At 46.9% G+C, this 72089-nt stretch overlaps 1 protein-coding gene and 1 long non-coding RNA gene across 2 annotated transcripts; both read left to right on the forward strand.

Annotated features, from left to right (window-relative positions):
* The first annotated feature begins 2599 nt into the window (after nt 1-2599).
* On the forward strand, nt 2600-4293 carry LOC141041916 (uncharacterized). The gene is made up of 4 exons (XR_012203695.1): nt 2600-3412; nt 3499-3750; nt 3830-4050; nt 4130-4293. It is a non-coding gene; the product is annotated as an uncharacterized lncRNA (long non-coding RNA).
* A 19259-nt stretch (nt 4294-23552) lies between these two features.
* Nucleotides 23553-26372, forward strand: LOC109751251 (uncharacterized). Its single transcript, XM_020310151.3, has 2 exons — nt 23553-24121; nt 24232-26372. The coding sequence occupies exons 1-2, from the start codon at nt 23878-23880 to the stop codon at nt 25980-25982; spliced, it is 1995 nt and encodes a 664-aa protein (XP_020165740.1). The 5' UTR covers nt 23553-23877; the 3' UTR covers nt 25983-26372.
* The last annotated feature ends 45717 nt before the right edge of the window (nt 26373-72089 follow it).

The following is a 72089-nucleotide window of genomic DNA, read 5'->3' on the forward strand; positions in this document are numbered from 1 at the left end:
CGCGGCGGCCACGTCCAGAGCGCCGAGCGGCTGCTCCCCAGGTGCGCGGCCTCACGCCCATGCCGTCGCCTTCCCCGTCTCCATCACCACCTCCACCTCCTCGCATGACAGCGGAGGAGGAGGCCCGTCTCATGGCGCGTGTCATGGAGGACTTCATGCGCACGCACGATGAGCGCCAATGGGAGGGCCTCGAGGAGATGACGGCCCTCTCCGCGGCCGGCGACATCGCCATCCCCGAGTTGGAGATGGTGGCGAAGGAGGAGGTGATGGAGGAGCCTCCGGTGGCCGCGTCCCACCCGGACCTGGTGGGCCAGCACTAGAACTGGTCGTGCACGGCTCCGGAGATGGCGGACGCCGTGGGGGGCGTGAACTGGTGCCCCACGCCGCCGCGGTCACCGGAGCGGGACGCCTCGCCACGGGAGGAGGTGGTGCAGGCATCTGCCACCGCCCCCGTGCACCACGAACCGCCGGCCCACCTCTGGACGCCGCCGGACTACGTCGACCTCGTCAGCGACGGCGATGACACTGGCGGCCACTGAAGACGGCGACGGCCACGGCATCGACGGGCGCGGCAGGAGCGCGCGGGCGGCGTTTTTTATTTTGTTTTTATGTTAATTATGGCACTGGGCCGTTAAGTGAACCGTGAAACTGGGCCGTTTTGTAGTCATGACCCCTTAACTTATGTTTTAACTTTTTTTAACTGTGTTTATTTACTTTTTAAGTCATTTTATTTTGGTTTTTCTTTTTTTTATCACGTGCAACACGGACATGATTTGGGGTGCGGCCGCGTGCTGGGCGCACCCATGACCCAACGGACAGAGGAGGACGTGGGCGAACCCAGTGCCGTCCCAAATGGACAAAATCCGGCCAAACCGGAAGTCCGTTTGGGGTCGTGCGGTGGAGTTGGCCTTATGATACAACCTACCTACAAACTGTTCCCACATTGACATTGGCCAGAAAAAAGCCAACCGCGTCACTCAATTCCTGGAGAAGAAGATGAGGCGTCGCCAATAAAGAGACAGGGCCGACATGGTTGGCCATGTATCGGCGAGGCTGAGTAAGGATTTACCCAGCGATAGAGTCACCATGGCCAGTCGCGACTTTGCCAGCTAGGGCCTCGCGACGGGGATGATGGGACCTTACTGCGGAGGAGAGATGGAGGCACATGATCGGAAGGAAGAAGGGAAAAGGCTAGAGGAGGAGGGTGAAGAATGGCCTATGAACTTTGATCCAACTGTCCACATAAATTCAATAAGAGCATAAAATAATTGGCCCCTGATAAGTGCCACACGTGTGGCACGAACACATGGCAACTCCGAATGTTGTTTTTGATGGGAACTATAGTGACGCGAGGATGGCAACTTTAGTTGTCAAGTCTGACAACTTCTTTTCAGATGGCACGTTTAAAAAAATGGTTTTGTTTTTTTTTCTTTTCAGATTTTAGTTGTAAAAAACATCAGGTCCGGAGTGCTTCGTGCCACATGTGCGGCATTTATCGTTTGAAAAATAATTTCAGCCGACGGGGGATAATAGTTTCAAAAAAAGTTGTCTCAAATGTTCCTGGCTCCGCCAATGCATTAGAGCCCCCCATCCCATATAACCCGCGAGCGCGATGCATGTGAGCAGGTACGTCGTAGGTAGCGTTGTTGTCGGCGCATGCCAATGTGATGCATGGGTGGACGGCCAGGTCGAAAAGGAAGGTAGGAAGTTAACCATGAATGGAAGGGCAGGCACATGCATGCATGCATGCATGCATGGCGCTGGCTCAAATGTTCACGAGCAAATGCAGGCGCGTCGTTTGCATGAACGGCCCGTTAGCGGCAAATTTGACAATTTTGACCTCGAAACGAAATCAATTCACATAATGAACTGGGTGCGAAACTATTTCACATCCCTGACCCTTTTGTGTAGCGCCCGTCACGCCGGCGCCACACCCTACGGTGCAGCGCCTAGCTCTGGGGCGTTGCACCTCTGTCCACCGTGGCTGTCCATGGGCCCGCACCCAGCAGTGCAACGCCTCCGAGCTAGGCGCTGCACATGGCTCGGGCGTTGCACATTGACTTAGATGCAACCGCGCCAACCCTCTCCTCCCCCACCCACCCCATTGCCAGTTACAGAACAAACAGGGCGGCGGCCCTCTCCACTCCCCCTCTCAATCCCCTCTCCCAAATCCTTCCGATCTGACGATTTGGTCCATGCATTTCTTCACCAATCCATCGTAGAAGGTACTCTCCTCCGATCTCGTTCTTTCTATCCATAGAAAATATGATATTTTGAAGATTTGGGGAACCCTTGTTTGAATCTTGCATGTATTAGATTTGGGGAACTTTTGTTTGAATCTTGCATATATTAGATTTGGGGAACCCTTGTTAGATTAGAATGTGGTTTGGATAGATAGGTTGACATGTTATTTATATAGTTTGGATACATAGATTGACTTGTTATTTCTATGGAAAAGTTATTTGTATGAAGTAGGCCTAGTTTAGTTTATTTGTACTGAAATTATACTCGTATTGAGAAAAATGCTTTGGATACATATGCTTTGAATCTTGCATGCAGTAGGCCTACTTTAGTTTTTTTGAATTGAAAAGATAATCGTGTTGACAAGAATGCTTTGTTGAAATTGTTAGGATGGTTTGGCTTCTCGATGATCATTGGGACAAACAACACCGGTCGTACGCTATGTCGGTGCAGCAGCGGGTAATACTGGAAGTGGCCGGTGTTATGAATTTCGTATTTTTTTTCAAACACAAATGCCCTATATGTAATGTTATGATTTGTTTGTTTGTAGGAGCTTGCACCTCTGAAGCTTCGGTCTCACGGGATCAGCCTTGGAGGGATGCGCTATGATGAGCGGTACACACCGTATGTAAGGGAGGCAGCACTTCTCTCTTTCATTCAGTTGGTCCGCCGGTCGACGCCACCCAACAATGCTGCAGCACTCACCGCGCTTATTGATCATTGGAGGCCGGAGACACACACTTTCCATCTTCGGACCGGGGAGATGACCGTGACGCTGCAGGATATTGCTATGATCACCGGTCTTCCTATCGATGGCAATCCTTTATGTATGAACACCGATTCTGATGGGTGGCGCGCGCAGATGCAAGCCCTTATCGGTATGGTTCCTCCGGAGCCTCGGGAACCAGAAGCAGAAGATAAGAAGAAGGAAAGAGTCGCAGCGGGCGCTACTTTCACGTGGATATCATCGAACTTCTGTCATTGCCCTGATGATGCTAATGAGGACATGGTGAAGACATATGCTCGTGTCTACATGTGGTACGTGATATCCAGGACAATGTTTGCTGATGGCACATGCAAGAATGCTCCATGGATGTGGCTGAAGGCGTTGACCGTCTTCGATAGCAAATGGAGTTGGGGTTCGGCGACACTAGCTTACTTGTATCGACAGGTATGAAGTTGTTTCCTTTTCACTTCATTGATACATTATCAATGCGCTTTTGCGGCAAATTTGACCATGTTCTCTTTTATGTGCAGTTGGACGAAGCCTGTTGTAGGCACACTGGAGGTATTGGTGGTTGTCTGCTCGCACTTTCCATATGGAGCTGGGAGCGTTTGCCGGTTGGATGACCGAAGACCGTGAAGTACGAGGATTGGGACGATAAAGACGACCCACTACGGCTCCCCACTTGGGCTTACAAGTGGGATGTGTTAAATGAGACGACGGATGATCCCTCGGTAATGTACAAGTTGTACAAGAGCGAGCTGGACGCGATCACGCCTGAGCAGGTGAACCGACATTGCATAAGTGATTATCATGCTTGTATCGTAACTCGATATCAATTTTGCATTCAATCCCATTTTGCAGGTGGAATGGGAGCCGTATGGAAAAGGAGAGAGTTTTGGTAACCCTATAGAGTTCAGGCTGAATCCGGTGTGCATTAGGGATAGGGATCTCTGGCATATGCGGTGCCCACTGATATGCAACTGGGCGGTTGAGCTTCACCTGCCACATCGGGTGTTCCGCTAGTTTGGTTTGTTCCAGCCACACCCGCCGGAGTGGGAGGACACGGACAAGTTGCTACACGCGTAAGATATAATTAACCTTGAGCACTTAGCAGCTTCTCGACGGTTTCGATGATGCTAATATTCTGTTTCTAACTTGCAGGTTGGATAGGAAAAAGCAGCGGAAGATCAAGGATTGGGCCAACCATCACAGGAAGTATGTTGTGCAGTTCGCTCTTAGTGTGGAGCAAGCAAGGGCTGGAAAACGAGCCCAGCATCGTGAGCACTGCCCGATCGCGTTCAACAACTATCTCACATGGTTTCTTGCAAGTACCCGCGTGGAGGTATGCCAGCCGGCGTATGCTGAGGAGATTCTGGAAGAACCCGCCGTTTTTTATGAGGTAGCCCAGCACCAGTACAACGCATTAGTTAGGAAAGGCAACTCAGTGATCCGTTCAGCTCCAATGATGAACTTTGTGGTTAGCCCTTTTTGCTTTTCCATTCGCACTATTCACATCTTCGCTTGCCTAACACTTTGATACCGTTTCTGTTCATAGCGTGCCCAGATCAAGAAAGCAGCTGATGTGACCGAGACTATTCTGGAAACAACCCCGGCTGGCAAAAGCGATGGGGAAGGTGCACTTCGAGCATTCATTAAGGTTCACATCTCCTTCAAACTAGCACTTAACATTTGTTGGTACGTTCCATGTCTCATTCACTTGTACATGTTGCAGCGCCAGGGCCAAAAGTTAAGGTGGCTATCAAACCTTTTCGGTTGTCGTGACCCCGAGTATGTATCACCAGAACGGTCTAGGTCAGCGACACCATCAGATCCCGCTTCGGGGCAGAGCCATGGTGAACCTTTCGAGGATGAGGATGTGGGTGTGGTCACCCAAGAGGTATGTCATGACGATATATATCCATTTGTTGATGCATTGCTAACTATATCCTCACACACGGTCTTTCCATATCTTTTGTTGATGCATAGGTTGCTGATGATATGACCTTGGGGACGTACCAGGCTCGGTCTGCATACGAGTTGAAGCCTAGGAAGGGAATCAACAAGTACACACCTGAAGACTTCACCCAAAGAGGCCAAAGAGGCAAAAGGACGGTCGGCACCTCGCGGATGGCGGCTTTGGATGACTATTTGGATGACGATGTCGAACCGGAGCCGGAGCCGGAACGGGTTCCTCTTCCTAGGAAGGTGAAGAAGATAAGCGTCAAGAGGGGGGAGGAGCCAACAAGCGTGGAAAGTACTAGTCATCGTCATTTTTTTATAATGCTGAACTTAGAGTGGAATTTGTTATGTCGTTGAACTTGGAGTGGTCGTACCTGTAATGTGGAATTTGTTATGTCGTTGAACTTGGAGTGGTGGTAGCTCTATGTTAAACTGGAACTTATTGTGATGGTCCTTTCTAAGAAATGATGTCTGTGGTGAACCCTTTTTGAACCTTAATGTTTCTTATACGAATTGTTGAACTGTGGCTGAAAATGACCCAGTAGAGGGGGGGAGGAGGCACAGAAGGTAGGCCTCTAGTTTGAGGCAGAAAAATTGCTAAGTGTTTGTGCAGCGCCTAGCCTAGAGGCGCCACACTCTACAGTGCAACGCCTAGCTCGCAGGCGCTGCACTGTATCGTATGGCGCCTCCAAGCTAGGCGTTGCACAGGTCTGCAACTTGCCATACCTTCTGTTGCTCTCTGGATAGCTACAGACCTGTGCAGCGCCTAGCCTGGAGGCGCCACACTCTACAGTGCAGCGCCTGCGAGCTAGGCGTTGCACTGTAGAGTGGGGCGCCTCCAGGCTAGGCGCTGCATAGGTCTGTAGCTATCCAGAGAGCCACAGAAGGTATGCCTTCAGTTTGAGGCAAAAAATTCGCTAAGTGTTTGTGCAGCGCCTAGCTTGGAGGCGCCGCACTCTACAGTGCAACGCCTAGCTCGCAGGCGCTGCACTGTACAGTGTGGCGCCTCCAAGCTAGGCGCTGCACAGGTCTTGCCGTATTGTCCGGGCAAGAACGTGCCATCAATTGCGATGACCGGCCTACAATGTTCGAAAGCCCTAACACATTGCTCGAACGCCCAAAAAGCACGGCCAAATACTCTGACTTTCCTTCCTTCATGAACCGTTGTTTGGTGCCCATGAGGCTCGACCACATGAACCATGCCCGGGTTTGTCGCGGCCATGGCTAACAACAACCTAGGGATTCGGTTGTATGCTTCCTCCCATGTACCATACAACATCTTAAATGCGGCTTGCTTCGCCTTCCATGCCTTGCCGTATTTCACCTTGTAATGAAAGATGGCTTTCACAAGGTCAATGACATGTTGGACGCTCATTGTTGGAAGTGTGGATATTGAGTTGGAGAGCCTGTAAGCGATGAACTCGGACGTGAGTTGTTTGTGGTCTTCGGACACAATCTTGCCATCCACCCTTTTGCCTTGGCACATGTGAGTTGGCACACAACTCACTACATGCCAAGTTGGACCTCCTTCCATGGTCTTGCACGCACAATCCACGGACAACCGCCATGGCGTCTTGCCACTCCTTGTTGGACCTCCTTTCCACGAGCTCTACCACCACCACGGCCTCTTGTAAGTCCAAGTTGGACCTCCTTTTCATCTTCACATGCACATGCAACCGTGTAGCGCACATTGACGTCCGAGTTCACCACCTTGTGTGGACGATAATGCGTAACCGAGTAGTTGTCGAGCCACATCTTCAAATCCAACAAGATGTCGAGCTTAGAACCTTTAGCAATCCGGTTCTTGTCGTCTACCAAATCACGGTGAGAGCTTGGCCTAACCTCAAGAGGTACACATTGGCCACCATCTACCACGGCTTCATCCGCGAGACTAACATCCTTGAACAATGTAGTCCGATGATCCCGACCAAATACCTTCTCGAAAGCTTCGGCCTCCTTCACCGTGAACCCCTCCGCATCAACTTGTTCATCGGGACCTTCGTCATCTGAGTCCGATGCATATGCACGGGAAAAAGGGATGGAATGGTCCATTGTCTCTTACAAATGATATTTGTCGAGATCACCCACATTGTTGTCATGGAGATCAACTTCATTGTCATCGTCCGCATACTCATCATTGTCCTCTTGCAAAGATTCATCTTGATTGTTTGTATACGGGCTCAATGTTGGCCTCACTTCTTGGGTCAAAAGAGGTTCAACAATTTCATCTCGCTTCAAGGGTGGGGGGCTACTAGCAACCAAAGGGGAGGGGTTCCGGTTCAAGTCCAAATGCAAACTTGAATCAACCTTCTTCGTTGCAAATAACTCAAGAGCCTTGTCTAGTGATTCGGCCACCGTCTCCTTGTATGCAACCCAACGTTGCTCCGAGTTGACACGCATTGTCTTCCAACGGATGTGCAATCCAAAACCAACATTATGCCTTCCCTCCAACTCAATGATATCACTAGGGTCCATCCAATTCAAATCTTTCCTAACTTGTTGCAAGAGCTCCGCATAGCTAGGACTACTATCAAACACCATGTCAAGCTCATCCGGGTCCGGTTCTTTATTGCCTTTCAAAAAGGCGTCTTTGTCCCCATGATGAACAAACACACATGTTCTTCCCATCCCTATAAGCATTCAAAGAACACAAGGTAACATTGCTTCCATGAGTACTAATCCATGGATTAACACGGAATACAAACCCTAATATATATATGAAACAACAACCCTAACCCTAACCCTAACCATAACCCTAGCCCTAAACCTAACCCTAGCACCAACATAAGAACACCCATAAGAATAACCCTAGCATACTAACAAAGCCTAATCATAGAAATTGGCTAACAAACATCTCACATCTCCATGCAAATCTCTAGATCCAAACAAAACTAGGGTTTCCCCAAACTAGCAACAAATGAGCAATGGGAGAACTTTACTTGGATCAAAACAAGGGGATCGGAGATTATTACATTGAGGGAGGGTTTGACTTCGAAATCCACGGACAAATTCTTCAAATTTGCAAGATTTGGAAGACGATTTGAGAGGGGGAGAGAGTGGGAGAGGGGGCAAAGCTCGGGGAGAGAGTGAGAGAGTGTGTGGTGGGGGGGCCAGCCAAGTGGCTGGATAAGTCACAGTGCAGCGCCTAGCACTGGTAGAAAAAAGCCCTTTAGTCCCGGTTCGCAACAGCCTTTAGTCCCGGCTATGCAACCGGGACTAAATATGCGCGACTAAAGACCCCCCCCCTTTAGTCGCGCCTCTTACGGACCGCGACTAAAGGCTTTAGTCCCGGTTCTTGTGGCTGACCGGGACTAAAGGCCAGTCCACGTGGGCGCCCGTGGTCCGTCGGGGCGGAGGACCTTTAGTCCCGGTTCTCGTGGCCAACCGGGACTAAAGGCCTCCTCCGCAGGTTTAGGGTTTTAGCCCCCCTAAAACCTGGTTTCTTTTTAGTTTGGAGTGTTTTATTTCATTTATATTTTATTTTGTGTTTTATTTTAATTTTGATAAAGTTTCAGTACACATATTCTACGCTACTATATACATGCATATGAAATTTCAAACAAGAAGAATTCAAGAGGAATATATAATATATATTCAATCTCGGGTGACCATATACAACTTCGAACAAGTTTCCATACACAATTAGGATGGATGACCATATACAACTTCGAACAAGTTTCAATCTCGGGTATGCATATAAATTTCTTCGTCCTCGTTATAGTGTTCTCCTTTAGGATTGATGACTTCCCTCATGAAAAATCCTGCTAATTCTTCTTGAATTGGTCGGAAGCGAGCTTCTGGACTAAGCCTCCTCCGCAAGTTATCGGTCGCGTTCCGCACGCTATCCGATGCCTTCCGCTCAGAGGTGTGTCTCCGGATGTTCTCACAAACATAGTATCCACATAGATTGGTCCCCGGTGGCTGCTTATCCACATTAACTAACCTTCTGAAATCTAGCTCATGTTTGAATTCACCGACAATTTCTTCTGAGAACCGTCTCCAAACCCTACAGGGCAAAGAAAATTAAATGAACAAGGGAGTTATTAGTTACTTGATATTAGGAAATGAACGAAAGAGACCGATCGATATAGAGCTCAAATGATTGAAAATAATTACTTTTGCAGCATTTTTCTCATGTCGGCCCAACGCTTTGGATCCGAATTCATAGAGTCCATGATTAGAACTCTGGAGGTGTGAAGTTCAATATTTAGCAGAATCCAGTGGAACCTGCGGACACGTTACATGCATAGTCATGCATAACTCATCGATTAGACGTACCATGCATGGAGTAAACAAAAGAGAATGGGCACAAGAGAGAAACACTCACCCAAAATGGTAAGGAAATAGAATATGACTTTTGAGTTGATGCTTTCTAAGAAACTTGTACAAGTCTTTCTCCACGTCTTCGGGGTGATGTTGTAACACATGTCCATTAACGATATGTGGGTCAATGAACCCAACATCATGGATGTTTCTTATTTTGCATTCCCAAATCTTCAATCTGCATAATAGCGTACGCAACAATATAGTTAGGACAATATATATATATAGTGCAGGCAATGAAGAACGAGATGAGGTAGAAATAAATCACTTACAGAACGTAGCAACTCAGCATAGATTTGTCGAGGTCGCGCAGATTGAACAGCTGGAACAATTCACTCATATGAACTTCTACAGAGTACCGTTTGGTGTGATGCTCATCTGTAACATCCGCATAAACATATTCTTTGTCGGCCCATGTTATGAATTGCTTGTACCAACGTAGCAGATTTCGCATTTGTGGTGGTAGACTCTTTTCCCGCGCAGGCTCGACGAGAGGCCCATTCCGCACATATTGTAATGCTATCTCACATACTGGCGCATCCTCAAGGCATAAGAAGGCACGAAGAGTCAAACCCATCTCGGACGCTTGTTTCATGGCACTCGCTACAGTCAATCCAAGTGCTGCCGCAGCTGCTATGATCTCGGGGTCCTCTTCCGGACCGGCTTTCACTATGAGCGGGGGAATCGATTGTTTCTTCTGCATCCCGAGCTGGTCAACTTGTTTCCCGCTTTTTTTACTTTCTTCTTTCTCCTCCTTCAATATTTTTGCTTGCCTACGAAGTTCATGTCCATAGTCGTCAGGCATATTCAGCTCGGCTTGGGACGGTGTCGTCAAAAAATCCTTAGCCCACTTCTTTTGCTTCTCAGTGAATACTTGCTTGGGCTCAGGCTCTTTTTTCGCCTTCATATCCGCCTTCCATTTCTCATAATCAGCAGACGCGGCCAATTTGGTTTCAGCTTCACTAAGTTCCCCAGGCCTTGGGAGGAGAGGCTTCAGTGATGGCTCCGGTACCCTTGTGGTCTTAGGTACATAAGGGTCCGGGTTAATAGTCCAGGAGCGGGTTTCCTTGCTGTCCGCCTGCTTCTGCTTCTTCGCCGGAGGTGGATTGGGGGGCGTCGTACCCGCTGGAGGAGGATTGGGGGGCGTCGTACCCGCCGGAGGTTGTGGATCGGGGGACGGCGTCGAATGGCGTGAAGGAGGTGTAGGTGAACCACCACGACCACCACCACCGCCACCACCGCCACCACCACCACCACCACCATCGGAGGGGGGTGGACTTGCTAGCCTTGGCGCCTCGCCTGGAAACACTATGTACTTCTTTTTCCATAGAATGAACTGGCGCTTGACAACTCCAAGTCTTCTCTCCCCTTCGGGTGTAGGTTTGTCAATCTCCATGTCCTCAAACCCTTGGACTATGTCTTCCACCGTGACACGAGCATAGCCATATGCAATGGGGTTGTTGTGGTGGAGTGCTCCAGGTGTACAGGGTAAAGCACTGCCGCTAGCTACCTTCGTGGAAACGTTCCCCACGGGATAATGCAGATCACATTCTTTCATCTCCTTTACATCATCCACGGGGTAGTGAGGCTCCGGTGCACGAATCTCGATCATCGGTGCACTACCACCAGGCGGGGCATCCGTGGAAGCCACGCTGCTTCTCCGCTGCTGGCTTCCGCGATCCGCTTCATGATCTTCATGCGGCCCTGCAGCCGATTTTTCTTTCACTAGTTCATGCACGGTCTGCTTCAACTCATGGAGTTCCGATGCAAACTTCGTCATAAGATCTGCATCCCGGTCCGTCTTTCTCTTACGGCTTCTGTAACAGTACGGGTCATTGTCCTGGGAAAACCCTACTTTCCACGGAACTTTGCCTTTGCCTCGTACACGTCCTCCGTGTTCATCATTCCCGAGGGCTGTTGTCAGTGCGTCTTTCTCTCTGTTGAACTTGATCAAGCCCTCTTGAGCTTGGGTCATTGCGTCAATAAGGGCTTGGGTGGGAGCAAACTGTCTCTGCCGGTGAACACACACCCCTGTCTTCGGGTCTAGCGATCCCCCATGCCCGTACCACCAGCTTTTGGCCCTTGGGTCCCATCCCTTTGTACCTAGAGGGATTCCTCGCACCCTCAGGTCCTCCTCCATCTTCTGCCACCTAGGCTCCGAAAGGCGGTATCCTCCTGGCCCCATAATATGATGGAACTTTTTCTTACTCGCATTATCCTTATTTTTTTCGATATTTCCTTGAAATGCTCCGATTGCTTTTGCCTCACAAATTCTGGCCAATCATCTTTCAGTTTCTCATGTTGTCCATTGAAATCCGGAGTCTTGCCCTTGTTGACATAGTCACGGGTTAAATTTTTCTTGAAGTTACGGAATGCTTCGCCCATCTTCTGAAGAGCGAACTCTTTAACTAGCCTCCTCCTCTGACGTCCACCCGGAACCTCGTTACCGAATTCATCGACTTTGTTGTATTCCGGAGGTAGAATGAAATGTTCCATAAGCTTTCTCCAGCAATCCTTTTTGGTTCTCTTGTCGACAAAACTGAAACCAAGACGTGCCTTCTTTGGCTCCTTCCATTCCTCGACGGTGATCGGGACGTTGTCTCTAACAACGACTCCGCATTGGTTGATAAACTTTGAGGTGTGCTGTAGGGGCTTGCCGGTTTCACTGACAAACTCAATGGCATATGTTTCTCCTGTTTTCATCGCCTTGGATTTGCCACGCTTTGTCGTACTCGATCCGGAGGGCTAAAAAAAGAAAGAGAGTCGCGCGCGTTAATACATATGTATTCACATTTCAGTAAGTTTGTATCACGAGAGGCTCAATGTATATATATACCTCGCCGGAGGTGGTTGCTACTTGCAATTCGAGATCGTCGTTTGTTGACGGTTGACCTCCGTCGACAATGTCCGTTCCTTCACCTTCTTGATCATCGACAATCTCTGTTCCACTATCAAGGTTCAGAAAAGAAGAGACTACATCCTCTTGTTGCTCATATTCTGAGCCCGGCACATAAGGAATCTCGTTGTTGATGATGCCCATTAAATAACGTTCAGCCTCCGGATCCCTAAGCGGCTCGGCTCTATCGTCCGCCATATGTCACTCCTGCATGTAGTAAAAATTCTTTAAGTATAAAGGAATTAAAAAATAAGATTAAGGGGACATAGAGGAGGAGGAATTAAAAAATAAGATTATTGAGCACTGCCAAGTATTTTGTTTTGTTTTCTTTGTTTTTCTTTTTGGTTTTCATTTGGTTTCTTTCTTCTTCCTTTTTCCTTCTTTTTTTCTTCTTCTTCCTTTCTTCTTCCTCTTTCTTCTTTCTTTCTTCTTCTTCCTTTTTCTTTTTTCTTTCTTTCTTCTTCTTCCTTTCTTCTTCTTTTTTTCTTCTTCCTTTTTCTTTCTTCTTTCTTTTGGTTTTCATTTTTTCTTCTTCCTTTTTCTTTCTTCTTTTTTTCTTCTTCCTTTTTCTTTCTTCTTTCTTTTTTTCTTCTTCCTTTTTCTTCTTTTTTTCTTCTTCCTTTTTCTTTCTTCTTTTTTTCTTCTTCCTTTTTCTTTCTTCTTTCTTTTTTTCTTCTTCCTTTTTTTCCTCTTCCTTTTTCTTCTTTCTTTCTTCTTTCTTTTTTTCTTCTTCCTTTTTTCTTCTTCTTCCTTTTTCTTCTTTCTTTCTTCTTTCTTTTTTTCTTCTTCCTTTTTCTTTCTTCTTTTTTTCTTCTTCCTTTTTCTTTCTTCTTTTTTTCTTCTTCCTTTTTCTTTCTTCTTTTTTTCTTCTTCCTTTTTCTTTCTTCTTTCTTTCTTCTTTCTTTTTTTCTTCTTCCTTTTTTTCTTCTTCCTTTTTCTTCTTTCTTTCTTCTTTCTTTTTTTCTTCTTCCTTTTTCTTTCTTCTTTTTTTCTTCTTCCTTTTTGTTTCTTCTTTTTTTCTTCTTCCTTTTTCTTTCTTCTTTCTTTCTTCTTTCTTTTTTTCTTCTTTCTTTCTTCTTTCTTTTTTTTTCTTCCTTTTTCTTTCTTCTTTTTTTCTTCTTCCTTTTTCTTCTGTTTTCTTTTGTTTTCTTTTGTTTTTCTTCTGTTGTTTTCTTCCTTTTTTCCTTTTTCCTTTTTTCTTCTCTTTGTTTTTCTTGTGTTTTCTTTTGTTTTCTTTTTCTTTCTTCTTCCTTTTTTCTTCCTTTTTCTTGTTTTTCTTCTGTTTTTCTTTTGTTTTCTTCTTCCTTCTTTCTTCTTCTTCCTTTTTCCTTTTTCTTTCTTCTTCTTCTTCCTTTTTCTTCTTCCTTCTTCTTCTTCTGCCGGCGCGCGGAGGACGGCAGGCAGGGGCAGCGGGCGGCGGGCGGCAGGGCGTCGGGCGGCGGACGGCAGGGCGTCGGGCGGCGCGCGGCGCGCGGCGCGCGGGAAAGGGCAGGGGCTGCGGCGGGCAAGGGCAGGGCACGGGCGGCGGCGGCGCTCACTGTGGACGGGGGCGGCGGCGCGCAGGGCTTCGGCGTCGGCGTCGGCGTCGGGGCAGGGCTTCGGCGTCGATCGGCGTCGGGGCAGCGCTTCGGCGTCGAGAGAGAGGAGAATGGGAAGTGGCGAAACTGGTAAGTGCAGTATATATAGATGTACCTTTAGTCCCGGTTGGGGAGGCGGACCGCGACTAAAGGGTACCTTTAGTCGCGGTCCGCCTCCCCAACCGGGACTAAAGGGTTTTGGCGCCGCTTTCGTTCCCGCGCAGAAAGACCCTTTAGTCGCGGTTGGGGACAACAACCGCGACTAAAGGGTACCCTTTAGTCGCGGTCCGCCTCCCCAACCGGGACTAAAGGCATTGTGCTGGAACTGGCGCGGTGCGGTGGGATGTTTAGTCCCACCTCGCTAGCCGAGAGGCTTCGACAGTGGTTTATAAGCGCGGCTGCGCTGACCACGTCGAGCTCCTCTCAAATGCAGGCTTACGGGCCTATTCTGTCACTATGTGCCTGTGGGCCTATTGGGTCTTCTGCGGGCCTGAATCCTGGCCCATTAATGGGTTTCTATTCATATTCAGGCCGTGGTGGCCCAGTAGGTGGCATATTTTTTATTTTTTGCCTGTTTTTTGTTTTCTTTTTGCTTTATTTATTTTGTTTTGTTTCTACTTACAACAAAAAACTTATTTATTTTATTTTATTTTGTTTCTAATTACTTATTTATTTTACTTTATGATAATTATTTTTGCTATTAAAGTTTCTAACAAAAAAAGTTCTTTATGAAAATTCTTTTAGCTTTCAATGATTTTGAACAGAAAATACTTCGATAATTTTAGTTGAATCAATTTTATTTATGTTATTAAAATTTATTTTATTTTGTTTGTACTTATATATTTTATTAAAGTTTATATTATTTTGTTTCTAATTCATTTTAAAATCTTAAAAATACAATTATATATCAAAAAATCAGAAAATAAAACTAATTCATTTTAAAATCTTAAAAATACAAATAATATATCAAAAAAATCAGAAAAATAAAACTAATTCATTTTAAAATCTTAAAAATACAATTATATATCAAAAAAATCAGAAAAATAAAACTAATTCATTTTAAAATCCCTTGAAGGTTTGACAAAAGGTTTGATACATCATTCAGTTCATCGACCAAATACAAAGTTTGGTACAATAAATTATTACACATCAATTCTTCCCTTGTGTCCCTGCTTGCTTACGATTGTGCCGTATCCATGGAGCATCCTCATGATTTAACTTAATGCTTGGGTCAGTGTTCACTTTGAAGGGCGGAATTTCACCAAACATATTATAATCTTCTGACATGTCTGTCTTGTCCTCCACTCCCACGATGTTTCTTTTCCCTGAAAGAACAATGTGGCGCTTTGGATCATCGCATGATGTACTGATCGTTTTCTTATCTTTCCGTTTCCTCGGTTTGCTACTCATGTCCTTCAAATAAAAAACCTGAGCGACATCTTTGGCAAGGACGAATGGTTCGTCAAGGTAACCAAGATTGTTGAAATCCACCATTGTCATTCCGTATTGCTCGTCCACCTTTACCCCACCTCCTCTTAGCTTGAACCATTTGCACCGGAACAAAGGGACCTTAAAGGAGGGTCCATAGTCAAGTTCCCATATCTCCTCTATGTAACCATAATATGTGACCTTTCGCCCATTCTCGGTTGCTGCATCAAAGCGGACACCACTGTTTTGGTTGGTGCTCTTTTTATCTTGGGCGATGGTGTAAAATGTATTCCCATTTATCTCGTACCCTTGGAAAATCGTTATAGTCGAAGATGGTTTCTTGGCCAACATGTACAGCTGATCTCCAACATCATTGTCATTCATTAAATGTTTTCGCAACCAACTGCCGAAAGGCTCCATGTGGGCCTTTCTAATCCAGGATTCAGGCTTCCCCGGGTTGTCCGAGCGTAAAATATTCTTGTGTTGCTTGAAGTACGGAGCCACAAAGCTGGAATTTTGCAGAACTGTGTGGTGTGCTTCAGTCATGGAATGACCGTCCATACATATCGTGGATTTCCTTCCGATCTTGCCTTTTCCACTTAGTCTCCCCTCGTGCCGCGATTGAGGAATACCAATCGGCTTAAGGTCAGGAACATAGTCAATACAGAACTCAATTACCTCCTCATTTCCATAGCCCTTGACGATGCTTCCTTCTGGCCTAGCACAGTTACGAACATATTTCTTTAATACTCCCATGAACCTCTCAAAGGGGAACATATTGTGTAGAAATACAGGACCGAGAATGGAAATCTCTTCGACTAGGTGGACCAGGAGGTGCGTCATAATATCGAAGAAGGATGGTGGGAACACCAACTCGAAACTGACAAGGCATTGGACCACATCGTTCTGTAACCGTGGTAGATCTTCTGGATTGATTACCTTCTGAGAGATTGCATTGAGGAATGCACATAGCTTCACAATGGCTACTCGAACATTTTCCGGTGGGAGCCCCCTCAAAGCAATCGGAAGCAATTGCGTCATAATCACGTGGCAGTCGTGAGACTTCAGGTTTTGGAACTTTTTCTCCGCCACGTTTATTATTCCCTTTATATTCGACGAGAAGCCAGACGGGACCTTCATACTGCTCAAGCATTCAAAAAAATGACCTTCTCTTCTTTGGTAAGAGCGTAGCTGGCATGACCTTGAAACCATTCCGGATGCCGGTCATCTGGGTCTTTCAAAAGTTGCTGGTCCTGCCGTGCTTCCTTTGTATCATTTGTCTTCCCATACACGCCCAAGAAGCTTAGCAGGTTCACGCAAATATTCTTCGTAACATGCATCACGTCGATTGCAGAGCGGACATCTAGGACTTTCCAATATTCTAGCTCCCAAAATATAGATTTCTTCTTCCACATGGGTGCGTGCCCGTCAATTCCCCGCGGAACTGATTGTCCGCCAGGACCCTTTCCAAAGATGACTTTCAAATCCTTGACCATATCAAATATCTCAGCACCAGTACGTTCCGCAGGCTTCGGCCGGTGATCTGCCTTGCCGTTGAAATGCTTGCCTTTCTTTCTTACGTTATGATTTCGGGGAAGAAATCGACGATGACCCAGGTACACGTTCTTCTTACAATTAACCAAACGTACACTTTCAGTCTCATGTAAGCAGTGCGTGCATGCATTGTATCCCTTATTTGTCTGTCCCGAAAGGTTACTGAGAGCAGGCCAATCGTTGATGGTTACAAAAAGCAACGCTCGTAGGTCAAATTCCTCTCCTTTGTGCTCATCCCAGACACGTACACCAGGTCTGGCCCACAACTGTAAAAGTTCATCAACTAATGGCCTTAGGTACACATCGATGTCGTTCCCGGGTTGCTTTGGACCTTGGATGAGCACTGGCATCATAATGAACTTCCGCTTCATGCACAACCAAGGAGGAAGGTTGTAGATGCATAGAGTCACGGGCCAGGTGCTATGGCTGGAGCTCTGCTCGCCAAAAGGATTCATGCCATCAGTACTTAGACCAAATCTTATGTTCCTTGCGTCAGCTGCAAAATCTTTGAACACTCTGTCGATCTTTCTCCATTGCGTTCCATCAGCGGGGTGTCTCAACTCCCCGTCGGACTTACGGTCCTCTTTGTGCCATCGCAACAACTTGGCATGCTTTTTGTTCATGAACAGACGTTTCAACCGTGGTATTATAGGAGCATACCACATCACCTTGGCGGGAACCCTCTTCCTGGGTTTCTCGCCCTCAACATCGTCACCAGGGTCATCGCCTCTGATCTTATAACGCAATGCAGTGCATACAGGGCATTCATTCAAATTCTCGTATTCACCGCGGTAGAGGATGCAGTCGTTAATGCATGCATGTATCTTCAGAACCTCTAAACCTAGAGGGCAGACAACCTTCTTTGCTTCGTACGTACTGGCGGGCAACTCGTTATTCTTCGGAAACATATTCTTCAACATTTTCAGCAAATTTTCAAATGATGAGTCACCTACACCTTCCTGTGCCTTCCATTTTAGCAAATCCAGTGTGCAGCCCAGCTTTTTCAGACTATTATCGCATCCTGGATACAACGACTTTTTGTGATCCTCTAACATGCGATCCAAATTCTCCCTATCCTTGTCAGTTTCGCAGCGTCTCCGTGCATCAGCAATGGTCCGACCAAGATCATCAGCGGGCTCATCATGTGCCTCTTCTTCACCTTCACCTAACCCTTCCCCACCTTCAGCATCATCCTCCATGAAAGTATCACCGAAATGATCATGATAGTTGTCATCGATATCATCCCCTTCTTCATCTTCTTCCATTCTAACCCCTCTTTCTCCATGCTTGGTCCAACAATTATAGCTTGGCATGAAACCGTGCCGAAGCAGGTGCATGTGAACGTCTCTTGAGGAGGAGTAACCCTTCTGATTCTTACAGACAGCACATGGACAGATAATAAAACCTTGCTGCTTGTTCGCATTTGCCACTACGAGGAAATCTTTCAAACCCGTAGTGAACTCGCCGGAGAGTCGGGGACCGTACATCCATTGCCGATTCATCTGCATTATTATTATATAAAGTATATAATTAACCATCATGCATTTGTTAAACTAACTAGCTAGAAATAATACAAATTAAACAATGAACTACACACATGCGTATTTTATCAATGACACATGAAAGGTTCAAGTTGCTAACCGCGATCGCGGAGGAAAAATAAATGAGAAAGCTCAAGTGTGGCTCGGACACTTCATATCATGTTTGTTTCAGGCTCTCGGGCATTTCATCGAACGCCTTGTGTGCATAGGAGGAACCAAAAGCAAACCCACCACCCCCTTCTGAAAATTGTGAAGTGAGCTGAGTCCTATATATAAGGATGGGCCTTTAGTCCCGGTTGGCCTGGCCAACCGCGACTAAAGGCCTTCGGGGACCTTTAGTCCCGGTTGGCCAGGCCAACCGCGACTAAAGCCCCTCCCGTCCGCCAGCTGGATGGGCCTTTAGTCCCGGTTGGCCTGGCCAACCGCGACTAAAGGCCTTCGGGGACCTTTAGTCCCGGTTGGCCAGCCCAACCGGGACTAAAGCCCCTCCCGTCCGCCAGCTGTCGACCGAGCGCGCTGGGCCCAGATAGTTGGTCGCGGGTCTCCTCCCGAACCGCGACTAAAGACCCCTTTTGTTGCGGTTCGATTATTTTGGGGACTAATGGGGGCGTATGGAAGCCTATTTTTCTACTAGTGTAGCGGCTAGGCGCTGCACATTACATGTGCGGCGCTTAGCTCGGAGGCGTTGCACGGCTGGGTGCGAGCCCATGGGCTGCCACGGTGGACAGAGGTGCAACGCCCCGGAGGTAGGCGCTGCACCGTTGGGTGTGGCGCCGGCGTGGCGGGCGCTACACAAAAGGGTCAGGCGCTGCACCGTAGGGTGTGGCGCCGGCGTGCCGGCCTAGCTCCATTTTCAAGTTCAAAAGAACACGAACAAAGCTAGTAGCGAGAATCGGAATACACACGGACAAGCACATGCATGCCTGCACGTAGTAGGAAACAATCATGTGCACTCTACGTAGTCACACGCCGGCCGCAGACTCTACCTGCCTAGCTAGCAGTTACCCATCTCCAAACACACCTTGATTTTCCTACCTTCTCGGTCGTCACATCATCACTGATGACAATGTAGGGCCAGTTCATTGGGGCGATTCAGAATTATCCCCCTCCCCAACTTCTCCCAGAATCGTCACTTCATTTTTTTTTACAACTCTATCTAGTTAAGGTCTAATTAGCTAGGATTGTAGAAAAAATATTGAATGACGATTCTGGGTAAAGCTGAGGAGGGGGGCGATTCTGGCAGAATCGCCAAAAAAACTGGCCCCGTAACCCATTGCCAATTATCAAGCTGTCCGGCCGGATTTGTGCTGCTTTAATGGCATTTTCATGTTTCTTGCAAAAAAAGGTATTTTCATGTTTTCCGTCGCAGGCCACTCCTCTCTACGGTGCTCATCGTTCATGTCGTCCTGCCCCCAACCTCATGCCACATCGTGGTAGACTTGCCAACAGCCCTATACGAACCTGCCGGCTGCCACCACTACCGTCCAACCCCCACCTCATCTTTTTGTACTATAGTGGCCACAAGCCGTCGGATTCACCTCCTTTTTGAAATGATTGCGCGTACCACAATGATGCAGAGGCCAAGGATTTAACCTCCTTCTAAAAATAAGAGAGAGGGAAAAAAGCAGTCGGATTCACCTTCACTGGATTAAGCAGCTCCGACTTATGTTCAACTAGTTACTTTCAAAGTAGAAAAGCTTTATACTCAATTTAAAGTACAAGAGCAACAAGCACAAGACAACAACAGAAAAGAAAAATGAGACACAACTTTATGTCAATGCCAAACTAGAGGTACAAGGAAGCTAGTACCATGCCCTGGCCTTCTTTGATGCCCTTACACAATCCTTCTCCAATCCCAATGGGGGTACTACCCATTCGATGTGGCTCCAAGTGTCATCGAACCATGGGTCGATGCTCATCTAAGAGCTAAGACTAGCGTTCCTACTGGCTTGGTAAAGGGGCTCAATAACCGCAGAAAATGAGCCTTGATTTCTCGCCAATCCTGTCGCACCATTGCATCCCGAAAAGGCCGCTCCCGTCCAGGCTCAATGATGCGAAACCGAATGCGGCATGTCAGTAGGGCGCACACAAAAAAAAAGGACCAGCCAAACACGTAGAAGCAGAAAGCGCTCACTCAACCTGCCGAACCTCGACGCCGATAGCTTGGATAGTACCATCACCGCCGCCAGATGGCTCAGCACGCCACAACGCCCCTCATAGCCCCACTGATAGCGAGCAAGTAAAAGAAACATGTAATAGCTGGAGTAAATTAGTAGATGCATCCGATCGATATACCCTGCGGTCTCACTACCCGTATAAATTAAGTGATGGGCCAATGGATCCGCCAAAATGGTACGGCATGTGCGGATGCATCCACTGGTCGCATGCATTTCAATTTTCAAACCACGCGCCCCGATTCAAATCCCCAACGTATACCTGACACAAACAAATCTACTACTATCCCCTCCGCTACACGGACGGACGGATCTGATCTAGTACCCACATTGATTAATCTGCCTCCAGCACAGTCGCTAGTACTAGTTCCAATAATTAATCACCCACATCGTATGCATGCATTTTTTTTTCCTTTTTGAACCGCATGCATTTTATTTCAGGTCAAAACAGCCTGCACACTCTTTTGTTTTTCATTTCCTTTCGGGTGCGATGCGAACAAAACAGCACCCAGCGTGGCTACGAGGAAGAAGATGGGCTGAAAGAGATGGTAAAAAAATTACGTACTTCTACTGCTACAATTGTTACTGTAGAGGAAGAAGATGAGCGACTCCAGTGGTGGTCACGGCGGCAGCGTGCAGCCACCACTGCTGGGGTCTGGCTGCATCTCATGTCAGGAAGATTCGGAGTGTGCATCAATTTCAGTGCGGCCAATGAGGGCTCAAAACGTCACCATGATTCCCTATCCGCTGGTACTTAATCACCTCGGTAAATTACCGCGGTAGTTAAACCGCCTGTCTGGACCGACTGGCGTGAATATGGCATATGCCCGCATCGCATCGACATGGGGATTAATTACCAAATTAACTATGGAAGGAGTACTGCTACACTTGTGGGAGGATTTGACCTTTTAAATGAGAGGATTAAACCTTTGGCAATTAGAGAGATGCATGGACGAGTGGCCAGCATGGATCGAGATGCATGCATGGGCGACGAGGTGTAGCATGTACGAGTACATGTGCATGTGAGCACCATTCGGTTTGGCTCGACCTTTGGTGGTATCATCGTCCGGTCGTCCGTCGTGCCGTCGTCTTCCTCCTCAGAAATGCAAAGTGCTTTCAAGAAAGAAAGAGAAAGGAGATGCAAATGCAAATATATGTAGGGTGGATGATTCCCTGCTTTCCGAGTCCCAAAGCGAGCCTTCTGGGGTTGTCCGAAAGAGTTCAGGCAAGGAAGCAAAGCTTGGACTATCATCATAAGCCTTTCCTTCTCTCTTGCTGCATGCCTGCCCAACTTTTGGCACAAGTACTAGTAATTTTCATTCACATGCATGGGCCGGTGGAAGTACACTAACCTTCTTCTCTTTTTAATTGTATATACACTTCCTCTGTTTGAAAATATAAAATGTCATACTATTTTTTTAAAACTGCATGTACATGTGTTCGTTTACTCATTACCGTCCGTATACAATTCATACTGAAATATTCAAAACATCTTGTATCTGTGAATGGATTAGGGGGGTAGAAGTTAACTGAAGGTCACACTTGCAAGCACCTGCCGGGATAACCTAGATTAACCGTGCATGCATGCATGCATAAGTACAACACGATCGACTGATAATCACTGCATGCTCCGTAGCAAGAGATTTACTGGATATATACAGCTGATAAGTTCGTTGCGGTATTATTTTTGGCTACTGAAAGTAAAGGAAAACTTTGTCTTTCACAAAAAAAAAAGGTTTCTGAAATTAGAGCATCTACAACCGGACTCCTCAAATGCTTCACAACCGTCGGGATAGATGGCCTGGTCAGTGAACGATCACAAAATCATGACCTAACCATACGCCTCACACTCACTCTGTACGTCCAGGCTGACCGTCACCCTTATATCCATCCCATATCTAGGGCGGATTTGGGAGGATCAGATGCGCCCGGGAGCATCTGCCACCTAGGATCCGGCCCATGCTGGTCCACCCCATCCCCACATATATTGGTCCCCATCCACATCATGGACCAAACCCTAGACAATCCCGTCAACTCCACACCACTCCGTCCGAAGCTCCGTTCCGATGATCTCCAGCCTTCTCTGGTATGACTGGCAACGGATCCGACTCCGAGATGTCCCGACCTGTCGATTGGGACCTCATCCCATGTGGCCACGAGGAGGAGATGGCCAAGAGGAGTCCACGCGACCGTGGTCAGACTCGACCCGGCAGGAATCCATTGCGTCTGTGCAAAGGGAACTTGGATCCACCGAGCTTGGTGGCGGGAAGCGTGTGACCACTGCCTCGCCAGACACGGTGCGGTCGATTTGGCACCCCAACGCCAGGATGGCGATGCAACCCCTTCGGCGGCGCGTCTTCCCCGTGGTGTCGGGCTCCGAGTCGGAGATAAACGTCGGCATGCATCACCGCCCATCGAGTGTTATGAAGCGGACTGCCCACCGTGAAAGGAAAAGGGCGCGGTAGCCTTCGGTGCCGAGGTCGTGAAGGCGGAGTCGCACGTCCCATGTCCCACTCTTCCTCAGTGGCGACCGAACCTCCACTTTGCAGGTCTCACGGCCATCGGACATGGGCACGGAAAAGAACAACAAGGACGGGTGCCGGTGAAGATTAGACTAGGTTTTATGTTGCGTGTAATTGCGTGAATTTGAGAATTTTTTCCTCATGAGGTATCCGATTGTGGAAAAGGACACTGAAGGGTGATCAGTCATTGTCCGTTGACACGTCCAGATGAGCCCGCGGGTGATTAGAGGACAGATTTGCTAAGTAATGCTGTAGAAGTGGCGTGAGTGATGCTGATGTGCCGCCACACCGTTACATGTGTTCACAGGACGGACAAGTTGACAGATCAAGTGGTGTGTTTAAACAAAAAAATGTCCACGGGGCACACGGAGCAGGAGATCCATTTTTTGAAAAAACAAACGGCATAGCAATACAGAGAGAGTGACAGTCCAGCATAGGCGTGCATGGGGTGTGCCAGCAGGAAGGATCGCCATCAGCCTCACTGCATGATACTGTAACAACTTTCTCCTGTTACACTGTCTTCTCCGGCCTGGCCAACAAACAATCACCCAGCTCGACGTCCATCATCCATCCACCTCACCCCCCATCCCCCAATGCACCACCACCAGATTCTACCTCCAACACTTCGAGTTCCTCGCTCGCTCTCTGCAGCAGCTGCTGTGCTCTGCTCTGAAAACGATTTCACCTCCCACCACTACTCTGAAATCCCGGGCCTCCGGGTTTCCCGGCCTCACTCACTCACTCACTCTCCTGTACTACTAGTAGCAGCCAGCCAGCCGGCCAGCAGCATCACCCTCTCCCGTAGCTCACCTTAACTACCGCCTGACAGGCATCGCCCTCTCCAGCTCCGTCTCAAACTTTCAAACTCCACTCTGTTCCCTCCCACCAGCAGCGCCAAGCAACACCTCGTTGCACTCTGAGGGTGATCGGGTGGCATGAAGTGGTACTCGCGGAGCCGGTCCGTGCCGGCCACGCCCAGGGGCCTCCCCGCCGACGCCATCGCCGGCAACCCCGGCCCCGGCTGCATGTCCATGGTCCACTACCTCATCTTCGCCCCCGGCGCCGGCTGCGTCGGCCGCCCTCCCTCCTCCGACGGTTCCTCCGTTGCCGCCACGGCCACCGCCGTCGTCTCCGGTTCCCACAAGCTCAACTCTCCTTCTCCCTCACCCCACGAGAAAGGTACGTACGCTAACTAAACTGATGCAATTGCAATTGCAACTGAGTGCAGAGAGCTACTAGTCCATGGGAAGTGACTTCATTTGACATATCCGATCGATTTGCAAATGCAGGGCTGGAGGCGCCGAGGAACAGCCTGGAGCTGGACGCGGACCAGCTGCGGGACATCCAGATCGGCGTGCAGGTGGAGCCGGCGTTCGACGCGCTGGCGGTGGCCGGCAGGAGGAGCACGGGAGGCCGGGCCACCGCGCCGCCGTCCGAGGCCGGGACGCCGCGCACGCCCAGCCTCGTCGCGCGCCTCATGGGCATCGACGGCCTCCCCGACGACGCCTGCTCGCCCTCGCCGGGCCTCAAGAAGGGCAACAACAATCCCAGGGCGGCGGCGGCGGCGGCGGCCGTCAAGGAGAAGAAGAAGCGGGTCATCCCCGAGTCCATGAACCGGCAGCCGCTGCGGAGCCTCAGCTGCAACGTCGGCGCCGGCGACGCCAGGTCGCTCCCGGACACGCCGCGGGCGTCCGCGTCGTCGGCCAGGACGGCCTCCGCGTGGGACGTGGTGGACCGCCCGCGGCTGTCGTTGCAGGTGCTCAAGGAGAACGTGCTCGACAGGGCGGCGCAGTACATGTCCATGCCGACCTCGCCGACGTCGGCGAAGAAGAAGAAGGATAGGAGGGACGGGGACGCCGTGGGGCACCGGCGGAGGGACGCCAAGGAACACGCCCGCGAGATCGTCAGGCAGGCCAAGGAGACCGTCACCAACCGCAAGTCCGGCGGCAAGCAGAAGCCGACGACGGCGAGCGCGGGCTGCGACAACAAGGAAAACGCGATTCCGTCTGCGGTGGAGGACAAGAAGATGGTGGTGGTCCAAGTTCCAGCAGCGGCAGCTTCCGTCGTCACACCGACCGCGCCGCCGACGCCGCAGGCGAAAGCACAAGCCGATCAGCAGCAGCCACACGCCCCGAGGCTTCCACCGCCCCCGCCGCCGATGCGCGCGAAACCGTCGCGGCCACCGCCTCCGCCACCGCCACCGGATCATCCAATTCCAACGACGTCGACCAGAGCGGCGCCGCTGTCGCCGCAGGCCGTCCAGTGCAAGCGACCACCAGACGGGTGCGAGCGCTTCGCGACGCGGGTCAAGAAGCCGCCAGCCGAGACAACGATTGAAAAGGCGGCACCCCCGTCGTCTCCTTCCACAGTCGCAGGAGCCACCGCGCCGGCGGCGAGCTCGCACGCGCGCGTCGTCGACCAGCACCACCGCCGCAGATTACTTCTTCCCGCGGTGGCGTCCACATCGTCCTCGTCCTCGTCGCTGGAGGACGACCCCGAGTACGGTTACCTGCGAACGGTGCTGGAGCGTGGCGGGTTCATGCGCGCAGTGCCGCCGCCGCACCGGCCGTTCAAGGGCCACTCCATGTCATCCCCGGTGGACCCGATCGTGTTCCATCTCCTGGAGCTGGACCTCCCCGCGGACGACTCCGACGACCGCCGCCAGGGCCCGCTCCGGCACCGCTGGAACCGGAAGCTCCTCTTCCACCTAGCACAAGAAATCCTCGCCGATCTCCTCCACCTCGACGACAACGGCGCCTCCCCCGCAACAAGACCGCACGGGCCGGCGCTGCTATCCAAGTTATGGAGCACGGTGAAGGCGTTCCCGGCGGCGGACTGCAGGGTGGTGGGCGACATCGACGCGCTGGTGGCACTGGACCTGGACTCGGCGAGCGTGCGCGGGCTGGCGCGGCACCCGGCGGTGGCGGAGGAGGCCGGCGACGTGGCGGAGGACGTGGCCGAGCTGGTCCTGGACGCGCTCCTCAGGGAATCTCTCCCTCCGTCGTCCTGGTCGTTGTCGCCGGCACGTGCGCCGAGGTAGCTAGCCGTTGGGCAGGCGTGACGCCGGGTGACGTCGCCGGATCCCAACGGAATCAGCGGGGGACGGGCGGGCGCTGACACCCATGCGGCGGGCGGGCGTACGCTCCGCGGCAGGGCGGCCGTACCAACCGACCGCCGCTGCGGCTCCCTCAGATCACTGTTCGACGGCCGCGATGACGACGGGTGGCAGGCCGGTGGCTTCGCTTTGGTGTGCGTGCGCATGGGTTTTACTACTCTTGGTAGTAGTAGTAGTTCTGGATGAGTTACTATAATTACTTTCTTTCCCTCTCTTTTTTTCTCTTTAAATTTTAGATTTCAGGTGTACATAATGAACCATCGATCTCATCTTGTAATTTTGATCAACATCATGATGATACATTCCCATTTCTCATTTTTTGTTTCTACTCCCTCCGTTCCTAAATACAAGTCCTTCTAGAGATTTCAATATGGACAACATACGGATGAACATATACATATTTTAAAATATAAATTCGTCCATTTTGCTCCGTATGTAGTCTTTCTTGGAACCTCTAAAAAGATTTGTATTTCGGAATAGAGGGAGTATGAAACTTCGCGGATATTGACCACCTACACTTGCGCGTCGACGAACCAAAAATCGTTGTGTAAAAAAATGTGGAGCTTTGCAAAAATGTCACTACAACTGCCAAAATGTTTAGTTTGCATGGAATGAGCTGTGGGTATGGTTAAGGATGGTTTCATGTTGATCCAAGAACTTAAACTGCAACTTGAAAATAATACCAGAAATTTGCGTGTTACATACGAGGAGTGCTTATTTATTTTTCTTATGCCATTGCCTAGGATGTCGACACAATTTGCTGATGCATATGCTGCATGGCTGCATGCATGCAATTGGAGTTTTGAATGTAGATCTCAACGGCCAGCATTGGACATCATAATGTGGGCAGCAGTGGTATCTTGTGCTGGTAGGGACAGACAAAAGAGGGAGGAAGGTATACTATCAACATTAGTAGTACTACTACTACACACTGGAGTAGTCCTGGATCAGCATGCATGCTTGCTTTCAAATCTCACCGGTAATCTCAGCAGTAGTATATTAACTATCCCATCAGTACCTGCAGCATCATTTTTATATTGTTTCAAACTGAGATGGAGAGAGTGTGTGTGATGCAAAGGATCAGCATCTTTGTGGGGAAATGGTGTTAGCCCGGATTATAAAATGTGCAGACAGCAAACTCAAGGACTGTGAAAAGCAGAGAGATATTGTTTCTTGCTTGGTTTGCTAGCTGATGCTGAATCATTTGTACTTTTCCATGGAATGTCTTTTCCCTGATTTGGATGTGTTTAGTTTAGCTAGGGACTTGTGGCAATGTGTACTGCACCGCTTCAAATTGTTTGTTTCTGTCCCACATAGTACACACCCGGTTTGGTGTCATGCTTCTGTCTCTTTTGTGTTGGCCTCGGCCGGTACACCCCAGGCGGTTAAAATTTGGATTTGTGTACATTAATTTGGCTGGAATGTGTAAGGGAATAGGTACAATATACTTTATAAAGTACCTAAATGTGTTTTTCTCCCCTAATTTGGCTGGATTTTTACTCCCTTTGTGTCAGTCGGGGATGAAGTTGCCAATCGAAATGGGAATTAGAGTGAAAATAATAAGAGGCACGAATGCACGATACTATATACTCCAGTGGAAACCAGTGAAAATCAAGTGCAAATTGTTGGAAATATTAGCACTTTTCCAATTAGACTAATCCACGAGTAAACAGTAAGCATCGCAAATATGGTATGCATCTCATACCGATACCTAAGCATACTAGCACGTACAGAATATAGAAGCGAACCATCTATGAGCAGCACATATACGGCTAGCACAAGTACGACTGAACGAGGGATGAGCAGATCATACCCTCCGGTTGGCCAGGCCAACACTGCGGCGGCGGCAGCAGCCTCGGCGTCTTCAGTGGCCTTCTTCTTGGCGGCGGCGGCCATGGTGTCGATGCAGGGGAAGGAGTGGAAGCAGAGGCGGACGGAGCCGGGGACGGATCAGGAGCAGTCGCGTCGAGACGCTCCCCAAAAACCTTATTGCCGTTCTCCCGGGCAAGATCTCGAACGACAGGGTTCCGGAGGCACCTGCTCTCCTGACCAACCTTGCACGCGGTCGTCGAGATGGGGTTGTCGGAGACAGCGCAGAGTGAGCAACAGTAGATGACGGCTAGGTTACGCGTCACTCCACTGGGCAGAGCCTTCTTATATAGGCCGTCGAGTAGGAAGTCGTGGGCCTGGAGGAGGCCTACGACCGAGTCGACGCACTCCCGGGAAGGGAGTCGTCGTTCCCGGAGAAGGGTCGCACACCCGCGAACGGAGTCGACGAATCCCGGAACGCAAGTCAGCCCACAGTCCTGTTAGCAACTCGTTAATTATTCCCTGATTAATTAATTCGTTCCTGAGCGGCAAAAATAAGCTCCGGCTTGTTCCCGCGGCGCGCGCGCGTCGTGCCGAGGTGAGATGAGGCGTGGCGAGGCGGGCGGCAGAGGAGGAGGAGCGCGCATGTACCACTCCTCTTCCCAAGCTCCTAATGGCAAGTGGTAGAGTAGCCCTTATAAAGGGGTCTCAACTCTCCTCAACTAGCAAGGTGGGACTAAATTTCCCACCACCTGCCATATCATACATGGGCCTCAAGATTAACCAGAAATCATTGTTCATATGGGCCTAAATCCCATCTATGATTCAACAATTCCCCACCAGATCTCGAGGGACATAAGTTTGTCAACTGTTCCAAACAATGTTTGATATATCAAAAATTTCAGTGGAGACTGTTAAGTTGAACTTACACCTAGAGCAACAGGATTAGACTTCTTCACAACTGAACAATGGACTATGCCTTGAATTGTCAGTTTGGCATGCAGAAGTTTCGCCTATTGTCAGCTGATACGTGGCTGCCGAAGGCTAAACCCCACTGGTGGAGCTTATTAGTCATACTCCGTACCTTCTCATGAGCTTCCTAGAGATTACCCAATCTCATAGACTGTGACCAGCAGTCGGGCTCACATAGGTGTGTTCCTCCAAAAAAATGCTCTGTAGATTAGCATCTTGCTTACACAAGTTTTGGAACACATTAAGACAAAAGTCAGACTGCCTTGCAGAATTGAGAGTATTACTGCATCTCCAACGGTGTGGGTTTATTAAGGATACTCTCCTCAGTTGAGCGCTGGATTGTTTTCCCAGGTCCTAATTCACGGGATCTTCGATCACATAGGTTGGGTTACCCCCATGGCAACTTACGTGGGTCTCATTGTAGGGGAACGCGACAGAAAATAAAAATTTCCGGTATAGCGAGCATGCCCAGGACCACTATGGAGACTGCATACAAGGTTTGATCTGATCCGTACCGACTCGAAGCGCAGCGGAAGAAGAGACGGTGGAGATCGTCAGTGCAGATGCCCGCAGCTAGGATTTACAAGCTCCCAACCGCGAGGATGTACTCCCTCTCCGGACAGCCCATCGGGAGGCGGTCGGACAGTCCCCCGGACGATGTCGCAGACAGCCCTTCGGGAGGACCCTCGAAACTCGGACGGTAACTCAGACAGCCCTTCGGGAGGATACTCGAACAGCCCCTTGGGAAAAAGATCGAAACTACAATCTCACTACGGGGTTGCACACATACGGTGTCAGCTATCCGGAAGGGCTTCGCCGTTCAGAACTAGTTCCTGCCGGAACCCAGACAACCTTTTGGCTCTACGAAACTATTTCGCTGGGAGGGAGAGAGAAGCCAGACAAGTCATGGCATGTGTATGAGAGCAAGGGATGAAGAGATGGCAGCCCTCACCTCCTCTATTTATAGGAAAACCAAGGGGTAGTGTGCCTCCACAAATTACCAAAAACTCCCATGCATTAGGTCACACATGAGGGTGTTAAGGACAAAATGGGATGCCATGTGGAGCTCCAAGGAGCTCCACCACCCATGGCCGGCCACCCCTAGGGGGGCCCCCAAATGGGGTTCCTTTCCTTGTAAGCCACTTCCTCTAGAACTTTGACCAAGTCCAAAAAGGTGGCTCTTCAAAAATATCCCAAAAGCACTTTCACTATTCACGACGACATTTTTCAGCGTCCGTTCGAACTGAAAATATTTATGTGGGCTTAGAACATTTCCAGTACCCACAAAAAAAATTCAACTCGTTCCGAAACAATTTCGGTTTACTGATTTTCATCTGCGAAATGCATCTGAAGTGGCTCCGGCAGCTCCGGAACATTTCCTGTTTTTATCCCGGAAAATTCCAAAAAGTTTATAGAATGATTCTGGCACCCTCCAAGAATTATCAGGCATGTGCCGAAACCAATTTGACTTAATAGTATATCCCGAAATAACTTTTCGGTTTCACCGAAACTCATCCGATGACCTCTCTTGGCGGAACTTTTCCGAAGTCCGAAACTTTTATGGTGTCCGAAACTTTTTCTGTGATTTTCTCTCAGACTCCCTGTCTAGTATTCAGCAGATAGATGTCCCTTAAGCGTGTGACCCTATTGGTTCGGTGAAGTATAGACATGACCCGGAACCCCTTCCGATCAATGATCAATATCAGAGCCGTGGACACCCATATTGACCCCTATACCCACATGAATAAATATTCGAGTGAACCTCCAGTTGCAGTGAGCTATTCCTGTTGCTTCGCGATACATCACAAACACCCGAGGTGAGATTTATTGCATCCCCGTGGACGAACAATTTGTCCACCATGCAAGTTACCTCGTTACCGGTTTTGTTCTCTTTTCTCGTTTCCGTGTTCCGGCATCCCAGTGATCAAATCACAAGATGTCTGGCTAGACAATTATGGATGCCGCAACAACGAGAGGGCCAAAGAATATTTCTCCATCGTCGGAGGTGCAAATTCCAATCTTGATCTATCTTGTTACTTGACATACTTTTCCGTGAACCCGTAAGCCGCCGTAATAGCCACCCAGTTACGGATGACGTTTAACAAACCCCAAAGTTCACAAAGCAAGCACGAAGGAACTCGATACTCTCATGGTCTAAGGAATTATGCAAACATTAACTGAAAGATCGTGGATGTCGCCTAGAGGGGGGGGGTGAATAGGCGCTTTAAAATAATTACGGATTAGGCTAGAACAAATACGAAATAAACCTAGCGGTTAATTTGTCAAGCACAAACCTACAACAACTAGGCTCACCTATGTGCACCAACAACTTATGCTAAGCAAGATAAACTACTAGGTGATAGCAAGATATATGACAAGAAACAATATGACTATCACAAAGTAAAGTGCATAAGTAAAGAGCTCGGGTAAGAGATAACCGAGGCACGCGGAGACGACGATGCATCCCGAAGTTCACACCATTGCGGATGCTAATCTCCGTTTGGAGCGGTGTGGAGGCACAATGCTCCCCAAGAAGCCACTAGGGCCACCGTAATCTCCTCATGCCCTCGCACAATGCAAGATGTCGTGATTCCACTAAGGGACCCTTGAGGGCGGTCACCGAACCCGTACAAATGGCAACCCTTGGGGGCGGTCGCCGAACCCGTACACTTTGGCAACCCTTGGGGGCGGTCACCGGTACCCGTCAAATTGCTCGGGGCGATCTCCACAACCTAATTGGAGACCCCGACGCTTGCCCGGAGCTTTACACCACAATGATTGAGCTCCGAACACCACCAACCATCTAGGGCGCCCAAGCACCTAAGAGGAACAAGCTCAAGGGCACCAAGCACCCAAGAGTAATAAGCTTCTCAACTTGTAACTTCCACGTATCATCGTGGAGAACTCAAACCGATGCACCAAATGCAATGGCAAGGGCACACGGAGTGCCCAAGTCCTTATTTCCCAAATCCCACCAAAGCAACTAATGCTAGGGAGGAAAATGAGAGGAAGAACAAGAAGGAGAACACCAAGAACTCCAAGATCTAGATCCAAGGGGTTCCCCTCACATAGAGGAGAAAGTGATTGATGGAAATGTGGATCTAAATCTCCTCTCTCTTTTCCCTCAAAAACTAGCAAGAATCCATGGCGGGATTGAGAGTTAGCAAGCTCGAAGAAGGTCAACAATGGGGGAAGAACACGAGCTCAAAGGATAAGGTTCATTGGGGAAGAAGCCCCCCTTTTATAGGTGGGGGAAAATCCAACCGTTATGCTCACAGCCCGCACAGAGCGGTACTACCGCTCCAAGGAGCGGTACTACCGCTAGGGCGGTAGTACCCCTTTGAAAAACAACAGGGAGGAGGCAAAAGGCCAATAGAACCGCCGGAGCGGTACTACCGCTCGTCCTCACGGTACTACCGCTCGACCTCACGGTACTACCGCTAGGGATAGCGGTACTACCGTAAATGGTAGCGGTACTACTGCTTGCGAGCGGTACTAAAAAAATACTTCCGTGCCTACCTCCGCTGAGCAAAACACGAGATTTTGGTCCGGAGCGGTACTACCGCTCAGGAGCCGCGGTAGTACATCTCTGGAGCGGTAGTAAAAATTTACATCCGCTCTAGCCGCGGTAGTACTGCTGCAGCCTTTACCAAAACAGCCACAACTTCTGCAAACGGACTCCGAATTCAACGAAACCAAGTTTGTTGGAAAGCTAGCGACAAGGGCTAACACAATCCTGATAGAAATAAAAATAAGAAGCAAATTAGAAAAGGCCCATAAGAAAATGGTGAAAACCCTTCTTCGAATAAGACCGGTAAAACCTCCAACACCAAAAACGCAATAGAAGAAGCATGTGAGCTCCGTTTTCGATGAACTCGAGCTTGTCAAGAAGATGACCATAAGCTCCAAATCTCACAAAGAGAACCAAACAAGAACCAAGAAAGATGATGCAAGCATGCAATGGTTTGAACTCTACGAACGATGCAATCAAGCTACTCACTTGAGAGCCCCCCTTGATAGTACGGCAAACGATCCTATAATCCGATCTCCAAACTACCACCATGAGACCGGTAAAATAGAGAACCTATCAAGGCCAAACATTTGCCTTGCACAATGTCCACTTGAGCTAGATGTAGACGATCTTGACTTCCTCAAGTAGGACTACCTTTCTTGATTGCGTTGGCTCGGTGAAGACTAGTTGATTGCTCCCCCATACTCCACTATGGGTGAGCCACTCTTCGGCACATCTTCACAAGTGCATTGACACAACAATGGATGGCAAGCTTCAAGAACTTGATCTCTTCGTGATGCTCCACTTGAACTTGCACACGGCAATCTTCATGATGATCACCACTTGATGTCATCCTTTCCATGGGTTGTATGATATCTTCCTCTTGATGCAAGCCCATGGACACGTACCTAACCCCACATAGAACTCTCCCATAGACCATGGGTTAGTACACAAAGTGCAATGGACAATGCTTCCCATACCATGGGATCACTTGATCCCTCTCGGTACATCTTCTACGCTTTGTGAGTTGATCAACTTGATTCACTCTTGACTTAGTCTTGATCAACCTTGAATCTTTCCAACTCTCTTCGTTTGGATGATGTCTTGAAGGTAAACATGAATGATCACACAATATTCTTCTTCAAGACATGCTTGCAATAAGCTCAACACTCACACGACCAATCTTTGGATAATTCCTTAATAGCACCTTGGTCAACACTTAAACTCCTTGAAACCAACACATGGACTTCAAGAAATGCCTATGGACAAATCCTTGAAATATAACTCAATGCAACCATTAGTCCATAGAGAATGTCATCAATTACCAAAACCAGACATGGGGGCACCGCATGTCCTTTCAATCTCCCCCATTTTGGTAATTGATGACAATCACTTTCAAGAGAGTTTATATAAGGAATTATACATCACCATGCAATGCAACAACCAATAATGCATGCGTAGGAGATGCGTATGCTTAGGAACAAACCAAAGCCAGAAGAGACAACTCTCTAAACTTCTCCACAAAACTCTCTGAAACTTCTCCCCCATTGGCATCGATTGCCAAAATGGGCAAAAAGCTTAGAAGGCAAATATAAAAAGTGTTCCTCCATAAATTGTGTATTTCTCAACAAGAGAGTGGAATGTAATACACATATCCAACGGTAAATACTTGGAGGAAGACAAACTATATTGAGGCCCAAAGATTGCAAAAGGAAGATATGCCACAAAGACATAACAGAGAGAGACACAAGCAATCAATCAATCAAAAGATACCAATTGAATCAAGCAATCAACGGATATCAATTGAACCAACTAGAGAAAAAGTCCTATGAGCCACATGAATAAAGGATATTATGGAATGAGCAGAGGAGTGTTCTGAAGAAACTAGAGAAGCTCCCCATGATTTGTGCACATCAAGAATTTTGTAATTGGATACAACGAGCACAAAATAGGATCGTCACTCCCCCAAGATCAATAGAACCTCACGACAAGTGCAAGAGAGCAACAGAGGAAATTAAGCCTAGTACTTGCAACAAACACATGGTTGAGCAATAAGTAAAAGAGGCAACTTAAGAATGGGCTCAACCAAAATGATGTGTGTGAGTCAAGGCAATGCACTTGAGAAGACTAATGTACGGATGAGCATTAAGCATCAATAAAGTCTTGAAAGAATGAGGCACACGGTGCAAGGCCTATCATTCCCACACACAACTAGCAAATGGGTTCACAAGCTTACTAATAAGCATATAGAGAACCTATGCTTGTGATAACCCGTGGTGAAGATAGAAGATGAAAGGCTCATCAAGACGAGGGATACCAATTAAGATGGCAAAAGCCTCGTAAAGATAAGCATGAGGAAAATAATCTTCACCACACAAGAGTTCATCAAGATGCAACGATAGAAGACACGCACTCAAGGCAAAAGCTTTCACGGAGCCACCAAAGAAATAACATAAGAAAGACAAGGTGGACGTGAAAGAAAGGGTATCATCTAGATATGAAACTTCTCTCAAGTGTATAAGATTCTAGGTAGACGAAATCATGATGATATATATCTACAAAGAAGGATGTACACCCGAAATAGTTACAACACGAAGGAATAAGATATCCAAAAGGAAGTCATACATATACCAATAAGATATTTGCTTGGAAGCATAGCACATGGCTAGATATGGTTTTATTGTATATAAATGAATTCCTACCAAACAACCATCATAGACATCACAACTAGCAACATGAGATCATCGTTGAGATTCTTTGAGCAAGGAAACAAGTATCACAAGATGGAATGAATATCATGCTAAGATGCAACCTACACAAGGTTGAATGCAACAAAAGAATGCATGAAGAGATACTTGTTACCGAGATATCATTGGTAGGATGTAGTAGATACCAATTAAAGGTAGATAGTAGCTCATTGATCATCCTAGCTTGACTCCAATAAGCACATGGTGACACCACCTTCCTTGTGAATGAGCCGAGCGTCCAATGCATCTCCAACTGTTCCTAGAACAACAACACAAACAAAATGGTACCCAAACTCATTGGGACCAAGAGTTAGAGAACCAACAATACATAGGACAAACTCCACATAAATATGTGCATATAGATATGAAAATGAATTTCATGCACATCTCATCCAATTTGAGACTAGGTGGAGTTTCCCCTATATATTGGGTCAAATAAAGAAAGCATGCCAAAGATACTACATGAAGTTAATATGCATGCTCAAGACTTTCAAGAAACGATACCAAAAGACAAAGAAATTCCTAGTGAAGAAAAGATACCAAATGAAGAAATCATCACTTGGAAGATATCATTAAAAGATACATCAAGGAATGAGATATCCATTGGAACCCACAAAATGAAAGATATCAAACTCCCAAAAGAGAGAATGGTTCCAAACAAACCAAGCTCTCTACAAAGTTTCATGATGGCACAAAGTACCAAAAGAAACGGTTTGCGTTCTACCAACACACACTTGATAAGGCACTACTAGAAAAAGGCTTACTAGTGGCGCACCAGTTTTGCCTACTAATAGCGCACTACTGGTGCGCCACTAGCACCACGCCACTAGAATATTTTAGTAATGGCGCACCACAGGTGCGCCATTAGTATCTGGTATACTAATGGCGCACCACGGGTGCGCCATTAGTATCCCACAGGTGCACCATTAGTAACTGGTATACTAATGGCGCACCAGATGGAAGTGCGCCATTAGTAACATTTTTTTTAAAAAAAATCGTTTTTTCTTAATCTCAGGTCACTATTTCACATATGAGATATCCAACACATATATATATATACAACAAGCATCCATATAACAATCATATCCAACACACAAGTTTCATCATATATACATACATAGCCAACACATAGTTCCATCGTTACATATTACAAAAGTTTCACATTGTTCATCCAACACCGTTATCCATCCAACACCATATTACAAAAGTTTCACATAGTTCAGTTCTCATTGTTCTTCTCCTTCTCCTTCCTCAGCCTGATGCGCCAAGAGCGGCGAGGCGGTGGAGGCAGCTGTGGGATGTAGTCTTCTACCACAATTGGCGTGGTCATGTCGCCCAGCTGTGGGATCGCCGGCGCCACCACCGGTGCGTGGTCATTGTCAGGCACCGCCACCATCGCGAGGCCACCTTCAGGCAGGACGGGCACGACCATCGCTAGGTCATCCTCAGCCACCACCATCTCTTGCCCATGGTCAGCCACCACCATCTCTTGCCCATGGTCAGCCACCACCATCTCTTGCCCTTGGTCAGCCACCACCAGCGCTAGGTCATCCTCAGCCTGATGCCCATCGTCATCCTGCAGCTCCTCATCCCCACTCTGCTCCTCTTCTCCCCCACTCCAGTCCGGATCATCCTTCTTGCTGTCTTTGCTGCTGCCAGAATCGCTGCTGCTTTCGCTAAAGCCAGAATCGCTGTTGCTTTTGCTACAGCCATAATCGCTGCTGCTTTGGCTGTAGCCAGTGTCGTCGCTGCTGCTCCCATTGCCTGTCCAAATGCAACAATGGCCGTTAACAATCGATGTGAGACAAAGCCAAATGTAGAGGAATAAGAAGAGGCAGAACGCACTGGCATCTTCGTCGTCAGCGTAGCGCATGCGACACATAGTCGTGTTGAAAACCTTCACGATGAGCATTGTGGCGTCATCGTCGTACCTGAAGAGAAGAAAGTACCTGGTCCGCAGGTCGTAGGCACCGTAGAACTTCTCCCAGACATGGCACAGGTACATGTGGCCCTCCTCGATCACCAACTCCACGTCCCACAGCCTGCGAACCCCGCTGCCGGCTTGTCGGAGCTTCACATTATGTGGCGGATCTTCACCCAGCATGTTCATAAAAGTGTCAGGCAGCCTCTGCAATTTGGGACAAGGAGTGATGTAGCAAACAACAGAGTTATCATAATGAGATGGGTGAAGGGGAGATCTCTCGTTTTATATACCTGCCTCGTGGCTGATACTGAAGTCCCAAGTATGACACTGAAGAACTCGAAAGCATCCAACTCGTACTCCGGTGAGGCAGAGCGGCGGTGGCTGCTTCCCCCCATCTCTGATAAGCAGCAGAAGAAACCAATTAGTACCCTTACAACATCACATTGCAAATAGATGAATTGTGTAGGTATGCATGGATTTAAGATTATTTATTCAAAGCCAATTTGTCAATGATTAATATGATATCTCAATTTCCACCAAATAATACATTTGTTATACACCACATTTTCTTTTCCTTTGGAAAAGAAAAAAGCACACTGCATTCAAGTGAATGTATCTTTTATTGCAAAGCCACAACTTAGCAATAGATTCAAAGTTAACGATTGGCACCTAGAAAAGCATTTCAACATCTTCACAGATTTTACTAGCTACAATACATTCAAAAAATAAATGATATACAGTTTGTATCTCTTTGCAATGAACACACTCTAGGGATTTTGCCATCCCCCTTTTCCTTAGATTGTCACAAGTCATGATTTTGTTCTGGGAGAACATCCAAATGAAACCTTATACCCTAGGGGGCAATTTAATACTCCATACTACAGGAAGATACAAAGGTTGCACCCCCCTAAAATTCACTAGAACATATAGAGATTTATAAGAGCAGGTCCCTTTAGATTCATGCTAGCTAGGCAGGACCTAATTGGGGTAATTTTTTCCAAATAAGAAAGAAGTCTGCCTCTCCATCTAGCTATTTTGGCTAAAATTTTATCAATAAAAGCTAGCAGATCTTCTCTGCCAATCATGACATATTTATTCTCTAGCAGATACGGCCTATGCAAATTGTTTAATGCAACACTAGTGTTGAGTTGATGATATAGAACAGGGCCTACAACAATTTATTTTAAGACATTCACTGGCCCGGAAGTCAGATCTGGAGCCATACTTTGGTGCATACTTTGGTGCAGGGGTTTAAATAGACAAATAGTGCACTGGAGGAAACATAACAGAAACGCCAATAGAAGCAAACACTTCCTATAGGGGGGAATAACATTAAAATATTCAAGAACCCTCATTTAGTTCTTGGAAAGCTCTCATTTTGGACACGGCACTTTGACTACCTATATATATGTAAACATTTACGTATATTGGATAATTATATGCCATGTGTAAATTTGTCTCAGCAAGTAGCCCAGTTTGAAAAAGCAAAAAAAAAAACTTAAATGATACAAAAATACAGATTTGTGTGCATGAACATGAACCTGCATGTATTTGCCACTATGATCTAGAAATAAAAAAAAGGGAATTCATTTTCAATTCCCTGTAGATAACAAACTAAAGAGGCAGCTAACACCTAGAGATTCAAACTTGCAGTTTCATCATGCAAATTCAACTGGACCTTCTTGATTTGATATTATCAATAAAATTTATCATTCAGCTAACCATGACATATTTGACTGAACTTGATGTCTGCAAGTAGAAATAAAGTGCATATAGGATTTAACCTTTGTGTTTGCCCAAATAAGATAGCATCATGCATCTGTTCATTTGAGATGGGTGAAAGGGAATGGGGAGGAAGGGTGGAGAGGGAGGAAGGAGGAAGGAGGAGGGGTACCTGGGCGGGCGCGGCTGGTCGCCGGGTGGAGTGGGAGGAAGGAGGAAGGAGGAGGGGTACCTGGGCGGGCGCGGCTGGTCGCCGGGTGGCGGAGGACGGCAGGGGCAGGCGGGGGTGGAGTCCCGCGGGGGTCGGGGCGGCGGCGTCGGGGCAGCGCAAGACCACAGCGGCGGCGGCGTCGCCGACGGTGTGCAGGCGCGGCGGACGGAGGGGGCGGAGCAAGGGGGCGGCGGCGTACGGTTGGGGTCGAGTGGGGGATCTGGCGAGGGAGGGAGGGAGGCCACAGTGCGAGGGAATAGGTGAAGTGCGGGATGTCTATCTAATGGCGCACCTCCCCCAAGTGCGCCATAAGTACGACGATAGCAATGGCGCACCTCACCCTGGTGCGCCATTAGAAATTACTAGCCCGACTGCTCAGGTTATATTTCCACCTAACCCTATCTCCATCAGAACACGCCCACTAGCCCAACTGCTCAGCATGCAGCACACACACTAGGAGGTCCTGGGTTCGATTCCCAGGCTCCCAAATTTTTGTTTTTATGCATTTAAAATGCTGTTTGATATTTATTTGTGTTTAAATATGTTCAAACTTGTTTAAATCATAACAGTAATATTTTTTTATAAAAACAGTAATAATTTTTATAAAAAATGCATTTAAAATGTTGTTTGATATTTATTTGTGTTTAAATATGTTGAAACTTGTTTAAATCATAACAGTAATATTTTTTTATAAAAACAGTAATAATTTTTATAAAAAATGCATTTAAAATGCTGTTTGATATTTATTTGTGTTTAAATATGTTGAAACTTGTTTAAATCATAACAGTAATATATTTTTATAAAAACAGTAATAATTTTTATAAAAACAGGGTGCGGGGGAGAGGGTGCGGGGGTGCTCGGCGGCGGTGGAGCGGGGGAGGGTGCGGTGGGTCGTCGGGGGTCGCGGGGGGTGCTCTGTCCTTGTCGTTACCGGCGTAGGATTCCATCGTTACCCCGGAGTTCTGATAACCATTGCTCTTCATGTCCTTGTCCTCGGTGTAGAATGTGTAGCCGTTGAATGCGAGGCGGAGGTTGCGGCGCGCGCGGGCGAGGGCGAGGTTGGTGTCGGCCCTGCGACGCTGCTCCAGCGAGAGTGGGGTGGGGTCGGAGGGGAGGATGGGGAGAGGGAGGCGGCGGGGGCGCGGATTGGGAGCGGACGGAGAGGAACTGGCGCGAGGGAGAGGGACGAAGGGGAACTGGCGAGGGAGAGGGAGGAATTAGCTATAGCATTCATTTGTGACGGTGGAGCAGGCCGGAGAGGGTGCAGGGGGTCGTCGGCGGCGGTGGAGCGGGCCGGGGAGGGTGCGGTGGGTCATCGGCGGCGGTGGAGCAGGGGAGCTAGGGTGCGGTGGGTCGTCGGCGGCGGTGGAGCGGGGGAGGGTGCGGTGGGTCGTCGGCGGCGGTGGAGCAGGGAAGGGTGCGGTGGGTCGTCGGCGGCGATGGAGCAGGGAAGGGTGCGGTGGGTCGTCGGCGGCGGCGGAGCGGGGGAGGGTGCGGGGGGTCGGCGGCAGCGCCCGGTGGAGCGGGGTAGAGGGTGCGGGGGTGCTCGGCGGCGAGGGGGGCCGGATCTGGCGAGGTGGGATAGCGATCGAGATGGAGGGGGATCGCTAGTAATGGTGCACTGTTCCCTAGTGTGCCATTAGTAGTTTTGCAAAAAAATAAAAAATAAAAAAATATAGTAGTGGCGCACTACGTGGCTAGTGCGCCATTACTAGTTAGAACTAGTAATGGCGCACTGTGCCCTGGTGCGCCATTAGTATGTTTGGAAAAAAATTAAAAAAAAATTTGTTACTAATGGCGCACCGTTTGTCTGGTCACACTAATGGCGCACCAGCACATGGTGCGCCACTGCTATATAGCAATGGCGCACCACATGTCTGGTGCGCCATTAGTGGCCATTCCATCTATAGCCCTTTTTCTAGTAGTGAGGACCACAAGATGAGTGTCTTATAGAAAATAGGATAGCTCCCCCAGACTAGTGCATTAGAGAATTTGCATTTGAATACAAAATGCACAAGGTGGGGTCACCACTTTCACTATATCTAGAAAACACTAGACAACGTCAAGAAATTAACAAGATCCACAAGTGGTATGGAAGACAAAGGGAGTTGAAACAATCCTTGGCAGGAGAAAAAGAAGAAAGAAGCAAACACCAAGGTGCAGATGATCAATAATTTCTACCACACATAAGTGAGTACCAATTGTCATAAGACAAGAAGTATTTGGAAATAATTCCTGTTGGTAGATAGCAAGGATATCCAACATCATCTTCACACAAAACACAAGCAAATTGCAACTTGTAGAGCTAACATGCCACCTAGGAACAAGATAATTTACAATATCAATTCTAGGTGACAATATCTCAAATGTACACATTTTCTAGGCTAGTAATATACACATAGCATATTACTCCCCCATAATGTGATACCAATTAAAGATAAACAAGAGGCAAAATAACGATCCAACAAGAGATAATTAATGGACAATTTAGAATTTGAATTTCTCATGAGAAGACATACCACATAGCAACTAGATAATCTTGTAATATCAATACTAGATGGTATTCCTCATGTACACACATTTATAGGATTATGAGGTGTACAAAGCACATCACTCCCCCATAATGGGATATTGCATTAATCTCTCACAAGAGCCAACTAAGATACAAATAAGATGCATAAAGGCTCAACGTACGACACACATGTACATGATGTGCAAACCAACACACACATACTTGATTACTCAAGATAAGCAATTTGGAGACACAACATATACAAACACATGCAAGGTACAAAACCAAAACATGCAAAGGGGCAAGTAACTTTCAATGTAAACAATTTAAGTACAAGTTACCGCAAGGAGGCACAATGGATATAAGATAGAAACTTGATAACCCAATTGACTTGGCTTGAGACAAAAAGAATGATGAAGTCCCCTTAATTCTTCATTATGTAGCCAAGTCTCCAATGACCTCCAACAACACCTATTGATCAAGTATGAGCTAGTTGGTCCCCAACCAAGTTGGGTCCTAAGAGGTTAGTCACAATAGGCTTGGCTACCAAAATGGTTCTTTTCTTGACACCACTTTGAGTACCAACAAATTTGGCAAACACATTGCCAACCTTATCCTTCCCAAGAGAATAGATATCATCAATTAGAATAGGGTTGGATAAGGTACCATTCGTGCATGAAGAAGCGACGTGGCCTTTTTCATGACATAGGTAGCAACGTCTACTCTTTACTTTCTTCTCAACTTGAGAAGCATTAGCTTGAGTTTTCTTGGGAAGAGGCCTTTCCTCAACTTGAGGTTGAGAATGAGAGTGAACTTGTGGCTGCTTCCCTTGTTGCTTGTCACTAATGGCCTTCTTCAAAGGGCAAGATCTAACATGATTCCCTTCAATTTTGCACTTGAAGAAAATGATCTTGACCGAATTCTTGACTTATTTTTGGCCCTTATTCTTGTTCATCTTGGACTTCTTCTTCTTAATGGAGTTGAATCCAAGTCCACCTTTGTCATTGGGGGATTTTTGCACACTCAAGATATTGTTGAGTGTGGATTTCCCTTCATGACTCTTTTCCAAGTCTTTCTTCAAAGAAGTGACTTGGGCCTTGAGCTCTTTGATTTCCTCTACATGGTTAGTCTCAACACAAGTAATAGAGGAAGTATAAGCTTCATCGTTAGAGCAACAAGGCAAGGAAATCAATTCATCATAAGATGTGCCAACATTGTGAGTAGATGAATTACAAGGACTAGCACATGGCAATATAAAGACTAGAAGTGGTGCTAGTATCCACATGAGGCTCACTAGATGTTACCTTAGCAATCATGGCCTCATGAGCTATCTTTAGCACATTATGGGATAGTAGAAGATCATCATGAGAGCTTGAGAGCTTTTCATGACTTTCTTCCAATTTCCCATAATTGCTAGATAGCACAAGTTGAGTCTGAAGCTCAACATTCTCCTTCAAAATGGATGCTTCACAAGTAATAGAGTTAGTAGCACAAGCATCATCAATAATAGCAAGAGGAGAAGGAAACTTGGCAAGCTCTTTTGAATATGAAGCTTTAAGTTGTGCATGAGACTCGGTGAGTTTGATGAGCTAACTCTTAATGACTCTTGAGCCATTATCGATGTGCCCAAAGTCCTCAAGAAGTTTAGCACGTGCAACTTCAAGCTTCTCATTTTTAGTTTCAAAAACATTGGCCACCTTAAGAGCTCTATCATGAGATTCCTTCACTCTAGATAATTCTAGAGCAAAAGTCTCCTCAAGAGATTCCTTGGTGGTTTGTTCAAGTTCAAGAGCTTGAGAGAGGTCTGCAATCTCATTACCGTAATCACGCTCATGACCTTCCATTTTTACAATGGCGACCTCATGCTCCTCGAGATGAGATTCCCAAAGTCCTCAAGAAGTTTAGCATGTGCAACTTCAAGCTTCTCATTTTTAGTTTCAAAAACATTGGCCACCTTAAGAGCTCTATCATGAGATTCCTTCACTCTAGATAATTCTAGAGCAAAAGTCTCCTCAAGAGATTCCTTGGTGGTTTGTTCAAGTTCAAGAGCTTGAGAGAGGTCCGCAATCTCATTACCGTAATCACGCTCATGACCTTCCATTTTTTCAATGGCGACCTCATGCTCCTCGAGATGAGATTCCAACTCCTCAATATATTTCTTGCCCTCAATGGCAATGGACATGATTTCCATGAAGTTGGAACAAGCAATTTTATTTTTATGAAGAGCTTTAAAAATCATTTCCCCCTTAATTTTTAAGGAGGCAACACTATCATTCTCTTCATCATTATCCTCATCATCTTTAGCATTAACATCATCATCAAGAGACATATAGGGGTTCAAAGTAGGAGATACCTTTGAAGCCTCAGCCATAAGGCATAAAGCAATAGATGATGATGTAGGATCCCTTGAAACACCATTTGAGACCACATCTTGTTCCATGGAGTGTTGGGTTTCCTCTACATTGTTAGCACAACAACTCGAGGAAATACTGTTGGAAATATGCCCTAGAGGCAATAATAAATGGTTATTATTATATTTCTTTGTTCATGGTAATTGTCCATTATTCATGCTATAATTGTATTGTCCGGAAATCGTAATACATGTGTGAATACATAGACAACACCATGTCCCTAGTGAGCCTCTAGTTGACTAGCTCGTTGATCAATAGATGGTTACGGTTTCCTGACCATGGACATTGGATGTCGTTGATAACGGGATCACATCATTAGGAGAATGATGTGATGGACAAGACCCAATCCTAAGCATAGCATAAAAGATCGTGTAGTTTCGTTTGCTAGAGCTTTTCCAATGTCAAGTATCTTTTCCTTAGACCATGAGATCGTGCAACTCCCGGATACCGTAGGAGTGCTTTGGGTGTGCCAAACGTCACAACGTAACTGGGTGACTATAAAGGTGCATTACGGGTATCTCCGAAAGTGTCTGTTGGGTTGGCACGGATCGAGACTGGGATTTGTCACTCCGTGTGACGGAGAGGTATCTCTGGGCCCACTCGGTAATGCATCATCATAATGAGCTCAATGTGACTAAAGCGTTAGTCACGGGATCATGCATTGCGGTACGAGTAAAGAGACTTGCCGGTAACGAGATTGAACAAGGTATTGGGATACCGACGATCGAATCTCGGGCAAGTAACATACCGATTGACAAAGGGAATTGCATACGGATTGATTGAATCCTCGACACCGTGGTTCATCCGATGATATCATCGTGGAACATGTGGGAGCCAACATGGGTATCCAGATCCCGCTGTTGGTTATTGACCGGAGAGGCGTCTCGGTCATGTCTGCATGTCTCCCGAACCCGTAGGGTCTACACACTTAAGGTCCGGTGACGCTAGGGTTGTAGAGATATATGTATGCGGAAACCCGAAAGTTGTTCGGAGTCCCGGATGAGATCCCGGACATCACGAGAGGTTCCGGAATGGTCCGGAGGTAAAGATTTATATATGGGAAGTCTTATTTTGGTCGCCGGAAAAGTTTCGCGCTTTAACGGTATTGTACCGGGAGTGCCGAAAGGGGTCCGGGGGTCCACCAAGGGGGTCCACCAGCCCCGGGGGGCCACATGGGCTGTAAGGGGTGCGCCTTGGCCTATATGGGCCAAGGGCACCAGCCCCAAGAGGCCCATGCGCAAGAGATAAGAGAAAAGGGAGAGTCCTAAAGGGGGAAGGCACCTCCGAGGTGCCTTGGGGGGGAAGGACTCCCCCCTGGCCGCACCCTTCCTTGGAGGAAGGGGCAAGGCTGCGCCCCCCCCTCTCCCTTGGCCCTATATATAGTGGGGGGAAGGGAGGGCAGCAACATCTAAGCCTTGGGCGCCTCCCTCCTCCCCTGCAACACCTCTCTCTCTCTCGTAGAAGCTCGGCGAAGCCCTGCCGGAGACCCGCTACATCCACCACCACGCCGTCGTGCTGTTGGATCTCCATCAACCTCTCCTTCCCCCTTGCTGGATCAAGAAGGAGGAGACGTTGCTGCACCGTACGTGTGTTGAACGCGGAGGTGCCGTCCGTTCGGCACTCGGTCATCGGTGATTTGGATCACGGCGAGTACGACTCCGTCATCCACGTTCATTGGAACGCTTCCGCTCGCGATCTACAAGGGTATGTAGATCCACTCCTTTCCCTTCGTTGCTAGTAGACTCCATAGATGCATCTTGGTGAGCGTAGGAAAATTTTAAATTATGCTACGATTCCCAACAAATACATGCATTTTTATCATGGCAACAAGATATAGAAAGCATATCATTATGAGATTTATTCAGGCAATTTCTACATGATATGCACGGATTATCAACGCAAGCATGTGAAACATGTAAGATGCACGAAGTGTTAAAGTCCAAAGATGGAGCATTGCAACAAGATAGTGATGAAGAGTCATCAACGATAAGCACATTATCATCATTGCAATGACCAACACTACTCACCATAACATTACCTTGTGGAAATCCACATGTAGGTGAAGTAGAAGAAGTTGAGAAGGCAACACGGCCGGAGGTGGAGGGAGAACAATCATCCCCACAAATCTTGGACACATCATATTTATCTTGAAGCTTTGTCCACAACTCATGAGCATCCTGGAACGGGATGAGTTGAAATATAACTACATTGCTCAAAGCATTGAAAAGCACATTAGAAGCTTGAGCATTGAAAAGCACATTAGAAGCTTGAGCATTGAGATAAGAGTTTTTCTCATCCTCTAAAGATAATCTTTCGGGATCCTTTGGAGGAGAAAACCCCATATCTACAATTCGCTCTAAATTTGGGTCCATGACCCTAAAGAGATTAAGCATGCAAATTACCCAAACATCAAAATTTGTGCCATCGAAACTAAGAGTGTCAGAGAATCCTAATCCCCTAGTCGACATCTTTACTCTCTAGGCGGTTAAGCCTAACAAAGAGAGACGAGGCTCTGATACCAATTGAAAGATCGTGGATGTCGCCTAGAGGGGGGTGAATAGTGTTGGAAATATGCCCTAGAGGCAATAATAAATTGGTTATTATTATATTTCCTTGTTCATGATAATCGTTTATTATCCATGCTAGAATTGTATTGATAGGAAACTCAAATACATGTGTGGATACATAGACAACACCATGTCCCTAGTAAGCCTCTAGTTGACTAGCTCGTTGATCAATAGATGGTTACGGTTTCCTGACCATGGACATTGGATGTCGTTGATAACGGGATCACATCATTAGGAGAATGATGTGATGGACAAGACCCAATCCTAAGCATAGCATAAAAGATCGTGTAGTTCGTTTGCTAGAGCTTTTCCAATGTCAAGTATCTTTTCCTTAGACCATGAGATCGTGTAACTCTCGGATGCCGTAGGAGTGCTTTGGGTGTACCCAACGTCACAACGTAACTGGGTGACTATAAAGGTACACTACGGGTATCTCTGATAGTGTCTGTTGGGTTGACACAGATCGAGACTGGGATTTGTCACTCCGTATGACGGAGAGGTATCTCTGGGCCCACTCGGTAATGCATCATCATAATGAGCTCAATGTGACTAAGGAGTTAGTCACGGGATCATGCATTACGGTACGAGTAAAGTGACTTGCCGGTAACGAGATTGAACAAGGTATTGGGATATCGACGATCGAATCTCGGGCAAGTAACGTACCGATTGACAAATGGAATTGTATACGGGATTGATTGAATCCTCGACATCGTGGTTCATCCGATGAGATCATCGTGGAACATGTGGGAGCCAACATGGGTATCCAGATCCCGCTGTTGGTTATTGACCGGAGAGGCGTCTCGGTCATGTCTGCATGTCTCCCGAACCCGTAGGGTCTACACACTTAAGGTTCGGTGACGCTAGGGTTGTAGAGATATTAGTATGCGGAAACCCGAAAGTTGTTTGGAGTCCCGGATGAGATCCCGGACGTCACGAGGAGTTCCGGAATGGTCCGGAGGTGAATAATTATATATGGGAAGTCCAGTTTCGGCCACCGGGAAAGTTTCGGGGGTTATCAGTATTGTACCGGGACCACCGGAAGGGTTACGGGGGTCCACCGGGTGGGGCCACCTATCCCGGAGGGCCCCATGGGCTGAAGTGGGAAGGGAACCAGCCCTTAGTGGGCTGGGGCGCCCCCCCTTGGGCCTCCCCCTGCGCCTAGGGTTGGAAACCCTAGGGGTGGGGGCGCCCCACTTGGCTTGGGGGGGAAGCCACACACCCTTCCCCCTTGGCCGCCACCCCCCCTTGGAGATCTGATCTCCCAGGGCCGGCGCCCTCCCCAGGGGTCCCTATATATAGTGGGGGGTGGGAGGGCAGCAGCACCACAGCCCCTGGCGCCTCCCTCTCCCCCTGCAACACCTCTCCCTCCCGCTTGCGCTTGGCGAAGCCCTGCCGGGATCCCGCTACTTCCACCACCACGCCGTCGTGCTGCTGGATCTCCATCAACCCTTGCTGGATCAAGAAGGAGGAGACGTCTCTTCTCCGTACGTGTGTTGAACGCGGAGGTGCCGTCCGTTCGGCACTCGGTCATCGGTGATTTGGATCACGGCGAGTACGACTCCATCAACCCCGTTCATTGGAACGCTTCCGCTCGCGATCTACAAGGGTATGTAGATGCACTCCTTTCCCCTCGTTGCTAGTATACTCCATAGATGGATCTTGGTGATGCGTAGGAAATTTTAAAATTCTGCTACGATCCCCTACAAATAGGCGCTTTAAAATAATTACGGTTTAGGCTAGAACAAATGCGGAATAAACCTAGCGGTTAATTTTTCAAGCACAAAACCTACAACAACTAGGCTCACCTATGTGCACCAACAACTTATGCTAAGCAAGATAAACTACTAGGTGATAGCAAGATATATGACAAGAAACCATATGGCTATCACAAAGTAAAGTGCATAAGTAAAGAGCTCGGGTAAGAGATAACCAAGGCATGCGGAGACGACAATGTATCCCGAAGTTCACACCCTTGCGGATGCTAATCTCCGTTTGGAGCAGTGTGGAGGCACAATGCTCCCCAAGAAGCCACTAGGGCCACTGTAATCTCCTCACGCCCTCGCACAATGCAAGATGTCGTGATTCCACTAAGGGACCCTTGAGGCGGTCACCGAACCCGTACAAATGGCAACCCTTGGGGGCGGTCACCGAACCGGTACCTGTCAAATTGCTCGGGGCGATCTCCACAACCTAATTGGAGACCCCGACGCTTGCCCGGAGCTTTACACCACAATGATTGAGCTCCGAACACCACCAACCGTCTAGGGCGCCCAAGCACCCAAGAGGAACAAGCTCAAGGGCACCAAGCACCCAAGAGTAATAAGCTTCTCAACTTGTAACTTCCACGTATCACCGTGGAGAACTCAAACCGATGCACCAAATGCAATGGCAAAGGCACACGGAGGGCCCAAGTCCTTATCTCCCAAATCCCACCAAAGCAACTAATGCTAGGGAGGAAAATGAGAGGAAGACTAAGAAGGAGAACACCAAGAACTCCAAGATCTAGATCCAAGGGGTTTCCCTCACATAGAGGAGAAAGTGATTGGTGGAAATGTGGATCTAAATCTCCTCTCTCTTTTTCCTCAAAAACTTTCAAGAATAAATAGAGGGATTGAGAGTTAGCAAACTTGAAGAAGGTCAACAATGGGGGAAGAACACGAGCTCAAAGAATAAGGTTCATTGGGGAAGAAGCCCCCTTTTTATAGGTGGGGGAAAATCCAACCGTTATGCTCACAGCCCGCACAGAGCGGTACTACCGCTCCAAGGAGAAGTACTACCGCTAGGGCGGTAGTACCCCTTTGAGAAACAACAACGAGGAGGCAAAATGCCAGTAGAACCGCCGGAGTGGTACTACCGCTCGTCCTCACGGTACTACCGCTCGACCTCACGATACTACCGCTAGGGATAGCGGTACTACCGCAAATGGTAGCGTTACTACTGCTTGCGAGCGGTACTAAAAAATACTTCCGTGCCTACCTCCGCTGAGCAAAACACGAGATTTTGGTCCGAAGCGGTACTACCGCTCAGGAGCCGCGGTAGTACAGCTCTGGAGCGGTACTACCGCTCAGGATCCGCGGTAGTACCACTCTGGAGCGGTAGTAAAAATTTACATCCGCTCTAGCCGTAGTAGTACCGCTGCAGCCTTTACCAAAACAACCACAACTTCTGCAAACGGACTCCGAATTCAACGAAACCAAGTTTGTTGGAAAGCCAGAGACAAGGGCTAACACAATATTGATAGAAATAACAATAAGAAGCAAATTAGAAAAGGCCCATAAGAAAATGGTGAGAACCCTTCCTCGAATAAGACCGGTAAAACCTCCAACACCGAAAACGCAATAGAAGAAGCATGTGAGCTCCGTTTTCGATGAACTCGAGCTTGTCAAGAAGATGACCATAAGCTCCAAATCTCACATAGAAAACCAAACAAGAACCAAGAAAGATGATGCAAGCATGCAATGGTTTGAACTCTCTACGGACGATGCGATCAAGCTACTCACTTGAGAGCCCCCCTTGATAGTACGGCAAACGATCCTATAACCCGATCTCAAAACTACCACCATGAGACCTGTAAAATAGAGAACCTATCAAGGCCAAACCTTTGACTTGCACAAAGTCCACTTGAGCTAGATGTAGACAATCTTGACTTCCTCAAGTAGGACTACCTTTCTTGATTGCGTTGGCTCGGTGAAGACTAGTTGATTGCTTCCCCATACTCCACTATGGGTGAGCCACTCTTCGGCACATCTTCACAAGTCCATTGACACCACAATGGATGGCAAGCTTCAAGCACTTGATCTCTTCGTGATGCTCCACTTGAACTTGCACACGGCAATCTTGATGACGATCACCACTTGATGTCATCCTTTCCATGGGTTGTATGACATCTTCCTCTTTATGCAAGCCCATGGACACGTACCTAACCCCACATAGAACTCTCACATAGACCATGAGTTAGTACACAAAGTGCAATGGACAATGCTTACCATACCATGGGATCACTTGATCCCTCTCGGTACATCTTCTATGCTTTGTGAGTTGATCAACTTGATTCACTCTTGACTTAGTCTTGATCAACCTTGAATCTTTCCAACTCTCTTCGTTTGGATGATGTCTTGAAGGTAAACATGAATGATCACACAATCTTCTTCTTGAAGACATGCTTGCAATAAGCTCAACACTCATATGACCAATCTTTGGATAATTCCTTAATAGCACCTTGGTCAACACATAAACTCCTTGAAACCAACACATGGACTTCAAGAAATGCTTATGGACAAATCCTTCAAATATAACTCAATGCAACCATTAGTCCATAGAGAATGTCATCAATTATCAAAACCACACATGGTCTTGCAAAAGGTTTGCAGTCCGAATATCCAAAACGGCTAAAAATCTTCTCAACATAGTGGGATTGCAAAAGTGTAATTCCACCCTCAGAATTTCTCAGTAGCTTGATGGTCAAGATAACATCAGCTACGCCCAGGTCGTTCATCTCAAAGTGATGAGATAAAAAGGCCATGACCTCCTCAATGACTTTGAGGTGGGTCCCAAATATCAGTGTGTCATCGACATACAGACACAGTATAACTCCTTTGCCCCCACCATAGCGATAGTATACGCATTTGTCAGCTTCGTTAACAACAAAGCCAGCAGATGTCAGAGTAGTGTTGAACTTCTCATGCCATTGCTTAGGCGCTTGTTTCAGGCCATATAAGGATTTCACTAGCTTGCACACCTTTCTTTCCTAGCCATTTATTACAAAGCCATCTGGTTGTTGCATGTAAATTTCCTCATCTAGCTCTCCGTTAAGGAAAGCCGTCTTAACGTCCTTCTGGTGAACGAGAAGACCATGCGAGGCAGCCAAAGCGAGTAACACTCGAATGGTTGTCAGTCTAGCCACAGGTGAATAAGTGTCGAAGAAATCCTCTTCTTCTTTCTGGGTATAACCCTTGGCCACAAGCCTTGCCTTGTACTTCTCAACGGTACCATCGGGTCTAAGCTTCTTCTTGAACACCCACTTACATCCCAATGGTTTACAACCATAAGGACGATCAGTGATCTCCCATGTTCCGTTAGCCAAGATGGAATCCATCTCGCTGCGGACCGCATCCTTCCAGTAGTCAGCATCCGGAGATACATAAGCTTCTGAAATGGAACTGGGAGTGTCATCATCCACGAGGTACACAAGGAAATCATCACCAAAAGACTTTGCAGTCCTTTGTCTCTTGCTCCTAACTGGAGCTTCCTCCTCATCCTCCATGGAACTCTCATCATTTTTATGTTCATAGTATTCCATCAGAATGGCAGGTTCAAGAGTCTCATAAGATTCCAGTCTAGAAGTGCTTTGCATACCTCTCATGGGGAAAATATCCTCAAAGAATATAGCATCCCTAGACTCCATGATCGTACCGACCTTCACGTCGTGTACATCAGATTTCACCACTAGAAATCTATAGCCAACGCCATGCTTGGCATAGCCAAGAAAAATGCAGTCCACGGTCTTTGGTCCCAACTTGCGCTTTTTGGTTATCGGCACGTTGACTTTCGCCAAACAGCCCCAAGTGCGCAAGTAAGAGAGTGTAATTCTTTTCTTTTCCCATTGCTCATAGGGAGTAGTCTCATTATCCTTTGTGGGAACTTTATTCAGGACATGACATGATGTCAATACAGCCTCCCCCCACCATGCCTTGGATAAACCCGATGTATCTAACATGACGTTAACCAAATCAGTTAGAGTACGGTTTTTCCGTTCGGCAACCCCGTTTGACTGGCGTGAGTAGGGAGGCGTGCTCTCATGAATAATACCATGTTCCACACAGAATAAATCAAACTCATTTGAAAAGTACTCTCCACCACGATCAGACCGGACTCGTTTTATTTTTCTTCTCAAGTTAGTTCTCAATTTCAGCCTTATAGACTTTAAAGTAGTGTAGAGCCTCATCCTTAGTATTTAACAAATACACATAGCAGAATCTAGTGGAATCATCAATCAGAGTCATGAAGTATTTCTTTCCTCCTTTAGTCAACACACCATTCATCTCACAGAGATCTGAATGTATGAGCTCTAATGGTGCCAGGTGTCTCTCCTTCGCAAGCTTGTGGGGCTTGCGAGGTTGCTTAGCTTGCACACATGCATGGCACTTAGAGCCTTTGGCTAAAGTGAAACTCGGGATTAAGTCCATCTTAGCTAGCCGCGTCATACAACCGAAATTTATGTGACGAAGACGTGAATGCCAAACCTCGGATTCGTTCACATTAGAATGAATTTGGTTTACGACTTTATTACAGAAATCCTCCAGGGAAAGGCAGAACAAACCACCACAGTCGTATCCTTTTCCAACAAATAGTCCATACCGAGATACGACTACTTTGTTAGACTCAAATACTAACTTAAACCCTTCTTTAGATAGAAGGGAGCCACTAACGAGATTCTTCTTGATGGCGGGGACATGCTGCATGTTCTTCAGTTGCACGATCTTTCCCGAAGTAAACTTCAGATCTACCGTGCCAACACCATGAACAGAAGCATGCGAGCCATTCCCCATCAGGACGGAACAATCTCGTGCGACCTGGTAAGAAGAAAACAAAGACACATCAGCACACACATGAATATTGGCCCCAGTATCAACCCACCAATCGGTGGACTGACAAACTGAAAGTATGGTAAACAGATTACCATACCCAGATGCCGCATCATTGTTGCTCAGAGTGACATTCATAGACTTGGAGTCCTGTGCTGGCTACTTGTACTGGTTTGCCCAATGTTCCTTTGAACCACAAGTAAAGCAGCCATCTCTCTTTTTGTCTTTCTTCTTACCCTTCTTCTGCCCCTTTCACGTGTGAGTCCTTTGCTCTCGAGTTATGCTCAACACTGAGATGACTCACAGTCCAAGGTCTCGGACAGTGTCCCACCTGTTAGCGACTCGTTAATCCGGCTCGGCTCATTCCCGCAACCCGCGGCGTGCGCGCGTCGTGACAAGGCGTGGCGAGGCGGGCGGCAGAGGAGGAGCTGGACAGGTGATGCTCTATATATGAACATGCAAAATCTCAAGTTAAAAATGAAATTCAGCTAGGGGGCGTTGAAAAGATAATTCGATAATGAATAATGACAAACATGCATGCGTACTTGGAGTAGTAGTACCACCGGCACATACATGCATGCATGTGAGTAAAAATTATTACACCCTTCTAAAAGTTGGCCAGACATGCTGTTGGAGAGAAGGAAAGGGGTTATGATGATAGTCCAAGTTTGTCTCTTTACCCGAACTCTTTCGGACACCCCCATAAGGCTCGCTTTGGGACTCGGAAAGGAGGGAATCATCTGCTCTATACGTGTACGTACGTGCCACATACATTCGAATGCACTTTGCATTTCGGAGGAAGAAGACGACGGCACGACGGACGGACGGACGGACGATACCACCAAAGGCCAGGCCAAACGAAATGGCGCTCACATGTACACGTACTACACCTTATCTCCCATGCATGCATATGCATGCTGTCCAATCATCCATGCATCTAGTATTTTTACCAAGATTAAATCCTCCAAAAACCATGCCATAGTTTTTTTTAGGGTACGCAAATTGCGTACCTTACCTTTACAGAAGGTGAGAAAAAGACATACAATAACGTTTACCACTCGCTGCAAACAACGAAGGCGACCAACTCCACACCCGGTTCGTATAAGGACAACAAACACAACAACACAGCTACGACACAAAATGCCTACCCAACACCGAGCCCCTCGCCGCGTCTCAGCCGACACTGAAGACTTTCGAAGAACAGCAACTCCAGCTTTCTTGGAATAGCCAGCGACGACCGTGCATGGCGCCGGATCAGGAGAAAGATCCGGGCAGCGGTGAACACCGGAGGAGCGCATCATGGGACCTCAAGTCTCCCAGCACAATGCTCCCAACAGAGTAACAACCTCAAAGACGTTGCCATCATGCCGATCCTACGAATCAAGGCTTTCGCCCCGGAGACAGCTGCCGATACGAGGTCGCGAGGAAGATAGCGTTGCACTCGGCGAAGCCTCCAGGAAGGTGAATGACACCCGCAGGTGCCATCAACGCCGGTCCGGCCACAGCCGAACAGGATTTTCATCCGTAGCGTTGCACATCTCCACGTCTCCAAGTTCCGGCCAGTCCCGATCTGATGCCTCGCACCGCCGCCACCGCAACAACTTGCCATCGAAGCCCCCCTCACTGCCGAGGGAGCACGCTTAAAGCCATCACCTTCAACATCGACGAGGAGCCGCAGCAACCACCGAGCGGTGCAAAGCCAGATCCGCCACGGTGGCCTTCACCCGCGCCAGGGGACCGCCACCAGACTGGATCCGACCCGCACCTCCGACCACACTCTGGCACCCACACCGCCGAGGCATCGCCGCCCGCCTCACACGGCAGCAACCGAACGCCCGCTGCCCGCCAAGACCCTTCCTGGCAAGGCCTCGCAGCGCCGCTGCCGCCATGGCTGCGCTCGCACCGCCGCCACCGCCAGTGCCGGTGCCCCACCTACACCCTCCATCCTGCTACGCTGCACGCAAGGATCCGGAGACAACCGCCGTACCCCCTGCCGTGAGCACCCCAAGGACGCCGGCCAACGCCGAAGACGCACCAGATCCGGGCCGAAATCCCCGGTTTCGCGCTCCGGGCACTGCCAGCTAGCACCACCGACACGCCGCTAGCCAGCCACCAGCCCCAGCTCCGCCAGCTCCCGGAGGGTAGCGCCTCACCGCCGTCCAGCCAGCTGCCGCCGACCCCACCGCACAACCACCACCAGCGCGCCCTGGGCAGAGAGATCCGGCTGCGGGCGCACCAGATCGGGCATAGCCATGACGAGGCCCACGGGAAAAAGGGAGGCCCCGCCGCCGCCGACGCCGTGCCGGCTTTGCCCGGCGGCGGCGAGGGAAGGGAAAGATCTGGGAGAGGGCTGGCGTGGCGGCTAGGGTTCGCCCGGGCCGCCCACGGGGAGGGCGACACGAGCGACTGGACTGTTCCGTTACTAGCCAAAAAACCAGCCATAGTTAATGCGGTAATTAATCCCCATGCGATGTAGTGCGGGTATATGCTACATGCACGCCAGTCGGTCTCGACAGAAGGTTTAATTACCGGAGACGAAGCCAATAATTAACTAGTTCTACTGTTACCGAGGAGATTATTACTCCCTACCAGCGCTATGGCATCATGGTGACGTTTTGAGCCCCCATTGGCCGCACCGAAATTGATGCAATGTCCGAATCTTCCTGACATGATGCGCCCGCGGAACCCCACCCCCAGTGGCTGCATGATGCCGCCGTGACCACTCGCCACTAGAATTCCTCATCTTCTTCCTTATCCTCTTCACAGTAACACGTGTCGTACATTTTTACCACCATCTTCTTTTCTTCATTCTTGAAAAACCAAAATAAGTGATGTTTTGTTGATTTGTTCTCATCGACCGCGAAGGAAATGAAAAACAAGAGATAGTAGATTTGCGCTGAAATCAAATGCGTGCAGACAGCGCAAAGTCATTTTTACCGAGCCGGGAGCTACCGGCGGCCTTGCTACCAATCATGTACTAACGTATGTAAAGTTGTGGGACCATATGCATGTATATATGAAAGTATTTGATGAAGAGCACCTCTTGTATTTCTGATTTTAGTCAAATCAATGTCAGGATAGTGTAGTACTTTTTTTACAGAGGTGGTACGCATGCATGCGTGCAACATTTCTCTCCAACATATCAATGCATTTTCTCTTTGTTTAAAATTTTAGATGCCCAATGTCTTCAACAGTAATGGTCTATTAGTGAAAATTTTAATATATTCAAATTCCTGAACACATAATCTTTAGAACAAGACTAATCTTGAATATATTTAAACTAGTTTAATTTTTGGTATGTCAATCATATCAAATTTTCAATTTTACTCATTTCAAATTTATTTCAACGTGATTGAAACCGTTTTCAGAAGAAAAACAATCATGCATATGAAACATATTTCAACATGAACTTGTTATTTCAGAGATGCGACACTAGTGAAATATATTTTTTGGAATGAGTGTAGTCAAGTTTCTTGACACCAATGTTTTGAAATAAGTGAAATTGTATTTTTATAAATGAGCGAAATCTGTTTCCAAGAACTCATTTTCACAGTTTCACACATTGAAACAGATTTCGGTTATTCCAAATCCAGTGACATATTTCACAATAAGTGAAACTAATTATTTTAAACTGTCAAAGAACTGATTTCAATTCTTCAAAAAGAAGATTTCACTCATTGTGAAAGCCTATTTCACCGTCATATTGCACAAAGACTGAAACTTACTATTTCAAAAGAGTGGCATAAACAATTTTAATTTTTTACAATGTCATTTCAGTTATTTCAATTGCATTTTCATTTTTCACAATGATTGAAACTGATTATGTCAATCATCAAAGAACTGATTTGAACTCTTCAAAAGAAGATTTCAATTTTTACAATATCATTTCACTTATTCCAGTTCTAAATTAATATTTCACAATGAGTGAACTGAGTATTTCAACTTTCAAAGAACTGATTTCAATTCTTCAAAAATAACATTTCAATCCTTTCTAAAACATATTTCACTATAATATTTTACAAAAGACCGAAACTTAGTATTTTCAAAATTGAATGAAGCGAGAGAAGTTATTTTTGAGTGAAATTATATTCTTAAAATGAGTGAAATCAGTTTTTAAACAAGCGTGTTTTTTTAAAAACCAAGTGCAATCTGTTATATGAAACAAGTAAATCAGTTCCTGAAAGGAATGAAATCAGTTTAAAAATATAGGTGAAATATATTTTCAAAAAATGCATGAAATCTGTCAATTGAAATGCTATTTTGAATCGTCTGAAATGATTTTTTGGAGATGAGTGAAATTTGTTTTTCACTTGAGAGTGTCTCTCTAACCATGCCGGCTCTTGTCTTCGTTCGTGCACTGCAGATCCCCAATGGCCTCGGTGCGCTGTTCGGCCTCGTCCTTGCCTGCTACTACAGGCCGGCCCCCAAGAAGGAGAAGAGCGTAAAGCTCAAATGTGATTCAAGGCTCCTGGCTTCTTGACTGCAATAACAAGTGCTAGCTACAGTAAGAACAAGGCGAGTGAAATATGTTTTTGAAATCAGCGAAATTGAAAGTAGTTCAAATGTATCCATAATTGATCTTATGCAGAAGGTCTTCTCACTATAAATTCAAATATATAAAAAAGTTCAAAATTGAAGATTTCATTCAAAAGATATCTATCATCCAAAATTTCACAATGAAATTAAATGGAAGTCTTTTGATGGGGAGAGAGGAAATATTTTAACATGCATGCAACAGGTCTTCTATGGACATTTTCTCTCTCTCCTGACAAAAGCTGACAGTAGCATGCAAAGGACCCAAGATGTATTTCCGAGTATTTCAATTATGTTCTTACACGTCAAAAAAGGGCTCAAATCTCCAAAACAACGTCAACGGCGGATGTCTCACCGGTAGACGGTAGGTAAGAAAAACTTATTCGGTGCAGACAGTCCTAGTAGCACTACTAGTAGTAGCAAGTAGCGACTGCACGACGGCAGATTAATCAAAGTGGTATAGACTAGATCTGCCCGTCCGTCCGTCCGTCCGTCCGGGAGATAGTAGTAGAGTACATTTGTTTGTGTCAGGTATACGTTGGGTATTTGAATCGGAGTGCGTGACTTGAAAATCGTAATGCATGCGACCAGTGGACGCGCGCGCCTGCACGTGCTGTACGGTTCTGGTGGATCCATTGGCCGATTATATACTTAATTTTAGTCTAGCCGTGGTGAGACTGCACAGGCATAGTATATATATCGATCCACCGATCGGGTGAATGCATATATTGTTTTGTTCTTCACTCTAGCAGCTACGTACTCGTCGGATAGTGCTAATCATCGCCGGGAGCCAATCGAGCTAGGCTAGCTCCAACTATTTAAACTTGGAGCCAATCGAGTACACGTGTGCATTCACCCTCACGTATGCTTCGTACACGTACCGGGCGTGTCCCCGTCCACGACTCCCGGACCCACGCATAGACGACGACCGTGCGTTCGTCCATGCATCAAAAATGCTACACGTACGGCCTTTTACGGGAGACTGCTACAAACCCTTCCATAAAATCTCTCAAGCCCCCCTGATTTTCACCCGTGGGGGACCCCTCACACCCCCATCATCCAATTAAAATATGCCAACTCAGAGATCAGCCTGTAAACTTAAGTAAGCTTCCGTATGTATAGCAAAACTCGTCCATGCATGGGTTGCATTCTCGCGTGGACGCTTTGCCACCAAATATTTTTATTTTTACATCAGGAAAAAAGGCAGCAAGCGCCCGCACGTGGATGCGTGCGTGTGCTGTGCACTCATGCGTACTACAGTACGCACAAATGTTTTTCGATTCTCTCTTTGTTCGGTTTTTGAAATTTTCTAACAGAAAATGTAACGTCGACGGACGGAACGGGATGGGCCCGGCAGGCAATTGTGCGCTGACCGCGACTCGTGATAGACGGGCCGGTCGGTCGATGCGGAGGGACAAGCCGAAACGACGCGCGTCGTGGCTGCCTCTGGATTGCTACTGGCTACTGCACCGGACGGCCTTTTGAGCTGGCCACACTTGGGTAGGCTTCCCTTCCGAGCTAGCTTGCTCTCCTCCTCCTTTTGTTTCTCTTTCTAGCCGCCTTCAACCAATTTCAATCGATGCATGTATGGATAGCTACGCCCGAAACGTGGCCACCCGTGAGCTGAAGAAGGACGAAGCGATGGGTGGAGTACCGTCCGTGGCCGTGTCTGTGTTGCTCGTGATGTTTTGACGAGAGCCATGCATGCATGCATGCATCTGCCTGGGCTTCCATTCCTAGTTAGCTTCCTCCCTTCCTTTTCGACGTCGCCCTGGCCGGCCTCCCATGCATGAGTAGAGTAAGTCCTGACATCGTTGGCATGCTGCCAGCGATGCTACGCTACGACTACTCTACGTACGTACCTGCGCACATCATTCGCATGCATCCGGCCCGAGTCAACCAGGCATGCACTCCTGCTAGCCAGGGCACCAACATACTCCTACCGCATTGCAGCTGAAACACTACCTGGACCAAGCACGGCAACACACCTACATCTACATCACGCTTATCTACCCACGACGCCGGCAGCATCGATCGACACACAAGGAGAGGATCCAATCAGACAGACGGAGGACGGGAGGAAGAAGCTTAAGGTGAGAGAGGTGCAGTCCATTTTCATTTCCTTGCGGGGAAAACAAAGAGGTGGGCTTCAGGAGCGAAGAGTTTGGGAGGACGGCCAGGGGTGCAATATGGCTCGACGTTACCACTAGACTGATCAGCCGCATGTCACCATTTTACTTGTGGGGCCCACGCATGAGTGGACATTGCATTAGCGGAGATGCGCACGGTCGATCCACCACCGACGGATGTGTATACAGCAAGGTGAATGAATGGAACGGAAGTAATGGACCTGGCCCGCCGGGGCCGGGCCGGTAAATCATGGTTCGTCTGCACGACACACACTAGAACGAGCAGTGCGTGTGAGCCTGCGTGGATAGATGGTGTCGATAGGTGCATGGCATTGGCTTGTCTAAAAAAAAAAGGTGCATGGCATTGGCAAGCAGTTGTAGTAAAATGCCACATGCATTTGCATGCAGCACCGGTCCCGGACTCCCGGCCAGTCCTGCCCAGGACGTGTACGCCTCTCTGACAAGCACAATAATGTGGCTGGGCTACCCCCGTGTCGGGGAAGCCGGCCGGCCGGCCAGCGAAAACGACGGAGGAGAAACCCACCTAGTACGTACGGACCGGGCCGATCGCAGCAAGTCATACCATACTCCTCGTCCACTTGACTTGATCATCATGCCGAATACGAATTCAAATGTCCACCTCCATCGCCAAAGGATCCAATCGGATGGAGCCTCGACCCTACGTAACGCAGGACGTGCGTGCGTGCGTGACATCGTGAGTGCAACGAGCTGTTGCTTGCCGCTGCCGCTGGGGTTTGAGAGTTTGAGACGGAGCTGCAGAGAGCGAAGTCTGTCAGGTGAGAGTAGTTAAGGCAAGCAAGCCACGGGAGAGAGTGAGAGGGTGATGCTAGTTGCTGGCTGGTAACCCGGAGAGCAGAGCAGGTGCGAGTGATGCTACCACAGAAGAGTGAGTGCGACCGGGAAACCCGGACCCCTGGATTTCAGAGTAGTAGCGCACCACCGGAGCAGAGCAGGGGAAGGGCAAACCGGTTTCTTCAGACTTGAGAGCAGAGAGATTATGGTACTAGTACGAGCATTGGGTGATGGGGTTGAGGTGGATGGATGATGGACATCAAGCTTGGGGGTCTGGGTGAGTTGTTTGTTGGCCGGAGAGACAATGTAACAGGAGAAAGTTGTTAGCATGCAGTGAGGCTGATGGCGATCCTTCCTGCTGCCTGCACCGCATCCACATGCACGCACCAACGCTGGACTGTCACTCTCCGCATTACTATACCGTTTGTTTTTCAAAAAAGTGGGCCCTACATGCTGTTTGCTTAAACGCCCCTCGATCTACTAGTATCAACTTGTCCATCCTGTTTATACTGATCATCGGTATGGTGCTGTACGTACATATCGGCATCGCCCACTCGTTTCGAAATGTCCAACTGAATGTATAGTGCTACAGCATATTGCCCCAGCTTTACGCTGACACGTAGCTTCGCATGCTTAAAAAGAAGAATGACATAGCGTAACTCTGCTGCACTGTTTTTTTTTCTTTACCTTTAATTAGCTTGGAGCTAGAAATACTACTTTTTCCTCTTCTTTTTTTTAGAGCTAGAAATACTACTGTGACGAGCTTACCAAATCTCCTGTGTTTATTCACTTGTGCGTGCATAATGCAGTGATGATCACACCGTTGTCCCGGCAAGTACAACAGTCTCATGTATGCGCCACCTTCAACTAGTTTCCACGATTTGAAAGAGAAAAAGGAAGATATGAGTATGGGGCAACATATTGGCTAAGCGGTCTGACAAAGAAAAAGAAAACCGGGAGTCGATTTCTTTCATTCAATCCAACCCCTTGAATCAAAATCAAACAACTCACGCTGTGTCCATCGCAAAAAAATAAAAAAATCACGCTGTGTCTTCTTCCTTCGACGGTTCATTGTTCTTCTTCGCATACCTTCCGCACATATAGTCGGCCAAACCGCCTAATTCTGCCCTGCCATTGCCCGTAACCCCGCCCCAACCACGGCCTACCTCTACACCCTAAACGATCCAATAATCAGCGACCTCCCCCTCAACTCTCCACTCTCCTCTCCGCACCAAGGCGCAACCAAACACATCAACCTTTGCCCCCACCCCCTCCTCCCCACCTTCACTAGGGACGCCGCTATTGCGTCGTCCCTGACCTTGGTTCATTCCCGTCAAAAGCCTCGACAATTTCCTCACGCCTTTGTCCTCACCACGACATTGTCGTCTTCGCCTTCGTGCCTCGCGGAAATTGACTAACACAATTTAATTTGCAATTCCAAGCGACTGATAAGTAGCAAAACCTTGGAGCACTTCCACCGGCCCATCCGTGCATGCATGTGAGTGAAAATTAGTAGTAATACCAAAAGTCGGCCAGGCATGGAGCTAGGGACGAGGAAAGGGTTATGATGATAGTCCATGTTTGTTTCTTTATATCTGAACTCTTTCGGACACTCCCATAAGGCTCGCTTTGGGAGTCGGAAAGCAGGGAATCGTCTACCCTTTCCTCCTGCGCAGCGTATTTTCATTTGCATCTCCTTTTACTTTGTTGAAAGCACTTTGCATTTTCGAGGAAGAAGATGACGGCACGACCGGGCGACCGGACGATGAAACTGCCAAGGAGCAAGCCAAACCAAATGGGGCTCACATGTACGTACATCTCCATGCATGCATGTATGCCGTCCACTGATACATGCAGCTCTCATTTACCAAGATTAAATCCTCCCACAGTGTAGTACTCATTCCATAGTTAATGCGGGGTAATTAATCCCCATGTCGATGCGATGCGGGCATATGCCATATGCACGCCAGTATCGACAGACAGTTTAACTACTGCGGTAATTATTTGCTGCTGATCCGCGTTACCGAGGTGATTACCAGGAGCGGATAGGGAATCACGGGGACGTTTTGAGCCCCCATTGGACGCGCTGAAATTGATGCACTGCCCGAATCTTCCTGACATGATGCTCCCAGCCCCAGCCCCAAGTGGTGGCTGCATGCTGCCGCCGTGACCCCAGCAGGATTAATCCTCATCTTCTTTCTTATCCATTTCACGGTAATAACTTTCCTTTTTTACCGTTTCGTTTTCTTTTCATCATTCAAAAAGATTTCGGCTGTAAAATCACAATGGGTGCCAGTTTTGTTTCCATCGACCGCAGAGGAAAAGAGACAGAAAACAAAATGCATGCAACAAGTGGCGGCAGATTAATAAGTGTTGGTAGATCAGATCTATCGGTCTGTCCGTCCGGGGCCGTGTAGGGCAATTTGTTTGTGTCAGGTATATATACGTTAGGAATTTGAATCGGAGAGCATGGTTTGAAAATCGAAATGCATGCGACCATTGGATGCGTCTGCACATGGGGTACGGTTTTGGTGTGTCCATTGGCCAATTACTAAATCTTATTAGGCGTGGTCACTTGAGAGCACAGGGTAAATGCACCTATAATTTACTCTAGCTACTTAACTACTCCATTTTCAAAAATCTGTAAACTAATATAAAAGCGTTTAGACAAAAATCCATCTCTGCACCCTAGCTCATCTGCACCTGCGCTGACGAAAAAAATGAAAACAAATAATGGAAAAATAAAAAAAAAATCCAGTTTTTTGTGTGGTAGACAATTTGATGCGCGAGGTCCGATCCAATTTTCAAATCATTTGGACATCTGAGCAGCTCTCGGCAAAAAAGATAAATTGGGGGTATATAAAAAGTTTACTGTTCATATACTGTTTTGACCCCATTTGCCTTTTTAAGGTGTTCTTGCCTGTATTGTAAGGTGTGAAGTTGAGTAAAGACTCAAAACCCGACCACGACAGAAGATAAAGAGAGAACGAAAGTCATTCCCTATGCCTCAGCCATAGGTTCTATAAAGTATGCCATGCTGTGTACCAAACCTATTGTATACCTTGCCATGAGTTTGGCAAGGGGGTACAATAGTGATCCAGGAATAGATCACTGGACAGCTCAAAATTATACTTAGTTACCTTAAAGAGGACTGAGGAAATGTTTCTCGGTTATGGAGGTGATAAAGAGTTCGTCGTAAAGAGTTACGTCGATGCAAGCTTTGACACTGATCTAGATGACCCTAAATCTCAATCTAGATACGTATTGAACGTGGGAGCAATTAGCTAGAGTAGCTCCATGCAGAGCATTGTAGACATAGAAATTTGCAAAATACATACGGGTCTGAATGTGGCAGACCCGTTGACTAAATTTCTCTCACAAGCAAAACATGATCACACCTTAGTACTCTTTGGGTGTTAATCACATATCGATGTGAACTAGATTATTGACTCTAGTAAACCCTTTGGGTGTTGATCACATGGCGATGTGAACTATGGGTGTTAATCCCATAAAGATGTGAACTATTGGTGTTAAAACACATGGCGATGTGAACTAGATTATTGACTCTAGTGCAAGTGGGAGACTGAAGGAAATATGCCCTAGAGGCAATAATAAAGTTGTTATTTTATATTTCCTTATATCATGATTATTATTCATGCTAGAATTGTATTAACCGGAAACTTGATACATGTGTGGATACATAGGCAAAACTCCGTGTCCCTAGTAAGACTCTACTAGACTAGCTCGTTAATCAAAGATGGTTAAGTTTCCTAACCATATACATGTGTTGTCATTTGATGAACCGGATCACATCATTAGGAGAATGATGTGATGGACAAGACCCATCCGTTAGCATAGCATATCGATCATTTAGTTTTATTGCTATTGCTTTCTTCATGTCAAATACATATTCCTTCGACTATGAGATTATGTAACTCCCGGATAACGGAGGAATGCCTTGTGTGCTATCAAACGTCACAGCGTAACTGGGTGATTACAAAAATGCTCTATAGGTATCTCCGAAGGTGTTTGTTGGGTTGGCATAGATCGAGATTAGGATTTGTCACTCCGAGTATCGGAGAGCTATCTCTGGGTCATCTCGGTAATACACATCATAAGAAGCCTTGCAAACAAAGTGACTAATGAGTTAGTTGCAGGATGATGTATTACAGAACGAGTAAAGAGACTTGCCGGTAACGAGATTGAACTAGGTATGAAGATACCGACGATCGAATCTCGGGCAAGTAAAATACCGATGGACAAAGGGAATTACGTATGTTGTCATAACAGTTCGGCCGATAAAGATCTTCGTAGAATATGTATGAGCCAATATGGGCATCTAGGTTCCGCTATTGGTTATTGACCGGAGAGGTGTCTCGGTCATGTCTACATAGTTCTCGAACCCGTAGGGTCCGCATGCTTAACGTTCGATGACGATATAGTATTATATGAGTTATGTGATTTGGTGACCGAATGTTGTTCGGAGTCTTGATGACCCACAAGTGTAGGGGATCTATCGTAGCCCTTTCGATAAGTAAGAGTGTCAAACCCAACGAGGAGTAGAAGGAAATGACAAGCGGTTTTCAATAAGGTATTCTCTGCAAGCACTGAAATTATCGGTAACAGATAGTTTTGTGATAAGATAATTGGTAACGAGCAACAAGTAACAAAAGTAAATAAGGTGCAGCAAGGTGGCCCAATCCTTTTTGTAACAAAGGACAGGCCTGGACAAATTCTTATATGAAGGAAAACGCTCCCGAGGACACATGGGAATTATCGTCAAGCTAGTTTTCATTACGCTCATATGATTAACGTTCGGTACTTTGATAATTTGGTATGTGGGTGGACCGGTGCTTGGGTGATGCCCTTACTTGGACAAGCATCCCACTTATGATTAACTCCTATTGCAAGCATCGGCAACTACAAAAGAAGTATTAAGGTAAACCTAACCATAGCATGAAACATATGGATCCAAATCAGCCCCTTACGAATCAACGCATAAACTGGGGTTTAAGCTTCTGTCACTCTAGCAACCCATCATCTACTTATTACTTCCCAATGCCTTCCCCTAGGCCCAAACAATGGTGAAGTGTCATGTAGTCGACGTTCACATGACACCACTAGAGGAGAGACAACATACATCTCATCAAAATATCGAACGAATACCAAATTCACATGACTACTAATAGCAAGACTTGTCCCATGTCCTCAGGAACAAACGTAACTACTCACAAATCATATTCATGTTCATAATCAGAGGGGTATTAATATGCATAATGGATCTGAACATAGAATCTTCCACCGACTAAACCAACTAGCATCAACTACAAGGAGTAATCAACACTACTAGCAACCTACAGGTACCAATCTGAGACTTTGGGACAAAGATTTGATACAAGAGATGAACTCGGGTTTGAGAGGAGATGGTGCTGGTGAAGATGTTGATGGAGATTAACCCCCTCCCGATGAGAGGATCGATGGTGATGACGATGGCGATGATTTCCCCCTCCCGGAGGGATGTTTCCCGGGCAGAACAGCTCCGCCGGAGCCCTAGATTGGTTCCGCCAAGGTTCCGCCTCGTAGCGGCGGTGTTTCGTCCCGCAAGCTTGCTTCTGATTTTTTCCAGGGTAAGAGACTTCATATAGCAGAAGATGGACACCGGAGGCCTGCCAGGGGGCCCACGAGGCAGGGGGGCACGCCCCCCACCCTCGTGGCCATGGTGTGGGCCCCCTATGGTATTTTCTTCGCTCAGTATTTCTTATAAATTTCAAAAATAACTTCCGTGGAGTTTCAGGACTTTTGGAGTTGTGCAGAATAGGTCTCTAATATTTGCTCCTTTTCCAGCCCAGAATTCCAACTGCCGGCATTCTCCCTCTTCATGTAAACCTTGTAAAATAAGAGAGAAAAGGCATAAGTATTGTGACATAATGTGTAATAACAGCCCATAATGCAATAAATATCAATATTAAAGCATGACACAAAATGGACGTATCAACTCCCCCAAGTTTAGACCTCGCTTGTCCTCAAGCGAAAGCCGATATCGAAAAATATGTCCACATGTTTAGAGATAGAGGTGTTGATAAAATAAAATACGGACATGAGGGCATCATGATCATTCTTATAACAGCAACATAAATATATATTGTCAGATGATTTCTTATGCTCAAGTAACAATCTATTCACAAAGTCAAGTATGAATCAGAAACTTCATTGAAAACCAACAAACTATAATCTCAGTCATTGAAGGAATTGCAATTTATCATAACATCGGAAAGAGTCTATGTAAGAGCTTTTCAGCAAGTCCACATACTCCACTATCATTTAGTCTTTCGCAATTGCTAACACTCACGCAATACTTGTGGTTATGAAGTTTTAATCGGACACAGAGAAAGATAGGGGCTCATAGTGTTGCCTCCCAACCCTTTACCTCAAGGGTAATGTCAACAATAATAGTTCATGCTAACTTACATCCAACTGGATATATATATCAGGATCATTCCAACACAATGTGCTTGCCAAAAGATAAAATATAAAAAGGAAAAGTGAAGATCACCACGACTCTTGCATAAGGTAGAAGATAAAAGTAAAAGATAGGCCCTTCACAGAGGGAAGCAGAGGTTGTCATGTGCTTTTATGTTGGATGCACAAAATCTTAATGCGAAAGAATGTCACTTTATATTGCCATTTGTGATATATACCTTTATTATGCAGTCTGCTACCTCTTGAGCACAACGTTGGTTTTCTCTTGAAGAGGAAAGGGTGATAACCCACAAGTATAGGGTGTCGCAACAGTTTTCGAGGGTAAAGTATTCAACCCAAATTTATTGATTCGACACAAGGGGAGCCAAAGAATATTCTCGAGTATTAGCAGCTGAGTTGTCAATTCAACCACACCTGGATAACTTAGTATCTGCAACAAAGTATTTAGTAGCAAAGTAATATGGAAGTAACAGTAACGGTAACAAAAGTAATATTTTTAGGTTTTGTAGTGATTGTAACAGTAGCAACGGAAAAGTAAATAAGCGGAGAACAATATCTGAAAAGCTCGTAGGCATTGGATCGGTGATGGAGAATTATGCCGGATGCGGTTCATCATGTAACAATCATAACATAGGGTGACACAGAACTAGCTCAAATTCATCAATGTAATGTAGGCATGTATTCCGAATATAGTCATACGTGCTTATGGAAAAGAACTTGCATGACATCTTTTGTCCTACCCTCCCGTGGCAGCGGGGTCCTAATGGAAACTAAGGGATATTAAGGCCTCCTTTTAATAGAGTACCGGACCAAAGCATTAACACATAGTGAATACATGAACTCCTCAAACTACGATCATCACCGGGAGTGGTCCCCATTATTGTCACTTTGGGGTTGCCGGATCATAACACATAGTAGGTGACTATAGACTTGCAAGATAGGATCAAGAACTCACATATATTCATGAAAACATAATAGGTTCATATCTGAAATCATGGCCCTCGGGCCCTAGTGACAAGCATTAAGCATAGCAAAGTCATAGCAACATCAATCTCAGAACATAGTGGATACTAGGGATCAAACCCTAACAAAACTAACTCGATTACATGATAAATCTCATCCAACCCATCACCGTCCAGCAAGCCTACGATGGAATTACTCACGCATGGCGGTGAGCATCATGAAATTGGTGATGGAGGATGGTTGATGATGACGACGGCGACGGATTCCCCTCTCCAGAGCCCCGAACGGACTCCAGATCAGCCCTCCCGAGAGAGTTTAGGGCTTGGCGGCGGCTCCGTATCGTAAAACGCGATGAATCCTTCTCTCTGATTTTTTTCTCCCCGAACACGAATATATGGAGTTGGAGTTGAGGTCGGTGGAGCAACAGGGGGCCCATGAGGCAGAGGGGCGCGCCCAAGGGGGGCAGGCGCGCCCCCACCCTCGTGGACAGGTGGTGGGTCCCCTGGCCTTGATTCTTTCGCCAATATTTTTAATATTTTCCAAAAATAAGTTCTGTGGAGTTTCAGGTCAATCCGAGAACTTTTGTTTCTGCACATAAATAACACCATGGCAATTCTGCTGAAAACAACATCAGTCCGGGTTAGTTCCATTCAAATCATGCAAGTTAGAGTCCAAAACAAGGGCAAAATGTTTGGAAAAGTAGATACGACGGAGACGTATCAACTCCCCCAAGCTTAAACCTTTGCTTGTCCTCAAGCAATTCAGTTGATAAACTGAAAGTGATAAAGAAAAACTTTTACAAACTCTGTTTGCTCTTGTTGTTGTAAATATGTAAAGCCGACATTCAAGTTTTCAGCAAAGATTATAACTAACCACATTCACAATAACACTTAGGTCTCATGTTTACTCATATCAATGACATAATCAACTAGTGAGCAATAACAATAAATCTCGGATGACAACACTTTCTCAAAACAATCATGATATGATATAACAAGATGGTATCTCGCTAGCCCTTTCTGAGACCGCAAAACATAAATGCAGAGCACCTTTAAAGATCAAGGACTGACTAAACATTGTAATTCATGGTAAAAGAGATCCAGTCATAGTCATACCCAATATAAATTAATAGTAATGGATGCAAATGATAGCAGTGCTCTCCAGCTAGTGCTATTTAATAAGAGGGTGATGACTCAACATGAAAGTAGATAGATAGGCCCTTCGCAGAGGGAAGCAGGGATTTGTAGAGGTGCCAGAGCTCGATTTTAAAGCAGAGATAAATAATATTTTGAGCGGCATACTTTCATTGTCAACATAACAACCAAGAGATGGCGATATCTTCCATGCTACACACATTATAGGCGGTTCCCAAACAGAATGGTAAAGTTTATACTCCCCCTCCACCAACAAGCATCAATCCATGGCTTGCTCGAAACAACGAGTGCATCCAACTAACAACAGTCCCAGGGGGAGTTTTGTTTGCAATTATTTTGATTTGGTTTGCATAAAGCATGGGACTGGGCATCCCGGTGACCAGCCATTTTCTCGTGAGTGAGGAGCGGAGTCCACTCCTCTTGAGAATAACCTGCCTAGCATGGAAGATACGGACAACCCTAGTTGATACATTAGCTATTCGAGCATACAAAACAGAATTTCATTTGAAGGTTTAGAGTTTGGCACATACAAATTTACTTGGAACGGCAGGTAGATACCGCATATAGGAAGGTCTGGTGGACTCATATGGAATAACTTTGGGGTTTAAGGGATTGGATGCACAAGCAGTATTCCCGCTTAGTACAAGTGAAGGCTAGCAAAAGACTGGGAAGCGACCAACTAGAGAGCGACAACAGTCATGAACATGCATTAAAATTAATAAACATTGGGTGCAATCATGAGTAGGATATAATCCACCATGAACATAAATATCATGAAGGGCATATTTCCTTAATTGGAGTGATACTCCGTAACATCATTCCTAGCCTGATCGGCTATATCATTGTCGTTCTAATTTAACTGTGCTACCTGGTCCTTATTCCCGGAGCACAACTTTTCGACGATGAGCGAAGCTTACGTCGATCTTCCTCATTTTATCAATTCACCTCGAACAACAAGCTTGATTTTGAGCTTGTGTCGTATCCGTGGTTCCAATAGCCTTTCGCTTCATCCTTCCTGTTGCTTGATGGCATCGCTCCTTGATGGCATCTTCATAGAGCCTCTCGACAAAGGCGTCGTGATCAGCATCAACATTTTGACTTCTTTTGAAATAACAATTGAATTCATGGTGAGAAATACCATCCTTGACCTACGATGATTTGAGTTATCATCGACTACCCCCTTGTCTTCTTTCCAACACATGATTGATCATGTCTTGGTTATACCTTGGACTCCTTGCTATTCCTGCAATTGTTGTTTGAGTATTTCTTGTGATCTTCAACTCCAACCCCTACTTGGAACACCATGTTAATGCTACCTCAAAGCATGACTGAGATATTCCGAATATCAACAAGAACATTGGAAGCACATTGTCGAATGTTTCTTGATCTATTGTCCAAACACCGTTGTATGGGTAATATCATGATTCTTCCCTCGCCCCCTTTATCTAAATGCTTTTGAACTTGCTGTCATATCATGTTTATCCTGCTCCGCTTCCCCTTGGGAAGGGTATACTCCCAATTCTGGTGTGTAAACACATTTTCCTTTCCATTGGTCTGATTAATCCGATAATTTCAGTTTCCTTTCCATTGGTTTGTTTAACCTTCTTGTGATCTATTTGATATATGCAATAATATTTCCCTGCTTATGTAAACACCTCGGTGTACAACACAGTCAGTAAGACCCTGTTACTGTTATTGATGACATTTCGGTAACCACCGATGGACGAGAACTTTGCCTATTGGTCTGCCTCGCCTTGCGAGCAGGAAAACGGTTCTCTTCGTCCCTCGCCCTTGGTACCGACGTTGTTGCCAACATAATCGATAGGCTATCCCCTGACATGCCTTGCTACCATGACCGTGCAATATGTCAGCGCCCTTCCTACTTTTGAACCACATGGTGGGTCCATAACCCACAGTTCCACAGGATCGAAACCTGACTCTCCTATACATCCTTGATTCCGAAGTATCCTTTGCACTTGCCTTCGTATGTATTTATTGAGCCACCGTCCTAGAGATGATCTAGTCTGGTATCAGACGCAATATTTCCTTTCGTTGCTCCGAACCCCTTTGGCCTTCTGATTAGGCAACAGACGATTGCCTGCCCGATCGAAACTTCTTATGGTACCTTCATACTTTGCTCTCGATGTTTTATTAAGTTTCAACTCGAGAGATACTTTCGCCTCATTCCCTGAATTGTTCAGCAGATAATTAACCCTATAAGGGTCAGTTCTCCCGAAGTTACTCTTTACTTCTCCACTTAAATCTCGGGACGAGATTTCTTGTAGTGGAGGAGATTTGTAACACCCCAGTGTCATGCTACAGTAACTCCCTGTGATTAAGCTAATCATTTTTTTCAAACAGTGCTTAATCATCTTGTTCAATATCCCATTTGAAATTCCAGTCAATTCAAATTCAAGTGAAGTTTGAAGTTGCTCAAAAGTTGCTGGAAAAATGTTCATCATTTGTCAAAAATTCCATAACACTCCTTTGTTAAGGAACACAACATCACTTTTGTGCAAGGATGAGCATTAGCAATTATAACAGCACCAATTCAGCATTTTTAAATGCTATCCTATTTATGAAAAATACCAAATGAATTCTTCTGGTCTCCAAAATATTTGTGGCACTGTCTAATATCACCAGGGAATAAAAGGGGCACCTCCCATATTTTTCAAAGAAAATGGCATGCCCAATATTTTCTTACCCATCTCTGATTATTAAAAAAACAGAAAAGCAAAGCTGTTTAAATAAAAGAGAAAACCTCCCCTGTATCCCCCCACTGGGCCTTGGACTAACAGGCCGGCCCAACCATCCCACTCCCCCGGGGTCGTCTTCCCTGTTCGACCGACCTGGTCGCTACAGGGGCTGGTCCCCGCCGAACCCACCTCGCCGACCACGCCGCTATAGGCGCCGCGGGAAGGATAAGAACGCCAGCGTCGACGCCCTGGCTTCCGCCGAGATCTTTTCCCCCCTTCCCCACGCGCTGCTGC

Source organism: Aegilops tauschii, chromosome 2 (genome assembly GCF_002575655.3).
Source record: "Aegilops tauschii subsp. strangulata cultivar AL8/78 chromosome 2, Aet v6.0, whole genome shotgun sequence".
NCBI classification, from domain to species: domain Eukaryota; kingdom Viridiplantae; phylum Streptophyta; class Magnoliopsida; order Poales; family Poaceae; genus Aegilops; species Aegilops tauschii.

Bases quoted from the DNA above. Each gene is read 5' to 3' on its own strand.
- LOC109751251 (XM_020310151.3), top strand. From the start codon at position 23,878: ATGAAGTGGTACTCGCGGAGCCGGTCCGTGCCGGCCACGCCCAGGGGC. The intron at 24,122-24,231 runs GTACGTACGCTA...TTGCAAATGCAG, and splicing joins TCCCTCACCCCACGAGAAAG to GGCTGGAGGCGCCGAGGAAC.